General features: G+C 44.0%; 1 protein-coding gene across 1 annotated transcript; it reads left to right on the top strand.

Moving 5' to 3' along the window:
* The first annotated feature begins 34,970 nt into the window (after positions 1-34,970).
* Positions 34,971-61,297, top strand: SENP5 (SUMO specific peptidase 5). Its single transcript, XM_077826042.1, has 10 exons — positions 34,971-35,108; positions 44,541-46,129; positions 51,091-51,196; positions 51,355-51,502; positions 52,120-52,167; positions 53,769-53,846; positions 56,858-56,995; positions 58,589-58,672; positions 60,290-60,340; positions 60,440-61,297. The coding sequence occupies exons 2-10, from the start codon at positions 44,572-44,574 to the stop codon at positions 60,548-60,550; spliced, it is 2,322 nt and encodes a 773-aa protein (XP_077682168.1). The 5' UTR covers positions 34,971-35,108; positions 44,541-44,571; the 3' UTR covers positions 60,551-61,297.
* Positions 61,298-71,844: the final 10,547 nt, after the last annotated feature.

The following is a 71,844-nucleotide window of genomic DNA, read 5'->3' as shown; positions in this document are numbered from 1 at the left end:
TGCGTGCAGAGCTGCGGTCTTGATGTAGACTGCCCGGGGACAAAGAAGCGCTGTTCAAACCGGTGTGGATACACCTGTCAGCCCCAGCAAACGTGTTCAAAGGTAAAGCGGCCAAGTTGTCTGCAGCTCTGGGCTACCCTGTCGTTCTGCATCATGATGAATTAGTGTACTCTGCAGTAATCAGAGATCATTATTGTTACAGAAACAATAGCCGTTATTCTGTGGCAGCTCTCTGACAGCTAAAGAACGCGGCGGCCTGTGAAAAATCTAGACAGCTTAATCTTTTGTGTTGAAGAATATTTTCCTGTCTTTTCTTGGTAAATGTTCACACTGACGCAGGAGAGTGGGCGCTGTGTGATCTGCTAACGGGGGGCTGGGTGTGTTCTTAGATACTGGGAACGGGATACAGAGCCCTTCAACAATCCACCTGTCACAAGGTGACTGGCCCTTAAAGGGGAGATGGCCCACCTGCGACACTCAGCTCACCTCCAGGTGGTCATGTGACAGACAGGCCTCCTGGGGTGGGCGAGGTAAAAACAAAAGCCTCTGAGAAGCAAGAGAGGATCTGCAAAAGAGGGCTGGAGTGCAGCCTGGTTACTGGAGAGATGGGGAAACTGGTCTGAACCATTGCACAGCCCCGGGGCGGAGGATGGTGGAATCCCTTAGCTGGGGGGCAGCAGGGCCCAGTTCCGGGGCGGAGGATGGTGGAATCCCTTAGCTGGGGGGCAGCAGGGCCCAGCCCCAGGGCAGGGGATGGCGGAATCCCTTAGCTGGGAGCAGCAAGGCCCAGCTCCGGGGTGGAGGATGGTGGAATCCCTTAGCTGGGAGCAGCAAGGCCCAGCTCCGGGGTGGAGGATGGTGGAATCCCTTAGCTGGGGGGCAGCAGGGCCCAGCCCCAGGGCAGGGGATGGCGGAATCCCTTAGCTGGGGGCAGCAGGGCCCAGCCCTGGGGCGGAGGATGGTGGAATCCCTTAGCTGGGGGGCAGCAGGGCCCAGTTCCGGGGCGGAGGATGGTGGAATCCCTTAGCTGGGGGGCAGCAGGGCCCAGCCCCAGGGCAGGGGATGGCGGAATCCCTTAGCTGGGGGCAGCAAGGCCCAGCTCCGGGGTGGAGGATGGTGGAATCCCTTAGCTAGGGGGCAGCAGGGGCCAGCCCTGGGGCGGAGGATGGTGGAATCCCTTAGCTGGGGGCAGCAGGGCCCAGCCCCGGGGCGGAGGATGGTGGAATCCCTTAGCTGGGGGGCAGCAGGGCCCAGCCCCGGGGCAGAGGATGGTGGAATCCCTTAGCTGGGGGGCAGCAGGGCCCAGCCCCAGGGCAGGGGATGGCGGAATCCCTTAGCTGGGGGCAGCAAGGCCCAGCTCCGGGGTGGAGGATGGTGGAATCCCTTAGCTAGGGGGCAGCAGGGGCCAGCCCTGGGGCGGAGGATGGTGGAATCCCTTAGCTGGGGGGCAGCAGGGCCCAGCCCCGGGGCAGAGGATGGTGGAATCCCTTAGCTGGGGGGCAGCAGGGCCCAGCCCCGGGGTGGAGGATGGTGGAATCCCTTAGCTAGGGGGCAGCAGGGGCCAGCCCTGGGGCGGAGGATGGTGGAATCCCTTAGCTGGGGGGCAGCAGGGCCCAGCCCCAGGGCAGGGGATGGCGGAATCCCTTAGCTGGGAGCAGCAAGGCCCAGCTCCGGGGTGGAGGATGGTGGAATCCCTTAGCTGGGAGCAGCAAGGCCCAGCTCCGGGGTGGAGGATGGTGGAATCCCGTAGCTAGGGGGCAGCAGGGGCCAGCCCTGGGGCGGAGGATGGTGGAATCCCTTAGCTGGGAGTGGGGCAACAGGGCCCACCCCCTGGTTAGAGGCTGTGGAATCTCTTAGCCAGGGGGAAGAGTGTGGGCCTGGTGAGCCAAAACAAATGGTATGTTTATAAAGACATAATAAATTGGACCTGTGGAGTGTAATCTGACTCAGTACTCTGGGCCGGGAACAAGTGATTTGGGAGAAGCAAGAGGGAACTGAAGGTGGTGTGCCTGCCAGGCCACGCCGGGGCAGGACTGGGCATGCTGCAGGTGATACCCTGCCACACGTCCTCAGTCCGAGTGCACACCAGCTCAGCAATGCCTGCCTCTCTCCTGGCTCTGAGGTGGCCCGTGTGAAGTGGCTTGGCTTGTTTCATTCTCGTGTCTGTGTCACAAAGCACACTCCCAGAGTTAACGCTAAGCGTCACCTCTGCATAGAGGCCAAGGGAGAAACTGACTGCAGGGACCCAACTATCCTCTTGCCTCCTGGGTGGTCCTTCGGTGAGGGTTTAGACCTGTCAGTGGGAATTTCCGCTGCCACGTGTCATGCCGTTCTGTGCAGGCGGAGTGGGGTCGGGCTCCCGGGCTCTCAATCAGGTGCATTTCAGCTAAAATTCACACAACCACCCAGTAGCGGATTAGCCACTGGGCCAATGGGACCTGTGCCCAGGGACCCTGGCTAATTGGGGAGCCCCAGAGAAATGGACGCCCTGCACCCCGACCCCACTCCAGCAACGGGGGGGGGGGGGGGAGAGCAAGCCCCTGCATCCCGACCCCATTTTCCCGGCAGAAGCGCCAGGGAAGGGGCCGGGGGGTACTGCAGGCGAAAGAGGCAGGGAGGGGCCCCCACTGGTTCTGGCCCAGGGCCCCAAAACACCATAATCTGCCTCTGTGCCCACCTGATTACTACCCCACCTCCACACACGCTGCTGCAGCTGCGCTCTTGCTGCCTGTTTGTCATTTTCAGGTGTCCCATTAAAGCCTAGACCTCGCCTTTCTCGGGGACTCCAGTCGGACCCTTGAGGTGTCATGGAAATCCAAATGCAACCTGTCTGTGGAGTCTGTATTTTAGATCCTGCAGAAAAGGTGGAACTACAGGATTCAGCCTGGAGAAGAGGAAGCTACAGAATGGCAGATGGAGAGATTGGTTAGTTCTATATTTGTGATTATTTATGCAGAGTGCATCTTCATAGGCAGTAGAACATATGGGAATCCAAAGGGCAGGTGCCTGCTGTATCTACTTATCTCCACTCCTCTATCTAGGAAAAGGGATTTATGAAACATCTCGAGAGAGGTGATACCCGCATTATTTAAACAGCTTCAGGGAGGATCATTTGACTAGCAACTGTAGAATTCCGGGTCACTGAGCTGGTTATTCCAGTCACTGATTCTGCAGCAAGATGGTTACTTCTGCCTATTTGAACCTTATCCATACAATCGCTAGTGGAGAAGGAAGGCTGGCTAGAGAGAGGCTGGCTGGCCTTGTGGTTAAAGCACTAAACTAGGACTTGGGAAATCTGGAGTGAGTTCATGGCTCTGCTTTGGACCTCCTGCATGACCTGGGGTAAGTTACAGTCTCTCTGTGACTCGGTTTCCCCTTCTGTAAAGTGGAGCTAATAACGCTTCCCCAGCACAGGCATGTGGTGAGGGTATGTTCAGTGATGTTTGTGAGGCATTCAGATGTTGCAGGGAAAGAGGTTACAAGAATCATGGGGTAGACAGTGTAATTGACTCGTTTTGGGTGACTCTTCCATTGGCCGCTTTAAGTCCTCTGGCTTTGTCTGTGGATGTAAACTGCTGGTGGTGGTGTCATTTTGTCCTGCTACATTTGTGTCAGAGGCAGAAATGACAAAGAATGCTAGAAAATCGGGACTGTGAAAGACCCAGAAATCCAAGATGCTGAGCAGATATTTACTTGTCAGAGCCTATTCATCCTGCTTTTTTACCAACTGAAATATCTGTGTCAATCAAACTCCAGAACTCAGTTTCCTGCTGCTTGTTCTACAAAAGAAGTGTAATCCTGGATATTTTGCTTTGAGGTTTTCCTCTGAGGATTTCCATGTGTTTTTCAAGCATGAATGTCTGGCTTGTATCTGGCAGCAACGTGGGTATATATATGGGGGAGAGTGACAGAAACCTCTCCATGCCATTGTGCTCCCCCTGTATATGGCCAGGCACATTCACAGTGCCTCCTAGTGGCCACCCAAAGGAGGCAGGAGAGAACTGGAGCTGTGAGAGAACTGGAGAATCGGCTGCCGTCTTGGCCAGTGCACCCAGGATCTCCAGAGCTGAAAGCATGAGCCGCTATTGCGTGAGCTAAAGAGACAAGGCTCCCTAGCTGACTCATATTTGGTACAGCGAGGGGCCCTGAAATACACACTCACCAGTGGGTTACAGAGCCATGACCTACCCCTCCCACCCCAGCCAGTAGAGGTGGTTAGGTGCAGGGAGGTGTGCAAATGGCACCATCCAAAGGAGCAGTGTGGGGGACATGTTCTGCTGTGCACCTAGATGGTCCAAGGAGGCGGGTGGGATTGTGCTAATGGAGTTCCCACTGTGTGAGCTGTGCCACACGTGTCCCACTTTACAAGCAGTCCCAGGTCTCCTGGAGTGAATGGAAGAGCCAGGGAGAGACTTTCGTTCCCTTACTCTAACAAGGAGAGAAGCTCACACAGTCACCATCGTAGGGCTTGTAAACCTGGCTGGATTGTGGAGGTATAGAATCATAGAATATCAGGGTTGGAAGGGACCTCAGAAGATCATCTAGTCCAATCCCCTGCTCAAAGCAGGACCAATCTCCAATTTTTGCCCCAGATCCCTAAATGGCCCCCTCAAGGATTGAACTCACAACCCTGGGTTTAGCAGGCCAATGCTCAAACACTGAGCTATCCCTCCCCCCGTTGCTGCACCAACCCAGTATCTTCTGTTCTGAAAATTCTAGACGATGGAGGACAATGTGCAGCTGGAAGGTCTAAGACCAAAGAGATGGGACCATTTCAGAGTAGCTGTAATCAGTGTCCATGGCACACATGGTTTCGCTGCTCCTAGCAAACATTTCCACTCCTCTAGAAGTGAGAAACCAAAGCACAGAGCTCTTCCTCTCTGTAGTGTAGGAACCTTTCCTAAAGAAGTAACATCTGTTTTATGTGGAGGTTTGGACCTTCTTCCTCCAATGGACTCTCTTTCAAACCAGCATTATCTGCTTAAGGTGAATTCAGTGGGATACTCCCTAGTGTGTAAAAGTGACTCGTGCACATAAGCATTTGCAGGATTGGTGTGACGGGTGTGGAGCTGCTTTGTCATAATTCAGGAACACTGTCTGTTGACCTGGGTGTTGTGATGTGCACGGTATGTTGACTGGGTTTCATCAACAATGTTTCTGGGAAGCAAACAGGAAGGGGAAACAATCATAGAGAAGACATCCTCCAACAAACACTTGGGGGCTCGTACAGGATAACGGGAGAGCCACTGGCCCTGAGGAGACTGACTCGGTGTCCCATGGAGCCCAGCAAACTGGTTTTAGACAGCCAGGCCCAGGAACTGAGAGAACAAAGAACTCTGACTAGATAAAAGGAACTCTCTCTGGGGGGAGGCAGTTGTTGGGGAACAGACTGAAACACAGACACCCGCTGGGGTGGTTGAAGAGGTTAGACCTTCCTAGGCTTCCATCAGGGGATTGTTAGACTCTAAGTAAGACAGACATGGATATAGGCTGGGTGTTGTTTTAAAATCCCTTTTCTCGTATGTGATGCTTTGTTCCTGCTGTTGAGATTAAACAATACTTTGGTGTAAGAAGACCATCTGATCACTGTATTCATCACGGGTCACAGCTCCCAAAAGGAAGAACTTCAGGTGTTGAACCCAGCCAGACCTTCTGAGAAAGCACAGTAGACACACAGCGTGCTGCAGCCAAGGGCCTAGTCTAAGAGTGGGAGAATCCCAGGCAAGGTGAAGGCACAAGGCGTGACGGGGACGTTCAGAGAGACCTGAGAAGGATCAGAGGTGCAGCAAGCCCTGTCTCTGTGACAGTCGGGGCCTGAAGTCCCATAGCCCTGAAGGTGGTGAAGCTTTGCATGGCGTGATATTCGCAAATTCTAATGACAAATATTACCATTAGTAACTGAGTAGCTGCAGAAACATACTGTCTGAAGCACCTGGAGACAATTTAACTAAGCAGTATTTCCATTCAGCCGGAATAGACAGGATTGGCTTTGTTCTGTACTTCTTGAGACTGATAACTGTGTAGGTGCCTATTCTGTTCTATATGGGTTCTCATACCACACTAATCACTGAACTATCTCAGCACTTTCAAGTTGCATGTTAGTTAACGTGACTAACATCTGTCATGCATGTGTTCTCTCATCCTCTGCCTGGGCGAGAAATGTCTGCAGCGGAGTGTTTTGGTCGGGATTTTTAAGAGAGATATATATATCTGCTGCTCTGTGTGTGTTAGAGAAGGAAAGTTTAAAGAAGCGTGCCTTGCAAGTGAAGCATAAGGTGGTGTGGTCTGTGATGGTCACAGAATATCAGGGTTGGAAGGGACCTCAGGAGGTCATTTAGTCCAACCCCCTGCTCAAAGCAGGACCAATCCCCAATTTTTGCCCCAGATCCCTAAATGGCCCCCTCAGGGATTGAATTCACAACCCTGGGTTTAGCAGGCCAATGCTCAAACCACTGAGCTATTCCTCCCCCACTTAATTGTAAGTCTCATCTGACCCAACCTTAATTACTCTTTACTGATGCACCCGGTCCCATTGACTTCAATGGGGGCTCAGCACTTATGGAAAACATGCCACTTATTTAGATGCCTGTCACAGGGTGAAAACACCTTTTAGGGAAGGTGGGCTTAGCTCCAGCTGTGACTAATTAACTGTCTCCCACCAGATGGGGCTGAGACCAGGAATCAGGTGAGAGCCTTCAGATTACCTAGTTCTTGGATACATGGCCAACAACCATCTTGGTTGGTAGAGAGACATTCAGGGAAGAGGTAGGCACCTACAAGATCTGCAAAGAGACCAGGTACCAGTATCTGGATTATCTATTTCATTTATGTTGGACTGTTTCTGAGAAACAAACTCCTCCTTGGAAAAAGTGCTTTGAGATCTTCTGTTGCAACGTGCTGCAGAAGAGCAAAATATTAGTATTATTGTCTTTGCATGACCTTATGCATTACTGTTAGCTCTGATCATTCCCCTCAGTAGGCTGGCCTGCCTCCTCCTGTAGCTAGTCTTTGCGTCTTAAAGGTTGGTGAGAAGGGGAATGGCTTGCCCAGAAGATATCCACAGGATCAGGCCTATTTCAGCAGGTAGCTCCCTGCCCTATAACATGCAAAAGAAGCATCTGAGTTAAAACCAACAACAAAACTGTAAGATACTTTTATGCACAGTCGTTATAGCAGGAGACCTTAAAACTCAACTGTAGATGTTAATTTAACCATTATGTGTCCATTAGTCTGATTTGCAGGGAACATCTTTAACTGATTACCTGTGCTTATAAATTAATCCAAATGTCCTTAGATAAGAATTGTAGCTAGTCATAGGTCACTGCTCTGAGCTGCCATTGCATAGCTTAGGCCCTAGATGAAAGGAATTTCAGCGCTGATAGCAGGTTGGAGAATGGAAGGCTACATGACAGCTACTTAATCAGTCAGCATAAAGACAAAGGGGCCATGGTTTCAATGTAAAATTGGGCCATTGTTTTAAAAGTGGCATTTAGATAGGGATGGAGTATGTCGATCATTAGCAGATAAAGGGACAGGCAGACTAAACATAAGACATTTCCCATGAGCATTCCCCCTGATAGTTGGACTCCTGCTATACTCATCTTACTAAGGAAGCCAGAAATAGGGCCTTGGCTAAAAGTGATATATTCTACCAAGTAATACAGCATTTGGAATCGGACTTGGCACGGCCTGCAAATGGCACTTTAAAGAGACATGATTATTTTGGAAAGTTACTTAAAGAGATGATCTAGGAACAGGCCTTGTTGTTATCCCCATTTCACAAGTAGGGAAAATGAGGCAGAGAGATTAAGAACCTGCTCCAAAGCCTGTTGGAGTCTTTGCATTGACTCCAGTGGGTTTGGATCAGGCTTTATGTGACTTGTGTAAAGTCACCCAAGAAGTCTTGCAGACATGGGAATACATCCCAGATCTCCTTGACCCCAGGCTGGTGCCACAAGTAACTCTCCTCCTTCCAGTTAGAAAATCTTAAAAACGTCTTCCTTTTTCACCTGTTCCAGGACCTTTAACCCATCACCTGTGGAGTAGATGAAGAGATAAAAGCTTTGGTTCGTCATAAGATGAAATATACAACTGTCCTCTTCCTGGTGTCTATTTTCTTCTCCACCCTCCTAGGGGACATGGTGGGAACAGATGAGAATTGCCCTCTGCTGGGTTTTTTTAAATTATTCTTACCCTAACCCATAGACATTATAATCTGAGGGAGGATTAATTGGCCAGGTCCCACTAAATACCTACAGGGCCAGGTTCTCAGCTGCAGCCAAGCAGCACACTGTGCAGGTCCAGAGGGAGGTGCAAAGATCCCTGTTTAAATCCCTGAATCCCAGGCTGGCTGTGTGCAGTCCCAGTCATAAGTCCCAGCAGCCTGAAGGCTGCTCTAAATTATGCTGGCTCCCAACAGACCCAAAGAGTCAGAATAACAAGCTGGGGATCAAGATTTGCGGGAAGCTCCAGTCACGCCCCCTTTGCTCCATCAATGCTTCCGACTCTGGCATCTGGAAATGAAATAGTTTAGGAGTCCCTATGCAACCCCATGCACTGGCATAATCCTCCCTGGGGCCAATTCTGCTGGCTTTACAGTGTATGTGTTTTATCATCTCTCATGAGGAGGAAGTAGTTTTAATTTGCAGAACCTAAAGCAGGGGTGGACAAACTACAGCCTGCGGGCCACATCCGGCCCGCCTGCCGATTTAATCTGGCCCTCGAACTCCTGCTGGGGAGCAGGGTCTGGGGCTTGCCCCGCTCCAGCCAGGGAGCAGGGTCAGGGGCTGCTCCGTGTGCACGTGCCACGGATCTGGCAGCTCCCGGAAGCAACGGCATGTCCCTCATCTGGCTCCTATGCATAGGAGCAGCCAGGGGGCTCCACACGCTGTCTCCACCCATAGCGCCGCCCCTGCAGCTCCCATTGGCTGGAAACTGTGGCCAATGGGAGCTGTAGGGGCTGTGCCTGCAGATGGGGCAGCGTGCAGAGCCACCTGGCCGCAGCTCCGCGTAGGAGCCTGATGGGACACATGACGCTGTTTCAGGGAGCTGCTTGAGGTAAGTGCCACCCGGAGTCTGCACCCCTGAGCCCCCCCCATGCCCCAACCCCCTACCCCAGCCCTGATCTTGCTCCCACCCTCCGAACCCCTCGGTCCCAGCATGGAGCACCCTCCAACACCCCAAACCCCTCATCCCCAGCCCCACCCCAGAGCCTGCACCCCCAGCCGGAGCCCTCCCCCCCCCACAGTGTCCCAATCCCCTGCCCCAGCCTGGAGCCCCCTCCCCCAATTCAAACCCCTTGGTCCCAGCCTGGAGCACCCTCCTACACCCCAAACCCCTCATCCCCAGCCCCACCCCAGAGCCTGCACTTCCAGCTGTAGCCCTCACTCCCCCCCCCCGCACCCCAACCCCATGCCCTAGCTTAGAGCCCCCTCCTGCACCCTGAACTCCTCATTAATGGCCCCACCCGAGAGCCCACACCCCCAGCCAGAGCCCCCACCCCCTCCTGCACCCCAACCCCAAATTCATGGCCCGCCGTACAATTTGCATACCCAGATCTGGCCCTTGGGCCCAAAAGTGTGCCCACCCCTGACCTAAAGTCGTCAGCAAAAGTTTAAACCCTCCTGTGTCAGGCCATAGATTAACCATTAATTGCCTGGAATTAGGCAAAAGCTTCCCCCGCATGCCCCGGTACGTTACTGCATAATTGTTGATTACTGGGGTTTTGTATCTTTCTCTGAAGCACCCATTCCCGGCTGCTTTCAGAAGCCGGATACTGTTGGCCTGATATACCTTGGCAATTCCTTCCTTCCTATGTGGAAGCTCATCTGCTACTTTTCCTTCTGAGATTCCTCCAAATCTTTTAAGCAAAGAAGGCCAGAGACAGTCCATCCACTGTAGATCATCCATCATTTTACAATAAAAAATTTCAAACCGTTCGCCCCCTTGATCTGTTATTGTAAGCAGATGACTGGAGTCTGTACTATGCCTTTCAGCTATGCACTGCTGTTCGTGCAGCCTGGACAGGTTGTGGAGAATTAGAGGTGAGGAGGTGAACAGGAGGGGAAAAAAAAGGATTGTAAAGCAGCTGCTTCATGAGTCAAGCTGGCGTTCCAATGGAAAACCACCTTTCCATACTTTGTCTGCTGCTTTTAATTATACAGGGGTTTCCACTGGGGAACCCATTACTACTGTTTAATATGTTTCACCTCAGGCAAGGTCACTCCTCCATCTTTGTCCCGTTTTGCTCATTCCTAGCGATCATCACAAGCTGTTTGCATCCATCTTTTCTGAAGATGCCTTGCCCCTGCCTTGTGCATCTGTTGCCTTGTTGCTTTTGTTACAGCTAACAGATGTTCTTCTCCTACAAAGTCTAGGCATGAGAGGAATCCTAAGTACAGGTGGTCCCGATCTGCACAGTTCACATGAGGGTCTAAATGGTCCCAAATGTCAGTCGTATTTGGAGCTGCAATTTGGATCCAAGCCCATCTGTAGTTATGACAGTGGATCAAAGTTGCAGATCCAAATACTACTAAAATATAGTTAGGATTTACAATACTGATGTGAAGCTTCAGAGGGGTGGCCGTGTTAGTCTGGATCTGTAAAAGCGGCAAAGAGTCCTGTGGCACCTTATAGGCTAAGAGAGGTATTGGAGCATGAGCTTTCATGGGTGAATACCCACTTCGTTGGATGCAACAAATACTGATGTGTTTTATGCAGGTAGTTAGGCCCTGATTCGGTAAAGACTTAAACACAGGCTTAACCTCTATGCCAGTATTCTTTCTTTGTCATGTGAAATATCTCAGTTGGCCTCCTTTCTTTTCCAGTGGTTATTCTCCTATTAGGATGATGTGTTCAAAATAACCCAGAACGTCCCATGTTCTATATTCCTGCAGATCCTTTGCCTCCAGATGCCCCTAAGAACCTCAGACAGGGCAACTTTACTGTTGATCCCGATGGCTTTCTCAGTGTCGTCATTAACTGGGATGCCCCTCCCAAAGGAACTTGGAAATCCACCATTACAAAATTTACTGGAGCCTACGGGTACCAAGGAAACCCATGATGGCAGCCAGGAAGGATAAGTGGAAAATGACAGGAGTGGAGTGTGATATTGTTGCATGTATTGCCTTCTTTGTTTTGTCTCAGGAATGCTAAACAGGCATAAGTAGGGGTAGCGTTACGGTAGTAGAGTTAAGGTTCAAGAAAGGAAACTATCTCCAGTGGGAGAAGAGAGAGCACATGCATTTAATATTAATGTAGAATTGGTTCCTTACATCTCTTCTGCTCAGTTGAGATCCTTGGATTGTCTTTATGCTGAGATTGTATTTGAATGGGAGAGGGGCAGGGACTTCTCATTTCGGGGAGTAAAAGGACTGGTCCAGGTTCTCTGGATGCTGAAAGCATCCTGATCTGTCAGGTAAACGGATTATATTTTTAGCTGGTCTAAGGAATCAGCTACAGAGCTACCATGGATGGGAAGCCCAGGTTTTCTGTGGCATCCTGCCCTGATGATTCACAGCCTATCAGAACTTAAATTCACATCTGCTTGATTTCCTGCCTTGACTCTGTTGAGTCCCAGCAGCACCATCACCCCTGCCCCACCCCCGGCCCCCAGCAGCAGTAAAGTTTGGGGCATGCCTGCACTGGTGAAGAATCACATCTGCTGTGGCTCGTGTTTGCATCATTTCCTGGCCGGTGACCCAGTCAGTCCTCCTGTAGATTGGGTTACTCGAACCAAGAATTCCTTCCCTGGGGATGTCTCCCAGAGTCCCTTGGTGGCAGTCATTCTAGCTCTGCCTTTGGGTACATCTATGCCTGTTTGTGCCATTTCCTTCTGACTGTTTGTTCTCTTTCCCCAGTTCGGTTGTATCTGGCTAGTTTTAATATACATTTTTTGTTTGTTTGGTCCCTGCACTATCACAGATACGGTACTGGGAAATAGACGCTTAAAAATAAACCTACCTGTGCCATCAAAACAGCACCATCAAGCCCCTTTGCTTTCCCCTTCCTTACCCGATCCCTATTCGTGGTCTGGTGTCACTAAACTGTAGTAAGAGCGCAAATTCCTTGTCTTTCTACAGGTCTACAAAGTGCTGTGTGTCTTATGGCACCATAGAAATAAAAACCACAGTTATTCAGAGGCGGAGAGATCTATACGAAAATTACACACATGAGCATAACCAGGAGGGTAGGTGCTAACCAATCATGCAGCCTAGAAGATGTTTCGCGTTTTTAATGACAACTAGATGTAAGCAGAGTCAGGATGAGCTCTACCCTGACATCTGGTGGCGAGTCACGGTGGGTTGTGGAAAAGAACTTCAGGGCTGATCTCATTTGCAAAGGCACACCCACCCTGCCTAGATGGTCACTTTGGCTGCTGTAGGAGCCCCAGTTTCTCTGTTATTGGGGCAGGAATAAACTGTTATTATCCTGATTATGTGAATCAAGGACTGTGGAACTGTACTCGGCCTTTTGTTATGCTGGAGGGACTCACCATCAACTAAGCAGCACTTGCTAGGCAAGGGTCATGGGTTCCAAAACCAAGTGAATGGAGAGAGGCTGGGGACAGGTATTAATACTTGGTGGCATGGGTTTCCCTGGTGTGGGCCTTATATGCTAATTGTACTTCCTCCTCTCTCTACTGTGGCATATCAGAGCTAATTTTGATTCCATTAGGAATCTAGTTGAGCTGAATTCACTTTGGGCTAATGGTGCACCAGCACTTAGGCTCCCCTACTACAAGCTGAAATCACAAAAGAGCTAAACTTACTAAGAGCTTTGAAATCACTGAGTGTTGTGTTAAGTAGTGAGGGAGCCTGAAGATATATGGCGGAGCAGTTTGCGGGATGGCGAGCAGAGTGGCTGGTGGAGCAGAGCAGTTTGTTGGGTGCCTGGAGCAGCTCATGGGGGCAGCTGGCAGAGTGGAGCCCCATGGAGAGGTGGGGCAATCAGCTTTGGACCACATAAGGTGCCCCTTAACTCCCCCTCCCCCATCTCCACCCAGGTTGGGAGGTAAAACTCTGCAGATAAACATTTGAACTCTGGGGCTGCCCTGACCAGGAACAGAGACTTTTGGGTCGTTGGACTTTGGGTGACTTTTGGGTTGCTGGACTCAAGAACCAAAGGGAAAGGATATGCCCCAATTTGCTTGGGGTGGGTTTTTTGCTCATGGGTTGTGTTATGAATCCTGTTGGTGGTGTTTCCCCAACATAATGGCACATTTTTTCTCTCTGTTATTAAAAGGCTTTTTGCTACACTCAGACTATGTGCTTGCGAGAGGGGAAGTTTTGCCTCTTGGAGGCACCCAGCGGGCGTGGTATATATTTGTCCCGGGTCACTGGGTGGGGGCTCGAGCCGGTTTTGCATTGTGTTATTGGAATGGAACCCCTATATACTGAACCCGGCCCTTGTTGCTGCCAACTCTGACGGGCAGAAGGGTTACATATATATAGACAGATATTTTAAGATCCTAAATACTTGGTATCCTTTGTTCCAGGTGAAGTCTGAAATAGAACCGAGGGGACTCCAGGCCAACACAGAGTATCTGGTGGAGGTACAGGCTGTAGCTTTCTGGGCACAGAAATGTCTGGAGAGTGCAAAGTCTCAGCTATTGTTAAATTCACCCCCACTGGGTACATCATCAGCCCTTGGTGAATTTTGGTTCCAGCTTTGTTGGTCATTTTACTGTCTGTGAATTTTCTCCCTCTCGGTGTGAAGATTCCCTTGAAGACTCTGTTGCAGACTACCCTGCATTAGTAGGGAAATTCAGTGTTTTGCTCTCTCTGCTTCTTTTACTGCTGCCCTCTTATCTGCCCCAACTCCTCTGCTTCCCCATTCTAATGTTCCATGCCTATGTGGAATGAATTTGGTGCTTCTCTGTCCAGTTCCAATTAGATGAAGGTGCATGTCACACAGCCACCACCATAATTATCCCTGGCTGAAACCAGTAACAGTGGATTGCCATGCTCCAGTGCCCGTCAGATTTGAGGGCTCTTTCAGTGCCAACACAGACCGCTGTCCATCCTCAGTAGCCCCTTTGTGGATTGATTACAGCCCTTTTCAGGCCACAACCTAGTGATCTGAAGTGCCTGCAGACCAGTTAAGTCTCCTTGTTTTCTCTTCCTCTCCAAAGGAACAGAGTCTTTGGATGAAAATCTTGGTTGGGAGTTTTGCCATTGATTTCATCCTTTCTCGTTTCCCAGGATGGTCAGTCACCACTTGTTCCCCCCTAAATATCAACAGTCCAGAACAAATTATAGTTACACTAAAAATATTGTTATGATTAAAGTAATATAACATAAAAATCTAAGCAAAACATTTACACTTCATCTCATCTAGGCACAAACTAGAGTGGTAAGTGGTAGGGCTGGGTTACTAAGTGTAAAGGATGACAGCCCTGACCTTTATATGTTAGAAGAAGTCCATAGACTTTTTTATGTGGCATTCAGAGCTTGAAGCTGCAGGAAGTACAGTGTTGGTACATTCACCCTGGGGGTAGGTGATACCCAGAGCAGAGTATGTGAAAGGAGCAGCTGTTAGGAGATCGCACAAGGCAGTATGAGGAGCATCAGTGGACCATGACAAAGAATTTCTACCTCATTATGCCCTGCAAAATGACTGGTTTCTATTCACCACACGCTGATCAAGGTCCCCACCTTTGCTGCTGGATGCTGTACATTCATTACAGAGTTGGCAGGAGGGATTGGCCTATTCCTGTACACGCCGCAAAAGAAGAAATCCTTTGGCTGACCATCTGTCAGAGTGCAGATCTTGTATGCCGTGTGGATGCTGGATGTGTATTGTAGATGTGCCCTTTGCTGCACCATCTTTCTTCATGAGAGATTACTGGGAAAGCAGATTTTATACAGCTATTCCTGCAACTCCGTTAATCATGCCCTTTGAATGTTATCACTGCTGGGTTAGCAACAATATCACTCCTGTACTCTGCATTATAAAAGGAAAAAGTGCAGCTCAGCAATCTCCTTGTTCTCTGTATATTTTCCACCTCCTTTTAAGGGTTTAAATGAATGGAATGCTGATGAACAGCAACCTGGTGATGACGTTCACGCTGATATTTAATACCTCAGACACACACTTGACTTTATGTACCCTGAGCATCTTGCCCATTGTAGGCCTTGCAGAATGGGGTGTTCTGGATAAGCCAAGTGGAAAAGATCTCGGAGGAAAGCCCAACACCAATAAACTGGCATCCTCTGTCATTTCACAGGATAGATAGAGGCATGGGCCGTAGTAGTGCACCTTTCCTCACCCTGTTTTTCCAGGCTGCCACTGGGACAGAGGGTGACGACCTGTAGGGATGACAAGGTAGCTCAGTCTCCATGTGCCTGTCCATCCATAGCCCAGTCCTGTTCCTATTGAAGGCAACAGCAAAAAGCTATTATTGGCTTCAGTGGGAACAGGGTTGAGCCCTTAGTCTTTAGCTTTGCTACTATGCCAGCAAATGCATGGGATGTGTCCACCTGTCCAGTAGAAATTAGGCTGACACCCCCCTCCCCCAACTCATTTCACGTAGCCATCAGACAGCAACAGCCTCAGTCACTGCCAATCTGGTGTGAAGTTGCACTCCATATGTTTTATGGAAATATGCTAATGAGGGTGAAAATAATGTAACTGGAATATGCTTCATGCAAAAAGTCTCTTGTAAGGTATCATTACAAAGTTTATAAGCTACTGAGTGTGTTCCTTCTATTTGTATAAATGTATCAGTCTTGTATCTAAAACTAGAAATATGAAGTATAACTCTGAAGTCCTATTGTAATGATGCAAAGTGTGGGCCATTAATGGTGGTTTAGAATCTGGATGGCTCCCATTGACCAGAACAATTGACGGTAGATGGCTCTGTTTACCTGCAAGACTGCACTGCATATGTGCGGGCCAGTCCTGGAAGAATGGAGGGGGACTCATAGAACATGTGAACGTGTCACATGATACTGGAATCCATCTTTAACCTGGTGCTTTTCCATTTAGAAGGAGGGGTGGGAACCCAGAGAGAGACAAAGGATTCCCGCCTTGTGCCAAAGCTATAAAAGGGGGTGGAAAAGAACAAAGGCGGCCAGTCATGAGAAATCCCCTAGTTACCACCTTAGCTGGAACTAACAAGAACTGTACCAGGGGAAAGGATTGGGCCCAGACTAGGAAGGAGTTTAGTCTGTGAAAGAAGCTTATTGGAACATCTCTAAGGGTGAGATTTACCTGTATTCAGCTTCTTAATGTATTAGGCTTAGACTTGCGTGTTTTGTTTTATTTTTGCTTGGTAACTTACTTTGTTCTGTCTGTTACTACTTAAAACCACTTAAATCCTACTTTTTATACTTAATAAAATCACTTTTGTTTATTAATTAACCCAGAGTAAGTGATTAATACTTGGGGGAGCAAACAGCTGTGTATATCTCTCTATCAGTGTTATAGAGGGCGGACAATTTATGAGTTTACCCCGTATAAGCTTTATACAGAGTAAAATAGATTTATTTGGGGTTTTGATCCCATTGGGTGCTGGAGACAGGAATACTTGCTGAGCTGTTTTCAGTTAAATCTGCAGCTTTGGGGGCATGGTTCACACCCTGGGTCTGTGTTGCAGCCAGTTAGCGTGTCTGGCTCAACAAGAAGGGTTCTGGAGTTCCAAGTTGGCAAAGAAAACAGGCTCAGAGGTAGTTTCGGGACATCAGGTGAGAGTCCCAAGGGGGTCTCTGTGACCGAACCCATCACACCTGGGCCAAACTGAAACCAGTGACCTGGATTAAAAGACTCTATGTCTCATTACCAGCCAGTCCCCAATCATACAATCTACACTAGGATGTTTTTCAGTTTGTTCTAATGTTAAGGTCTTTATCCAGCCATTGTGCTGCGACTGTTCAGACTCTGTGGTATCTTTGAGCGCAAGTTTAATTTTTTTTACCTTATTCTACATCCTGTAGTTTATGATGACCAAATCATAGGTTTCTTTGGACTCTACACATTGATTCGAGTGTGTATATATATATATATATATATCAATACATTTTAGAAGAAACCTTTCCATGATGATGTTCCTGGAGATTATTTTTTATATTTACTAATATTTATGTAAGGTTGGAAGTCTGATATTATTGTGTTTTATTCATACTGCTTTGACTATTAATATAGCTATAGTGCCTGACCCTGTAAACACAAACACATGTGCATAGTTCCACTGAATTCAGTGGGACTACTGGCACGAGTGAAGTCTAGTCATGTGAATAAAAATTTCCACCACCACTTTCCAGGACTATGGGGTCAGTCCTACAAAATGCTGATTTGCCTGCTGGGAGGTGCTGAGCACCTTCATCTCTCACTGAAGTTGGTGGGCACTAACATAAATCAGTATTTCTAGGAGGTGCTCAGCACCTTCCAGGATCAGACCCTTACATCTCCTGTTACAATTTTACAGCAGACTGTTACTATAAATATGTGATATCTCCATATTTTTGCGTTCAGATTTGAGGTCTGACCCACTCAGTCGCACTGCGGAGGTATCTAATGAATTGCCAGCATCCCATAAAGTACGCCGCTTAAGACTAGAAGCAGCAGCCCCTTATTATTATGATTGTCAGTTGCAAGTGGAAGTGCAGTGGAAGAAAGGAAAAGGTAGTGTAACACAGGAATGAAATATAGTACAATCCATGTATTATGAAATTGTAACGCCGTGAGGAGTAAGTGGACTCATCTGAAGGTTGAAAATGAGGATACCTTGATGTTTAAAAGAGAAGGTCATTCGGCTTCTGGCAGCAGGGACAGAGCCTGTAATGTTTGATGTAAGAACTGCATTCTTGGCTAAGGGAGTAATAGGTTGTACCATTGCGATCTTATCCCGTGAAATAAGTCTGATCAGTAAGTGGGCCCTGATTAATCAAAGCACTTAAACACATGCTTAAGTCCATCACTACTCAGCAAAGTACTTCAGCATGGACTTAACTTTAAGCCCATGCTGAAGTCCCTTTAACTTCAGTGCTTGCTTAAGTGCATTGTTAAGTCAAGGCCGTAGACATCAGCTTAAAATGTATTTGTTGCTTTTGAAATCGTTTGGGTCTGTAATGAAAGTTTCCTGTGTTGTGCTATGGAATAATATTTTTGTTTGACCAGCTAATGGTTAAGGGCTCCTTGCCCTGCTAGTGCAGAGGGGGAGCTGGTCGGGCCCAGCAGAAGAGCACTTTCAGCTGAGTCCTCCATTGTGGACCCAAGATCCACAGAATCTGGTTCATGACTCCTTATAGGTCCTCAGGCTCTGCATTATTGGCAGCCCACACCCTCTGCCTTCCCGTTAGGATGACCAGATGTCCCAATTTTATAGGGACACTCCCAATATTTGGGGCTTTGTCTTAGACAGGCACCTATTGCCCCCCACCCCCATCGTGATTTTTCACACTTGCTATCTGATTATTCTACTTCCCGCCCTCCAGCTGGCCTCTCCACCAGAGGGACTGGCGTGGGGGCTGGGGAGTAGGATGTGTTTATCTTGAGTTCTTTGCGAAATCAAATTCAGAGGGCCAAATTCTGCTCCTTGTTACACCAAATAAATCCAGAGTAGCTCCATTAACTTCAGTAGAGCTGTGTAGGGTTTAACCCATTGTAAATAAGAACAGTAAAGTGGGAAGAATATTGGAATTTCCATCCCATAGGAAATTCTGCTATTTCAAAATTGGTTGTCATCCCAAATTGGGACAAAAATTTGGCATATTGGATTTTTTTGAAGGACGGAAAATTCCAAAAGAATTTGATTTGGAAATGTCGAAAGGCTACATTTCAGCTCAGCGTAGCATTGAACTGTGACTGCCTGAGCTGCCACAGTGCCTCGTGGGAGTTGTAATTCTGGTGTTTCAAGCCACAATTCTCCATGAACTGGGCTCTCAGGCTGGACTATATCTTTAATAGTGCTCCTTGGTGATGGAACTCCCATAATGCACTGTGGTAGTTCAGCTAGAGAGGAGACTGGTGCATCATGGGAGAGGAGAAGGAAGGCATGAGACAACTGAATTACAACTCCCATGAGGCCCCACAGTGGCTCGGGCAGATGGAGATTAATGTTGAACTGGCCAGAAATGAAATGTTTCAATTTGACAAACCAAAATCTTTCAGTTTGGCTTTTCCTGACCCAGAATTAAATATTTTGTTGCAGTTTTCCCAATGGAAAAACCAAAAAACGTTGGCAATGCTAAAATTTTTCACTAGAAAATTTCAGTTATCAAAACGACATTTTCCGTCTAAAAAACAGTTTGACAGAAAATTCCCAACCAACTTTAGAGAATGAGGTTTTCCCCTAAAGGTAAAATCCGGCTGCATTGAAGTCAAGGGGACTGTTTTCAGAGTAACAGCCGTGTTAGTCTATATTCGCAAAAAGAAAAGGAGTACTTGTGGCACCTTAGAGACTAACCAATTTATTTGAGCATAAGCTTTCGTGAGTTACAGCTCACTTCATCAGATGCATTCCGTGGAAAATACAGAAGATGTTTTTATACACACAAACCATGAAAAAATGGGTGTTTATCACTATAAAAGGTTTTCTCTCCCCCCACTCTACTCTCCTGCTGGTAATAGCTTATCTAAAGTGATCACTCTCCTTACAATGTGTATGATAATCAAGGTGGGCCACTGATTTTAGTCGGACCAGGATTTCATCCATGGAGTCCTTTCTTTTGCAGCAAGAGGGAATTAGGTGGGCCTATATCTGGAGGTACCAGTGCATCCTTAAAGCCAATGGCACATTTAAAAAAGGGGCAGTTATGTATCCCATCACTTCACCAGAGGTGCGGTTCCACCAAGAGTAACATGTTTTTGGTTTTTATTCCAGAGAGCCACAAAGTGTCGAGCACATACTTGTTAAAGTGGAAACCAATAGTATGTGTTGCCAACCGTACAGCAGCAGAAGAAAAGGCAGCCGTTCAGGTAAGTCCTGGACTCCACTGTGCTGTGTTTAAAAGCATCACTGTGAACTGTTTATGTGAAGGGGAATCAGGGCTGAATGCTGTAGGTGCCAGGTGCAGTCCTTACTTCTATTTTAGGAGCTGTGCTGTATATCATAGCATCTCTGTTCATTTGGTCTCAGTGCACAGCATGATTCACCTGCTGGAGAGGCTTCCTGTCAGTACAGAAGCAGCAGATTTTATTAACCGCCAGAGAGTCCAATTTGGGAGCAGACATTCAATCCCAGGCTGCGGGCAGATTATTAACAATCTCCTATGAGCAGGGAGCAATTCCTTGTGTTGCTAGGTCAGGGACTGACCCTGAGCTAGCAATTTTACCCGGGACAAAGTGATCTGAGAGAGAAGAATAGCCAGAGAGAGAAGAGAAATAACAAGAGTAGGGGTAGAGGGAAATAACATTTCTTTTTGGTGAAAGCTTTTTTCCCCTAAGACATCTTGATATACAGAGCTTCGGAATACGTGTTGCTAAGTTTTTTCAGAATTCTTTTATTAACAAAATTAAATAAAAATACAGATGGGTCTGGACCAGAATCCTGGATCTAAACTAGGGCTGTCAAGAGATTAAAGAAATTAATTGCAATTAATCACACTGTTAAACAATAATAGAATGCGATTTATGTAAATATTTTTGGATGTTTTCTACATTTTCAAATATATTTATTTCAATTACCACATAGAATACAAAGTGTACAGTTTTCACTTTATATTATTATTTTTATTACAAATATTTGCACAGTAAAAAACAAAAGAAATTGTATTTTTCAATTCACCTATTACAAATAATGTAGTGCAATCTCTTTATCATGAAAGTTGAAATTACAAATGTAGAATTCTGTACAAAAAATAACTGCACTCAAAAGTAAAAAAATGTAAAACTTTAGAGCCTACAAGTCCACTCAGTCCTACCTCTTGTTCAGCCAATTACTAAGAGAAACAAGTTTGTTTACATTTGCAGGAGATAATGCTGCCCGCTTCTTCTTTACAATGTCACCTGAAAGTGACAACAAGTGTTTGCATGGCACTGATGTAGCCAGCGTTGCAAGATATTTACATGCCAGATGTGCTAAAGATTCATATGTCCCTTCATGCTTTGGCCACCATTCCAGAGGACATGCTTCCATGCTGATGACAGGTTTTGCTCAATAACAATCCAAAGCAATGCGGACTGATGCATGTTGATTTTCATCATCTGAGTCAGATGCCACCAGCAGAAGGTTGATTTTCTTTTTTGGAGGTTCAGTTCTGTAGTTTACGCACTGGAGTTTTGCTCTTTTAAGACTTCTGAAAGCATGCCCCACACCTCATCCCTCTCAGATTTTGGAAGGCACTTCAGATTCTTAAACCTTGGGTCGAGTGCTGTAGCTATTTTTAGAAATCTCACATTGGTACCTTCTTTGCGTTTTGTAAAAGCTGCTGTGAAAGTGTTCTTAAAATGAACAACATGTGCTGGGTCATCTTCCGAGACTGCTATAACATGAAATATATGGCAGAATGCTGGTAAAACAGAGCAGGAGACATACAATTCTTCCCCAAGGAGTTCAGTCACACATTGAATTAACCCCTTTTTCTTTTTTAACGAGCATCATCAGCATGGAAGCATGTCCTCGGGAATGGTGGCCAAAGCATGAAGGGGCATACGAATGTTTAGCATATCTGGCACGTAAATACCTTGCAACACCAGCTACAACAGTGCCATACAAAAGCCTGTTCTCACTTTCAGGTGACATTGTAAATAAGAAGCGGGCAGCATTATCTCCCGTAAATGTAAACAAACTTGTTTGTCTGAGCGATTGGCTGAACAAGAAGTAGGGCTGAGTGGACTTGTAGGCTCTAAAGTTTTACACTGTTTTGTTTTTGAGTGCAGTTATGTAACCAAAAAAAAAAAAAATAATCTGCATTTGTAAGTTACACTTTCATGATAAAAGAGCTTGCACTTCAGTACTTGTATGAGGTGAATTGAAAAATACTATTTCTTTTGTTTATCATTTTTACAGTGCAAATATTTGCAATAAAAATAATAATATAAAGTGAGCACTGTGCACTTTGTATTCTGTGTTGTAACTGAAATGAATATATTTGATAATATATTTGAAAATCCTCAGATAGTATAAATAGGCATAGCTTAATGAAGCCACTCAGGTTTACACAAAGGATCTGCCCCATAATCTGGACATTGCAAACCTTAATGTGTCGTTGCTACTGGAATCCTCTCCAAAGGGCAAAACTATTCTCCTCTCCACAGAATGCTGCCAATGCAGGTTCCTTGGACTGCATCCTCCTAGGTACTATCTGTGCTGACTTCAGAGTTGTGTTTGAGCATCTTTCTCAATGACTCTGTGTTGTAATATAGAATGGGGAGAGCCAAGCAATACTTTGAAAAACTCTGTGCTGGGCCAGGCTAAAACACTGCTTTAGAGAAAGGGTTTTAACATGCTCTGCTCCATCCATATGCTAGCTGGCCAGACAGTTCTAAACTGGCTGCTCAGGAATCCTGTTTTTAATGTGATTTTTAAACACAGCCGTGAAGCTAGTGTACATGGGGCTTGGCTGCTTTCCAGCCACCCTGACAGTCTGCTGGGAGAGATAATAAAAGCAATTGATAGCAAGCTTGTTAAAAAGGTTCAATAATACATTATAGAAGCTGAAAAGTAATTCTAACAAGCTTTCTTGCCACATTCTTCAACACGGTGCTGGCTGCTCCCCACTGCACTCCAGCCTTCTACAAATTAATGCATGCAACCTTTTCCTCCTAGTTGGCAGCAAGGCAGAGACTGTGATCAGTTATTCCCTTTGGATGGAGCAAAAAGAATTGCTGGAATATTTCTTAGGCCATCAGGACATTAATGTCTGAATTTAATGCACAGGGCTTACGGCTTCCCTGAGCAATGGAGATGTGGCTGGTTTTGAAACAGCTTTTAGTTTGACAAAGTCTGTTGCCCCATTGAAAAAATCTGTGTTGAGTGATGGTTCATGCATATTTTCTTCAATTGTCTATGAATTAGAATGAGGAGACCTATGGATTGTCTCCCATAGGTTTCTATCCTACCTGCTGTAAGCAGTGTCCAGCCATTTCCAGACACACACAAAGGAAAGTAAACTGCATTTGTTACATGTGGGCAGAATGCCTGTGTGTAAATTTCCTCTTGAGCAGCTATTGAAAAAAGAAGCTAGAAGCAGGTGGGACTTGACCCTACAGTTCATGGCAGCAGCTGTGCCGGTTTGCGGTCAGGCTCAGTCACATCAGAGAACACTGGAAAGTATAAGAGCAATTTAAAAATATCTCTATAAAATGTTATAGCGTCAAAATGGGCAGGCAAGGGACCAGCCGGGGTTGGAAGTCCAGAATTCTGTCCCAGTTCTGAGGGCTGGATGCTGTTATCTTTTGTTTTTAATAGGGCTGTCGATTAATCGCAGTTAATTCACCTGATTAACTCAAAAAATTAATCGTCATTAAAAAAATTAATCGCGATTAGTCACCCTGTTAAACAATGGAAAGCCAATTGAAATGTATTATATATATTTTTGGATGTTTTTCTACATTTTCAAATATATCAATTTCAATTACAACACAGAATACAAAGTGTACAGTGCTCACTTCATATTATTTTTTATTACAAATATTTGCACTGTAAAAATGATAAACAAAAGAAATAGTATTTTTCAATTCACCTCATACAAGTACTGTAGTGCAATCTCTTTATCATTAAAGTGCAACTTACAAATGTAGTTTTTTTTGTTACATAACTGCACTCAAAAACAAACAATGTAAAACTTTAGAGCCTACAAGTCCACCCAGTCCTATTTCTTGTTCAGCCAATTGCTCAGACAAACAAGTTTTTTTACATTTGCAAGAGATAATGCTGCCCGCTTCTTCTTTACAATGTCACCTGAAAGTGAGAACAGGTGTTCTCATGGCACTGTTATAGCCAGCATCGCAAGATATTTACGTGCCAGATGCACTAAAGATTCATATGCCTCTTCTTGCTTTGGCCATCGTTCCAGAGGACATGCTTCCATGCTGATGACACTTGTTAAAAAATAATGTGTTAATTAAATTTGTGACTGAACTCCTTGTGGGAGAATTGTGCATCTCCTGCTCTGTTTTACCCACATTCTGCCATATATTTTATGTTATAGCAGTCTCGGATGATGACCCAGCACATGTTGTTTGTTTTAAGAACACTTTCACTGCAAATCTGACAAAATACAAAGAAGATACCTGTGACGGGTTTGGGCCCTTTGGGGTGTCACCTGATGTGCTGGGGTGCCACTGAGTCAGCCTATTCTGCCCGCCTGGGTCCCCTTTACCTTGGCTTGCTGGGTCAGGCTCACAAGCCTCTTCTAGCCAAGCACAGAGGCAGGGCCACACCCAGCTGCACAGAGAGACAGACATCCACTCTGGAAAGATTCAGCCTTAGGGGCTTGCCCCAGCACTCTGGTGCCCACTCCCTTTAAGGGATACAAACCCAAAGGTTTTATGAAATTTTCCCCCTCCCTCAATGTGGAGGGAGATATGCACAACTTTTCCCCCTCTCCCCGTTAGAAATGACATAAACTGGCTTATATTATAAACAAGGAATAAGTTTATTAACTACAAAAGGTGAATTTTAAGTGAATATAAGAGATAGAACAAAGCAGATTCCTGACCAAATAAAGCAAAATGTGCAAGCTAAGCTCAATATACTTAAGAAACAGGTTACAAAATGTAATTTCTTACCCTAAATATTATTGTAGGCAGGTTGCAAAGTTTCCGTAGTTCAGAGTTCCAGTTATATTTCTTTTCAGACTGGACCCCTTTTTCAGTCTGGACTCCCCCCACCCCGCCTTCCCTTCAGGTGGCTTTAGCAGTCTTTCTTCTTGGGCAGACAGGCCATGGAGAGGAGGAGTCCCGTTTGCCTTCCCCCCACCGTTAAATAGGATTTACATAGGGCAGGAATCCTTTGTTTCCCAAACTTGACCCCACTTCCTTTCCTGTGGAAGGTTACAAGAAGTCCCAGGTAATGTTTAGTAATAGGTGACAAGCATAGGTGAGCATACGGGGTGTGTTGGGTGTGCCTAGGCACACCCTAATGCAGGGGTGGGCGAGCTTGTCCTGCCCAGCCCGCCTGAGCTCCCGGCCAGGGAGGCTTTCCCCGGCCCCACCCCTGCCTTCCCCCGGCCCCTCAGCGTGCCGCGTCCAGGAGCGGCCCTGAACAGCGCTGTGGCAGCATGGCTCCGACGGGACCTGAGCTCCTGCCGCTCGGAGCCGCGTGGTAAGGGGGCAGGGCTGCAAGCTCCGGCAGGCCGAGCAGCAGGAGCTCAGGTCCCGCCAGAGCCACGCTGCTGCAGCGCTGTTCACGGCCGCTCCTGGACGCGGCGCGCTGAGGCTCTGGGGGAAGGGGGGGAAGCGGCTTGGTAAGAGGGCCGGGGGGGGTTGGATAAGGGGCAGGGAGTCCCGGGGACAGGGAGTGGGGGGAGGAGGGGTTGGATGGGGCAGAGGTTCTGTGGGGGGCGGTCAGGGGACAGGGGGTTGGATCGTAGGAGTTCCGGGGGTCTGTCAGGAGGTGTGGGGGCGTGGGTGGATAGGGGTTGGGGCAGTCAGGGACAGGGAGCAGGGAGGGTTGGGTAGGGGGCGGGGTCCCGGGGTGGTGGTTGGCGGGGGTCTCGGGGGGGGGGGCGGCGGTCAGGGGACAAAGAGCAGGATAGGTTGGGGATTCTGAGGGGAGCAGTTGGGGGGCAGGAAGTGGGTGGGGGGTGGGGCCAGGCTGTTTGGGGAGGCACAGCCTTCCCTACCCGGCCCTTCATACAATTTTGGAACCCTGGTGTGGCCCTTGGGCCAAAAAGTTTGCCCACGCCTGCCCTAATGTCTCAAAAAAAAAGTGCCTTTGCGTTTTAATTTAATTGCGTGATACGCTCTATATAGAAAGCCCGCGTTCGCTCGCAGCTTGCGACCCCACGACTGCAGCGCCGCGTTGCCATTGGTCCCCCTGCCCTCTCCGAATACTATTCTAGAAAATTCTTTGACCTACATAAGCAGCTGCGTGAGGCGTGCCCAGCGCATTGTCTACAGGTTTGTAATCTTTGTCCCATGTACTCTACTGAAATAGCATAACAAGCCCGTGGCTTTACGTTTTAATTCAATCGTATGATACCCCCTTTTAATTTTAAAATATGGATCAGTTCGTTGTTAAGATAAGAAAAGGAGCAGACAAGCTGTTCATGTGAAAGAGTCTTTTCGAAGCTAGCACACGTAAAAAACAAACTAAGAAGTACAATGTCCCAACAGCGCCTCGACTCACTCATGATTTTGTATATTGAACAAGAATTGGCTTCGTCAGTTAATTACAATGATGTGATTGAGGAATTTAAGTCCATAACACCTGGTGAGCGACGTCTCATTCTCTAGGACAGGAAGATGAAGAAACCTCAATCTGTTTTGGTCAATTTGGGTTAGCTCGTTATCTGGTTAAAGATAAAGATCTTGAAAATTGACTGTATTTTTGTATACGCCTGGTTATCACTCCAGCAAAAATTTAGTATTTTGTGTCTCCTTTTTTAAGTAAAGTTTAGTTGTTAATTTAAAAAAAATTAAGTTTAGTTAAGTTTTAGTTTCATTAGTTTGTTTGATGAATAAAAATAATGCCCTTTTTGATTGAGTATTCGATAAATGTTCGCCTTAAAATAAATAAATAGAATTCCCGGGGTGCACACCCTAATGAAATGTGCTGCGCACGCCTATGGTGACAAGACCACCTGACCTAGTCACAGCATCCATGAGTCAGTGACAGTATGGAGCGTCCAATGGAAGGCCAAGCCTTTCCACAGTCCATTGTCCTCGCTGATGGGCCATCAGCCCTGTCTGGCTTTTCCATTGTTGTACCTGAAGTGTTAGCAGTGGGCGTCCCCCAAAGTAGCATAGTTGAAATACAGATACATAGTCAATATTCCTAACTTCCAATACAGAAATGATGCAGGCATACAAATTGGATAATCACAATCAGTAAATTATAACCTTTCCAATGATACCTTACAAGACGTATCTTGCATAAAGTACATTTCAGTTATGTCATATTCATATCATAAACATATTTTCATAAAGAATATGGAGTGAAACATCACAATACCAAAATGAAATTTCTAAAGATGGCTACAGCACTCGACCCAAGATTTAAGAATCTGAAGTGCCTTCCAAAATCTGAGAGGGACGAGGTGTGGCGCATGCTTTCAGAAGTCTGAAAAGAGCAACACACAGATGTGGAGACTACAGAACCCAAACCACCAAAAAGGAAAAGCAACCTTTGCTGGTCGCATCTGATTCAGATGATGAAAATGAACATGCATCAATCCGCACTGCTTTGGAACTTTATCAAGCAGAACCTGTCATCAGCATGGAAGCATGTCCTCTGGAATGGTGGCTGAAGCTTCAAGGGACATATGAATCTTTAGAGCATCTGGCATGTAAATATCTTGCAAAGCCAGCTACAACAGTGCCATGCAAACGCCTGTTCTCACTTTCAGGTGACATTGTAAACAAGAAGCAGGCAGCATTATCTTCTGCAAATGTGAACGAACTTGTTTGTCTGAGCGATTGGCTGAACAAGAAATAGGACTGATTGGACTTGTAGGCTCTAAAGTTTTACATTGTTTTATTTTTGAATGCAGGGGGGTTTTGTACATAATTCTACATTTGAATGTTCAACTTTCATGACAAAGAGATTGCACTACAGTAGTTGTATGAGGTGAATTAAAATTTCTTTTGTTTTCTACAGTGCAAATATTTGTAATCAAAAATAAATATGAAGTGAGCACTGTACACTTTGTATTCTGTGTTGTAATTGAAATCAATATATTTGAAAATGTAGAAAACATCCAAAAATATTTAAATAAATGGTATTCTATTGATTAACAGCGTGATTAATCGTGATTAATTTTTTTAATTGCATGACTGTGATACATTGTTTTAATTGCTTGACAGCCCTAGTTTTTAATATACATTCTATCCATGATTTGACATTTTAGGAGTTTTTTCACATTGGGATGAGGGTGAATGTGTTGCAAATGGTTCAAGAAATCCCATTGCAAGCTGCAAAGTTAGACGCCTGGTCCTGCAAGGTGCTGAGCGCCCTCAATGCCTGTTGAGCTCAGTGGAAGTTGAGGGCACTCAGCACTTGAAAGGATTTCAGTGAGTCGAGCCAAGTTTTATTTAGGGAACAATCGGGTTCACTTTTCTTATTTATACATTACCTAAAGCTCATCTGTAGATTTATATATCCATGTATTTATCTGGCCCTTATCATTGTACTGTCTGAGCATCCTGGAATCATTAATGCTTTTTATCCTCGCCACACCCCTGTAAAGTAGGGAAGGAATATCTCCATGTCACTGAGCACAGAATAGTTTAAGTGACTTGCACAAGATCACACAGGAAGTCTGTGGCTAAACCAGGAACTGAACTGGGCTGCCTGAGTCCTAGTCCCGTGCCCTGTCCAGAAGAGGCTTCCTTTTCCTAAAAATAGAATATAATCAGTATTTTAGCAAAAAAAATTAAAATAAAAAAGCTTCTATTAATTCATATCACGTGTGTTCTATAGCAATAAGTACTTAAATTCATCCTGAAGTACAGATGTCTGGATTTGTAATTTCTAGCTACAAGAAGTATGTTTATATAACATTGTTTTTCTCTCTGACTGTCCTGTGTAACATGGACAGCTTTACGACAATACCTGCTCCCCCATTTGTCCTGTTCTTTTAAACCAGGGCACCACCAGCTGCCTAGGAAGCTGATGTTGAAAGCCGAGAAGCTAAGTGCTGCTTTCAGGAGTGTGAATGGTTCCACTGAAGGAGAATTTTATGATCAGGCTTTGCAGAGACACCGAGCACGGCAGCCAGTGACTGGCTATCAGTTTAGCTGGACAGAAATCTCTAGCATCAGTCAAAAAGCCGCTGTCCCTGATGGTTGTGCCTCCCAGAGACTAATATTTCCTCCTGTAAGGGTAATCAGTTTCAGTCCACTAAAGGATGTCATACAGCACATTCTATTAGGGTGCATTAGGAATTTTCTGTAATATGGTATTTATTGCTGGGAGCTGTAAGACCAGTCTCATTGGTGCACTGTCTCTGCAGACGGATCGTCGTCAATACAGTCTGCTCAGACATTCAGCTCAGATCTTTAATTTCCTTCCTTTACCTGTGGACATTTGTCTTTGGCTAGGGGAACTTGCAGAACTTCCTACAGAATAGGGAAGGGATATTTTCTAAATGGCTGTTACTGCAATCACCTTTAAAATGTTTATTGGGCAAAAATTTTGCACTTGGCTAGACTGGTGTAAATCTTGTCTTCACAGTAGCTAATCCAGATTTACACCAGTGTAAATGCATTGAAGTGGATCGAAAGTTTCACACTGACTTCAGTGGGCTTTGCATCAGACTCTAAATGGACTTGTGGACTAGGAGAAAAGAAGGGTTTTTTTTAAACATGTTAGCTACCAGATTTTAACTAACACTCGTGTAGACAGGGTTTAATACCTTTAAAACCATGTTAACTGGTCATGAGCGAGACTAGGCTCTGCTTAGAGTTAGCCATGACCAGCTAACATGGTTTTAAAGGTGTTGAATCCTGTTTCCGCTAGGTCATAAGTGATGTTTAAAAAGTGTTTGTAAAACGTGTTTTAAAAGAAGACCTTTTCCCGAAGTCTAGACAAGGCTAATGAGAGCTGAATTTGGTCCACTCTCTACTGATCTGCCCACTTAGCATTCCCTAGGAAGGATCAGACCCTGTAAATAGGGTGGGACGATTCGGACATACGCTGCCAGTTTGTTACAATTCACAAGTGCCAGAATATAAATCTAACTAAACCAAATAATAAAAACATAGAGGGGTTGGTGAGAGACACTAGGCAGGTACTGTTTTAAAGCGCAGTAAAATACTTCTTGAACAGAGGTGAGTCTAGGTGTTCTTATAGAGAGGCAGTGTGGCCTAGCAGACAGGGGACTCAGCTAGGAGATGAGAGTTCAATCCCTTGCCCTGCCACAGAGCTGTCGTGTGACTCTGGGCAAGCCATGTCACTTCTGTTTCTTCTCCCATCCTTCGTCCAGTTAGATTTTAACTTATTCAGGGCAGGATATAGTGTCTGTCACTGCCTGTGTGCACCATCTAACACAATGTGGGCCTGGCTGCAGCCAATGCTTCGAAGTACTACGGCAATGCAAATAATATGGTAGAGGTTTCACTTCAGTGAGATTTTTTTTTTACATATAAGAACAATCATCTGAGTGTATTCTGTAACTCATCTGTTCTTTCCTTTCTAGGAGCAATCATTTGTGATACTCAAAGAGCTTAAACCCTCAACCACTTACCAAACTGACATTCAAGTGCTCTCAGCCACTGGTCATGGGCAGCCACATGGGAAACCTTTCAAACACCAGAGGCTGAAGCTGCAAGCTAATAAGGTTACAGCGTAGCAGCCGTGTTAGTCTGGATCCGCAAAAAAGAAAAGGAGGACTTGTTGCACCTTAGAGAATAAATTTGTTAGTCTCTAAGGTGCCACAAGTCCTCCTTTTCTTTTTGCTAATAAGGTTAGTTATTCATGTGGGGCCTAACTCTGCAAACTCTGATGCACATGAGTAATCCCATGGGATTACTCACATCAGTGGAGTTACCAGCATGAGTTCAGTGTTTGCAAGATGAGGGCTCATAGGCATGCATTCATTCGAAGGGCACTAATCCTACAACTGTTCTTATTTTGGGAGGGTTTTGTGCTCTGACAAAGGGATGCTGTTGCTGCTTCTGCTGCTGTTTGCCATGGGGAACCGCAGGGCTGGAAAGAAAGATCCCGTACACTTCACTTGCTGCTTCCCTCCATCCTGGACAAAGTGCTAATCTGACCTGCATTTAAAAAGCCCCTGGGTGTCAAATGACCTGGCACATCCAAGCTGCAATTGACAATGAAAACTGATCTCCTGCCGTATCTCTTGAAAAATACATGAATATTGTGGCGGATAATCACTTAGTACCCCATCTACAAAAATGACAGGTCCCAGGTTTACACAGCCTCGAGCTCCTTATCAGAGTGTTCCTTTTAAATCTGTAACCTCACCGAAGGGGATTTCATCTACCTGGAGTTCAAAGTCCTGAAGGAACTGAATCCAGATTATGTTCAATGCAGTGAAGCCTATGCTCATGGTCACATTAAGGCTTCAAGTCTGAACACACAAAGGCTGTCAGGAGCATAGTCAGTGTTCCTTTCCATGACTCGGTGTCACCTTGTGATATTTGGTGAGTTTCTTGAAGCCCCATTGCCTGGCGGCATATGATTATGCGAGAATCTGGCTTTTTTTTTTCTTTTTTTAAAGTGTGTTACTAGCCATTGTGGATGCAGAAAAAGCTTGAAAACGTGACCTGAGCGCTCCCTAAAGGCTCAGAAGGCAAATACAACTAACCCCAAATGGATTAATTATTTTTTTTAAAATCTCATAATTTTTGGGTCTGACTTATGACTGTTAAATGCTTGGGATTGATCATACTAATGAGTGCTTAGATCAGGCCAGGATTTAGAGGCCAAGCTCATGTTACAGTGAGGTATAGAGCCAGGGAGAATTGACAATCTGTGTCAAGCAGCTAGATAAAGAGTCCTCTTTCCATTCACTGTAAATTACAGTCCTGTTGTGCTCCCTGAACTCTGCCCAGCCCATCTTCCTTTCTTAGGTTGCTGTTTAATGGATTTATGAAAGCCAGAGGATTGTGTAAACTGGAATGCTGATCACTTAACCATTCTAGGGCTGGACTTACCATACAGAAGAGCAAATGGTTGCCTAGGGCAGCACAGTGTTTAGTGAGAGAGAGCTGGGCTGGATAATTTCCAGTTTACCTAATAGAACAGGAAAAAAGCAACAAGCCCTCAGTCTGGCACTGAACCCACTGTTTCATTTGCAGCGTCACCCCATCAAGATACAACACTCCTTTGTTACAATATTTCACGATCCAGTTTCAATACCCAGAGGAACATGTACACTGGTAGATGCTGCATAATCTCAAAATATTCAGCTCACGCCCCAACCACACAAAGCTGAAGCAAAGTCCATGTGGGCTGGCTGCCTTCCAACATTCCCTGCTTCATTGACTTTCTTCTGCTTGGAGGAGCTATTGTAGCTTCTTCTCACAAAGGTTACCAAGCCAGAGAAAATGCACCCTTTCCCCTGCAGCCAAATCTCACTAAGTATATAGAACTTCCTATTTCCAAAATGCTGTGCAACTATTCTCACAGCACAGCTGTGAAGCCGGTCAGTATTATCTGCATTTCACGGGTAGGGAAACTGAGACACAACGAGGTTAAGTTCAAGATCACATAGGGAGGGATAAACCATGCTCTCTCTGCTGCAGCCAAAGAAATCCCTGTCAGTAGCTGCACCACAGGAGGAGAGGATTTGGAACGCGCCTTGGGGCACAGTAGGTCAAAAGACGAGGCTATAAAGGTTCACAATTGTATCCTTTGGGTGCTCCCCAAAATAAACAATGACAATAATTTCTCAAAGTGAATGAATGGTTGTTAAATGATTTGATATAGGGTCTGTAGAAGGGGAAGTGTTGTAATAAACTAACACGTATGTACCACTGTCTGCTACTTGACGGGATTAGCACTGCTCATCTGTGTGTCATAGGCCCCATACTGTTAACAACTAATTGCAGAGTTGTCAGCTATCATGACTCTCATAATATGTTTCGCTTTTAGTTGCTCTTGATCTCCCAATTCCCAGCATCAAACACGCTCACTTTTTCCCATTTAAAATGTTTGCAATGAGCTATTACTTAGAATGGAACTGAAGCCATAGGGTACCCTCTGTCAAGATGGCTGGCATTTCCCATCCACCTTTTTTCAGGGGGTTGTGCATATGTAACACCGACAGACCCTGGTCGTTGGTGGGCAGGATTGAACCCTGGACCTCTGGAACTAAATGCATGAGCCAAAAGCCAACTGGCTGTTAGCAGACTCATTTTAACTCTCTCTCTAAGTCGTCTCAGTGCCACTAGAGGGGACAGCGCACCACACCCAGATGGTGTGTGGGTTATGCATATGTCTGGGCTTTCCAGGACATTGCCTCTTTTTTGAGCTTCCATGCTCTGTCCCGGTGGATTTTTCAAATAACAGGAAATGTCCTGGATCTTTGCAGAGCAGAGGCTGTAGCTCAGAAAGAGCCACGACTGGTCTGCTTCCCGATTGCTCCCGCCCTTGCATCCGCAGCGGGTTGGTCCATTCCCCTGCAGCCACAGTTGTAGGATCCTGCCCGCCCAGGCCCTGGGGAGGGAGTCCTGCAGGGAGGTGCTGACTGACAGCTGTTGCTGCATCCTGGGCTCTCGCTGCCACTGTGACAGGGAGCGACATTGCCCCCCCCCCACCTCCAGTGAGTACTCCTGCCCCCCTCTCCCCCGCACCTGCAACGGTAACACCCTTCCACCTCCCCGCCCAACTTCTCCCCTGCTGCAGTGTCCTCTTTTTGGGAACATGAAATATGCTCACCCTGTTTGTGCCTCAGTAGAAATGTTTCCAGTGAGACAGAACCCTGGCTGCCTTCAGGAACGATGGGTACCTCCCAGGGTCAGGAAAGTGAAGCCAAGAAACCGGGGGGTGGGGGCTGGGGAAAGGAGAGGGGCAGGAAAGAGGATGAGAAGGGGCAGGGGGATGCAGGGCAGAAGAGAAGATGGAGTAAAGTTGGCAGGAAGGAGCAATGGGGGTTCAGGAGAATGGGGGATGCAGGAGGAGCCTGGGGAATATGCGGAGCAGAAGAGACTGAAGAGGTGCAGGAGGGAGAGTGAGGGAGTAGAGGGGAATGTGAGGAATAGGAGGGAGATGGGTGCAGGGGACTTGGAGGGGGAAGACAGTAAGGGGTAGGATACAGTAAGTGAAACAGAAGGAACTATGGGGGAATTAAATGCAAAGGCCAGGTGTAAGACAGAAAATGGTGGGGGTGGGCATGGAAGGAGAATGGGGGTGGAGCAGGATACTGAGAGGGGCAGGGAGAGAGATGGGGAAGGGAGTTGAGCAGGTTAGTGGGGAGGGAGGTGGAGAAGGATGGAATGATAGTTCCCCCAACCACCAATCTAAAAGTGAGGTGCATCTAAGTTCCCTCTGAACAGCTAAGTGAGAAGCCCTGCAGTTTTGTATGTGCAGGTAAGAGTAAATTGTGCCCATGAAGTGATCACACACACACCCCGAAAGGCTCAACAGTCAGAAGACAGACCAAAAGTTTCTGTTTTAATTGCATGATTTTTAAGCCAGTGATGCTTTGGGGTCTAAGTGCTGGTTCCTGACCGCTTGGCGTTGGCGGGGTTCTCCTTCAGCTGAGGCCCATGATTTAGGGAGAGGTGCTGGCTCTGTCCCTGTGAAGTTTGGAGCGGCCTTGTTTTGCAGCACAGTGACCACCACGAGCATCTGCCTAGGTGGCTGGGGATCGGCTCCGAGCTTATTAGAAACACTCGCAGACTCTCGCCTCTAAAATAGCCACCCCGTAACCAAACCTACTGGAGGGGCAATAAAAGCACCCCGAGCAGGATGGATGGTGGGGGCGGAGAAGGGTGCAGATGGGGGGCTGGCAATGCAGAGGTGCGGGAATCAGGGTGGTCCCTGGGAGATGAGTGGTGTTGCCGGGCAGGTGGAGAAGGAAAGGCGGGGAAATGTGTAGAGATCCTGGCGCTTTAATAATAGCAATGACCTCAGGGGCATGGAGGGTGGGAAGGACACACCCAGGTCCTTCTAAACAGAGATGGATTTAATTGTGCCTGTCCCTTTAAATCTCTAGCCCCGGCCCCTGTGGTGGGAAAAGCGTGGTGCGGTGCCCCGCCTTTCCTGCGCGCGCCCGGGGCAGGAAGGGGAGAGAGAGCGCGTTAGCGTACGTGACGCAGGCGCGCTGAGGACCAGGCCCCTTCGAGCACATGCGCACTAGCTGAGCTGCCGGTCGTGCTCTCTCCGCGCTCCTCTCTCCCGCCCTTCGCGGCCTGTCGCGGGAGAGTGAGGAGCTCAGTGTGCGCCGGCGCAGTGCGCAGGGACTTGCCCACGTGAGGCGCTGCTCAGGGGCTGGCGGGAGGCGCTGCGCCAGCCAGGGGAGCCGGCGGCGGCGGGGGGCGGAGCTGGGGGCGCTTTGCTGCGGCCGGGATGCGCTGGGCGACAACGAGGGACAGAGGTACGAGCCGGGGCTCGGCTCCCGCCCGCCTGGCGGCCGCTTGGGACAGAAGGGGCCGGTTTGGGGCCGGGGGCGGTTAGAGTTTGAGGGGCGGAAGGGGGGGCCCAGAGTGTGGGGGCGGGGAGGGGCCAGCGTGTGTGGGGGGGCAGGTTGGGGCTGGGGTGTGCAAGGGGGGCCGCGTGTTTGGGGGGGCCCCGGTTGGGGCTGGGGTGTGCAAGGGGGGCCGCGTGTTTGGGGGGGCCCCGGTTGGGGCTGGGGTGTGCAAGGGGGGCCGCGTGTTTGGGGGGGCCTCGGTTGGGGCTGGGGTGTGCAAGGGGGGCCGCGTGTTTGGGGGGCGGCCGGTTGGGGCTGGGGTGTGCAAGGTGGGCGGCGTGTTTGGGGGGCGGCCGGTTGGGGCTGGGGTGTGCAAGGGGGGCGGCGTGTTTGGGGGGCGGCCGGTTGGGGCTGGGGTGTGCAAGGGGAGCCGCGTGTTTGGGGGGGCTCCGGTTGGGGCTGGGGTGTGCAAGGGGGGCGGCGTGTTTGGGGCTGGGCAGAGTGACCTCTGCCCCCATTTTGGGTGTAAGGTTGGTAAACGGTTGCTGGGAGGGACGTGGGTACTAGTGGGAAGCTGAGGCCTTGGTTTTGCTGTGGTGGAGGGAAGGACCCCACAGTACAGGAACAGAGCTTCTTGCCATCTCCCCAGAGCGTGGTTTGAGTTGTTGGAGGAGGTACAATTATTCCCTGTGTCTTGGGTTCTATGTTTTCTTGAAACACTTTCTGTGACATCCATTTAGGAGGTTGGGAGTATATGTGCCCAAAATTCCCTCTCCGAGTTCCAAGGAAAATCTGACTAGTCTGAGCACACAGATTAAAAGGATTTTTATTGGTTAAAATTCACATTTAAAATCTACATTGTCTTTATGATGCTTATGTTACTAGTGATTAAAGTTCTTTCAGTTATAATTTAAAAGATTTCTAAATATTTACAGTGTTTGCTTTTTGCTATATTTGTCAGGGTCATGGAAAACATACAGGGGAATTTCGGAGACATTGGTATAGATTTCCCAAAAAAGCAATATGATTTCATTGGGGAATTTTGCCAAAAACACTGAAGCCTTGCCTGGATCGAGATACTTTGTTTAGTTTGCATCTCTATTTTGGCTTACTCCTTTCTTTGCTGTCAGATGTCAGTGTAAAATGCAAGGAGTCACTCAAATGTAAGGTGTCAAAGTGAACAGGTGCTCCTGGACCAATCAGAGCAACCTTGCAAACTTTACTACAGGAGTCTAGTTGTTTGCAGCTGTCAGCTGGGTCCTACTCCCTGTTCTAGTCTCTCACTCACTAAGGAAACGTGCCCATTTCAAGCTGGTGCGCTAAAAATTGATTGTAGCTGCGGCAGCGAGAGGGGCTGGTCACCATGAGTACATACCCATCTGAGACGCTAGGCCAAGTAAAGTCTTGGCCAGTGTAGGGTCAAATGAGCTTTTTCTTGGAGTGTGAGGATTTTTAGATGTGCAGAAGTAAAGAAGAATTTTGGTGACTGGAAATTGTTATAGTGCTTGGGATGATTTGGTAACTTCAGAAGCAGAGGAAGGCTTTGGAATAATTTTCCCTTGTCGGAAGTGCTAAACCATACTATGCTGTCAAACCCCCTTCCTGGCCTTTCAGTCTTCTCTTGAGGAGATTTCCAGCATTGCTTCTCCCTCAATAAACTAAAGATTCAGCTACCTTGGACCACCAGTTCGTAAGGCCTGGGCTCTACTTTCAGATCAACACAGATCTAGTGTTCAGGAGTCAGAAAAATGCAGACCCCTTCGCATCGTAGCTATGCCGATCTAATCCCCAGCGTAGACGTAGCTAGGTCAATGGAAGTATGCTTCCTTTGACCTAGCAACTGTTGCCTGTGGAGGTGGAGTTCCTACAGCAGTGGAAGAGCCCTTCTGCCCTATGGGGTCATGCCAGCACATGATACAGTTCAGAGGCTGGCAGCTGGTGCAAGGCACTGGTGCTCAGCACGGTCACTGGGGACCTGAGTTGCAAGGCAGAGGGAAGCTGAACAGAGAGCCCTGTGTGGCGGAGGGATAAAAACACAAATTGGATACATGGACACCTGTTCCAACCGAATGGATGGATCTTACAATCGCGTTGTTGTTGCTGTGTGAGCTGGACATTTCAATCGGTTTGATGGCATTTAATTTCTCAGCTGTCTTGAGAGTTAACACCATGAACATGAGTAGGGAAGCTTGCACCTTTTGGAGCTACTTTTTCATTCTCTGCATGCTTCAGAAGACAGGAAAACTTTCTAAAAAGATGCTAAGGACCAGCAACTTCACTTGAAATCAGTGGACGCTGTAGGTGCTTAACAGCTCTGAAAGTAGGCTCTTAATTTTTTAATGAAAGCTTAAATTATGAGAAAACATCAGGGAGGCCCCTCAATCCATGATAAATGCAGAGACTGTGCATATAGATTTCTAGTTCCTCTGCTCTTTACTCAGCTAGGACAATGAAAATAGACAAATTTCACTATAGCTTTGTCAGTTGCACATTCCTGCTTTGCTATAGTGACTGGGGTGGTGTTGGCAGAGTTTGTTTCATGTGATTATAAAACCAACCAAAAGTTGCAAGTCTAAACATTTTAAAATGGAATTAAAACATTTCTACTAAAGACCTTATTTGTACAAAACCTGATTTTTGGGCTAAACATGCCTGACACCATCGCTTTATTGGCAATAATTTTCATAACTTATTTTTTATGTTGATATACATACGTGGTACTATTGGACTTTGCAAGTCACTGTTTGTAATATCTTATATGTGTATAGTGTCTTTCATCCCAAAGCATGCTCTCCAAGTGTTACTTCATCACTGGAGGGTTACTTCACTATGCGATGAAACTCAGCAGTTGTTCAGTCGTGCACATAAACACTGCACAAAGGTTTAGAACAGGAAGTGAAGAGCTACTGTATCCAGTACTGTAAATTTTAATCTGTACAAACGGAATTACATCAAATTTGAGCTAAACATCCGTAGCTGCTAATGCTGTGATATGTAATTATCCCCCATTTTCACTGTGTGTATAAATTAAACTTTTCTGTTTCCATATTTCAATCATTTAGATTTTTTTTTAAACTTTTCATTGTGTGGTCTTCTGTTCATATTAAGCTACCTGTGAAAAAGTTTTCTAATAACTCCCAGAAATGCACATAATCTTTACAAAAAGAAAAGGAGGACTTGTGGCACCTTAGAGACTAACAATTTTATTTGAGCATAAGCTTTCGTGAGCTCTGTAGCTCACGAAAGCTTATGCTCCAATAAATTTGTTAGTCTCTAAGGTGCCACAAGTCCTCCTTTTCTTTTTGCGAATACAGGCTAACACGGCTGCTACTCTGAAACTTGTCATAATCTTTACAGTGTCGCAAGCTTGTAACTGAACAGAAAAAGGAAGAATATTCACAGTTAAGGATTCAAATGTGCTGTATGTTTTCCAGCACGGAGGATGGTGACACAACTAGTTAATTTTACTCCAACAATGAATGTCATGTGTTGACTAAAATGTAGGTGGGATGGCATATGTATGCACTACCTATGTTCACTAACAAAGTAAAAGGACCTGTTGGGGTTAAAAATTGTTGCACCTGTGCAGAATTTGGCCCTTGGTGTTAAAATGAGTTTCTGTACTTGAATAGAACTATTAATTTTACTGGTGGAAGTACTAGCTGTGCACGTCTGAGGCAAAATTGGACCTAAGTAATACTGTTTCTGTGCAATGTAAATAAAATATAGTAGAGTTTAACATCCCAGAAGAGTGGGAGTATTCTCAGAGATGAGGCAAACTGTGTGCTGTCGTCATCCTACTGTGCCTGCTTACTGCAGCTAAGAAAACACGACCTGGCAGTGAGTGATCCTAGACGGCGTATGCCGTGTATTGCGTTGGATTTAAGGACGTAGTGTCAGATGTATCTTAGAAGTTTCTTTGATTTTTAAGCCCAAATTCTTAAGGTTGATTCCATGTAACTGTTTTAATGTAACATTATTATTTGTAGTGGCAAAGTGGTGAGCACTTTTATTTTAAGGCACATGTACAACTCTACTGAGAAATACATTGCACAGTGCAGTTTCTCTGCTATCATTAGTGCATTTTTTTAGCTGTTACCCCAAATATTTGCCTTACCCCAAATATTTGTTTAAGTTAAGAGAGAGCACGCAAAACCAGTGATGGTTCTTGCAACACTGAAAAAATTAAATGTGGCAAACCTCTACTCTAGTATTTTTCAATTAAAACTTTTCATATAGAATATTGTTTTGCAGCTTTCAGGTCTACTAGTAACGATGAAAAGAGGAAAGTTTTCAGCCTGTTAAAATAATACTTAACCAATCCCTGGAAAGCTTTTTCTCAAAGGGGCACCATCTTGAAATCCACACTTTGGGGGGGGAAATAGACTTTTTCGTATTTTAAAAAAATGTTTTCCTCTCCCCATTGTGTCAGTGACTCAGGCAAACAGAAGAAACTGACTAGCAAAGCATGGGAAATAGTGAAATCGACTATGCGTTGTGTGTGCCAAATGCCTGAACTGAAATATATGGAAACTATCATTAATCTTTGTAGTAATATGAAGTATTATAACAATAGTAAGTCAACTTTTTTGTACAGAAGTGTATTACTTTGTCCCTTTTGTCCCGTTTTTAACATTGGGACTAGTGTCCAACAGTTAGTGACACAGTTGTGCAACAATATTGCAAATTTCATTTCAGTTTTGTTAGACTTCTGCTCTGAGAACAATTCAAGTTAGCCTTGTGGGTTTTTTTTTTTACGGTTAGGTCTTATTTTCACTAGGTATTTTTTCCTAGAAATTTCCCTCTGTTGCTATCACTAATTCAGTTTAGTGTGGAGAAGACAATGGTAGCTGCAGGCATTTTTAGCCACAGTTCTCTCTGCATACTGGAGGTTAAAAAGCCAGCAGCAGTCCAGAGTCCTGACAATGGTAGTGTTTCCGCTGGTGAAGGTGCATCTGTGTGGAGAAAGGCTAGTGTCCGACACAATATTAGAACATAGCAAGGTTTAGAGGTGAACCAGTAACTCCAAATGGGATTGGGCATGAGAGCTGTTCTTAAAAAAAACATTGGAGGGTATGTTCATGAAGTTGTTTAGACTGACACTTCTGTGGCTCAGGCTGCAAGACACAGACTCTTCTGTGCTCATCGTGGTGTCTGAGTATCTGAGATTGCCAGTAAGTGATGTTACAGGGATCTGAAGGAAGGTTCTGGAAAGTTCCATGGCAGTTAAAGGGAAACTACGAAGACAAAAAAGGGCAGTGAGTTAGGAGCCATTGAACCAGAGTGAAGTGAAGGACGTTGTGGGCTGGCTTTGCATTGAATCACTACCGTGCAGCTGGCTAGTTCTGCTTTTGTTGCCTGGGAAGGTTCCAGAGTGCTGCTGCTGCTACTTGAAAGGCCCAGTCAGCTCCTCTTGCGGTTTTCCAAAAAGGATCTCTGAAGCCTCAGGCTATGTCTACACTATGGCTGGATTGATGTGCTGGCGATCGATGTACTGGGGATCGATTTAGCTGGTCTAGTGAAGAACTGCTAAATCGACCACAGATCGCTCTCCGGTCACCCTGAACGAGAAGAGTAAGATAAGTCGACGGGAGAGTGTCTCCTGTTGATCCAGCACAGTATAAACACCGCGGTAAGTCAACCTAAACTATGTCGACTCCAACTACATTATTCACGTAGCTGGAGTTGCGTAACTTAGGTCGACTTACCGGGGTAGCGTATACAGCCTCAGACTCCAGTTAAGGTATGTCTTCGTTGCAGCTAGCCAATCCCCTATTGTTGCTGCCATCCACACACACAATACTGTGATCTGGGTTTGGTGGTGCTTCAAACTCGGGCAGGTGGACTGATTTTAAATCAGCAATTTTAATCTTGTCTTGCATTTGTACTTTTTAGTTACTTTCCCAAAGCAAGGTTGATTATCATTAGTTGGTAACCATTAAAACACGTTCATTTGCAACTAACTATGGCCTTTTACACTAAACTTTGTATTTTTTTGTTAACCAGGAGGATACGTTCAAGCTCTATAATTGCTTACATTAATGTAAACGTGTATTCTTATTCCTATTTTCTCTTTTTTTGATACAGTGTTAGAAAATGGCAAATTACACATTGATTTACTAGATTAATTTTTTATTTGATTTAAGTCAAGCTACATTTGGAATGAAATTGGAACTCAATGAAATGCACAAATACAGCATTTTAAATTGTTTTTATTCAGATAAAGTTTATCAAAAACATGTTTTGCATTTAAAACTGATTTATTAAACATAGGAATATTAACTGTAATTAGTGAATTAAACTGTTTGTTTCTGATCACTGTGTCCTTCAAGATTTCAAAACTGGTATTTCTCATCCCCCGTACCTCATTTTTATTCATAGTCTGGAAGAGGGAAAACAAGCCCTTCTGCCCTTTCAACTCCCACTTAGTTTCTTAACTTTGAATGAACTAATCACTGAATTGAATGTATTGAATAACTGAAGAAAATATTCTCTCTCTACTGGCAGAAGAGGCTACTGCTGTGTAAAGTAGGTTTAGCACTCCAGCAAACTCTAGTTCCAGGTGCTTAGCCAGTGACTTCTGCCAGAGTATTGGTCTTTCTTTAAAACGTCAGCAGCAAACTTGTAGTGCTTGAATACTTTTTAAATTTAATTTAAATTATTTTAATTATAATAAGTTTAGGCCTTAATATAGGCAGTCATAATTTCAAGTTTAATTGTAAATACATTTATTTTAAAAAAGAAGAAAATATTTAAATAAAATGTATATTTTTAAATTGGGTTTTATCTGCTTGAACATGGGCTGGCTGCTCTGGCCCAGCCTGGAAGTATATAGGCTTGACCTTGGTTTCCACTTTAATTGGGGTTGGTAACCTACCCACATGGGATATAAGCTAATCAACAGAGGTTCTAATAGTCCTCCAGTGCCTTCTTGCAGTTCCCTATGGGCTGTATTTTCTTGTCCTCTGCCTGCTCCTTTCTTCTGTACCGGAAGTCACCTTCCAGTTCGTATACCTGGATTCAGCATTTGAACCCCACATGTCATGTGGTCTGCCACATTTCTACTGCACTTCTGCATACTTGAGCAGAGATGCCATCCAGCACACACACACACACGTTGTCCACAGTGCATTGCAAAATACGTCATAGTGGTGCAGTGCAAAGAGCCATGGGGTATCCCTCCAGAAGTCCTAGCACCTCACACTGGTGACTATAGCACCAGTGTGGACACAGTAACATGGGCTGTGCTAACCTGAGTGCTGAACACCCAGGCTAACTCTGCAGGTAAGATATACTCTTGTGGAGGACCTAGCCTAAAGAGAGATGGGTGAAAGTCAGGAGAGCAAATGTGAGGAAATCACCCTTATTGGAGTTGCTGCTGTTATATCCCATTTAGGAGAACAGTAATGACTGCCTTATTAATAAGGCTGACAAAAAATAGACTACTTCCTCACAGTTGTGCTGCTGATCTGTGCTGGTTTTTACCAGTGTGTATCCCAGTCTATTACTGCATGATTCACAACTCTCTGCAAGTCAACAGCTGACCTTTCATGGTACAGTGGGAGTAGTAGTACTAACCTTTAAATTCTTTACCCTCTGTTTGCATTTCTATCCCAACAAAATAAAACCTGTCTGTTTTTCTGATTGTTCACTCTAATAGATTTTTCAACAGTGAACGCTATAGTCAGGGTTCTGTCAGAACTCCATTGTCAACGTCTGTTTCCACATATTCATAACTGAAATTCTCCTTTAAGGCCGACATTTCCATGCTTGATCTCAGTTTAGACACCACGCTCCCTTGTTTTTAAACTTGTGGAAGATCCCTTGGTGTCACAGTTGCTCCTCGTACTGCTGTGGATAAAATCCAAATTTTGTAGTAATCGTCCTTATTGAGAAGCAAATCTTTCAGTTGGTGAAGAGGGGGAAAACAAGTCATAATAAGTGGGTGACAAATCACTTCTGCGCATGCTTGGTGTCATCTCCTAAAAATTTTAGCAAAGGAAGCCCAGCCCCACTTGTAACATACAGTGTTCCTGGCAGGCCCTGGGACAAGTTGCATAAAGCAAACTGAGAGTTGCAGTGACACCTTAGCAATCATCCATTTTTTTCCATTGGTGCTGCCCTGCTCTGTTGCTTGTTCAAATATTCTGCTATTCTTTTAATCCAGCCTGGCAGAAAAATGACTGTTGCCAAACATAGCAACAGTGATGTGAACCTTCTTCTGCATATTCCATTCACGTCTGTCAGAGGTGGACTGTACTCCCCAGGAGGTTCTTGAAATAACATTTATTTCTCCAGGCTGTACATATGTTTGACGTGACTAGTTAGACCACTCATAGAATATCAGGGTTCGAAGGGACCTCAGGTGGTCATCTAGTCCAACCCCCTGCTCAAAGCAGGACCAATCCCCAGTTTTTGCCCCAGATCCCTAAATGGCCCCCTCAAGGATTGAACTCACAACCCTGGGTTTAGCAGGCCAATGCTCAAACCACTGAGCTATCAGTCCCCCTCCCCTCCCAACTATGCCTAAGCAGAGAGAACGTAATGTGGGTGATTTGATAGTATTATGTGGCCCTTAACTTTTGAATTATTTAACAGTCTTATGTAGTCCTAAACGCGCATCATCCCTGTTTTAACTATTTATATTTGCCCATCTAAGATGCAGGTCACTTCAATGAGGAAAGGGATTTGTTTAGAAGGATCAGTCAGTGTCTTGAGCTGGTACTATTTTGTTAGTATAAGGGTTAATTTTGGTTGTGGCAGCTTATAGCATTGCCCTTTAAATACAGAGGAACCATTTTACAGTGGACTTGGCTATAGTGAAACATCATTTATAGTAAAGAAAGAGAGCTCCTTGCCTGGAATATGAACACTTTAGTTCCTTTTTCATGGAAGAGTTTCTGTTGAATTGACTCACCAGAGGATGGCTCCCCAATACTTAAGGTTTATTATGCAATAATCTGGCTTCATTGTGTCCCTGGTGGAATCTGTTAGTAATGCATCTTGGTGGCTAACTTTCAGACTTAAGCCTGTGGTTTAAAACTCCTAAGATGGAAGTTAAATATTATCTATGCTTTACAGATGGGGCAGTTGAGAGATTCACTAACCCAAATTGGGTCAAAATTAAGATTAGGAGAGAGTGATCAGAGTAAGAGGTTACCTGCTCTTTGCTCTAACTAAGAGGAACAGCTGAATAATAGAACTGGGAGGGGAGACATGTAACACACTGGTGAGAAAGCCGTTGCAACCGTTATGCTTGACCTTCTAATGCAATGTGGGGATTTGGGAAGCTCTTGGAATTTTAGACAGGCACGGCTCCTGGAGGAATGTGAATTCTGTTTTCATGGCTTTGAATTCATAGTTATCTGAAATGTAACATTGTGTTCCTTATTCTTGCAGCTGCCCTTCGAGATCATAATGCAGCAGAAAAATGAAAGAACATAGAAGAAATTTAAATTGGAAAAGAAGTCGATTGCTGTTCCTTTCTAGAAGATGGACCACTGGATTTTGGGGGCTCAGGAAATACTGCTTCCAAAAGAAGCATTTTTTCCTTGCTAAGAGAAAAAGACAAAGTGCTCAATCAGTTGTGAGCCTAAACCGGAACAAAGCGTACCAATCTCTCCAGTGCAGAAGGAAGGCACTCAGACTCCAGAGTGAGTGGGTTCCTGAAGTGCTTCTAAATGCAAAAAACCGTCAAAAACCAACTGCTGAACACAGCACCTTTTCTACAAAAACGTCCAGAAGGGCAAAAAAGCCCTTTCCCGATGGCAAAACTGGAAACCCGTGTGCACAGGCAATAGAGAAGTTGGACAATGAATCCTTTCAGGGTGAAGATCTCTTGAACAGAGTCACTGGATTACAAGAAGACGTTAGTCTTAGCTGCATGCACGGCAATGACAACAGTGCCTTTTGTGGTGGGCTGTGCGATGCTATCTTACCTGTAAAGAAGGAAGGTTTCATACCTAGTGGAGAGGAACGCAATAATGATGAAGGCAATTCCGTCTTAGTAGTCTTAAACAATTGTAAAAGAAGGTGTTGCAGAGGGCTAGAGCAGAATGGAACTTGTGCCCCCTTGACTACTAAAAAGAGGTCCAAATTTAACCAATATACTGTAAAAAAGATACCTGTATTTATGATGCATAAGAAACTTTCTATGATTAGGTTTCGGGATAGAATCATAAAATTCCCAAAACTTAGAGCAAGAGGCAAAACCTGCAAATCAAGTAAAATCAAGCCAAGCTGGGTGGAGAAAGTTTCCAGGGACTGTCAAGAGAATTTTCAAGGAGATTTTGAAGGTGGATTTTGTAACTGGTTTTCCTGCTGGAAATCTAAAAATAACTCCTTTTGGAACCTGTACAGCTCATCAGATATGAACAATAATACACTAGGACCTGTAGCTGAGGAGAATAAAACACCTGCATCTGACATCTGCCTTACACAGGATGCATTACAATGTGATGAGCTACATACCGAGGAACCTGCATCCAGAGATGGCAGTGTTAAAATCTGCCAACCAGAGCTGCACAAAACAGCTCCTTTGGGTACAGAGACCTTGCATGGGACGGAAACAAATGAGACTCCTGCAGTGGACAGTTGCCATGAGGATCTTTTCCTCTCAGTAACAGAGAGAGAAATTGCAATTTCAGGTCAAGAAGATGCAGAATCTAATCAGGTTATGTGTGTTGATGAAATGATATTGTTAGAATCCTGCAAGGAGGATTCACATATGAACAATAACCTTGCAAATGGACCTTTTTTGGCGGAGCTGGCACAAAATGAAGACAGCTCTTCCCAGATGGAAGTTGAAGGCTCCATTAATCTGGACATTTTTAGTGCAAAGTTACTAGATCACCCTTACTGTAAAAGCCCCCTAGAGGAGCCTTTGCCAGAAAGCACAGGACTAAAATCAGGAACTCGAAAGGGAGGCAGAAGGAACAGTCAGAAAGTTTCTCGTGTGGCTGATGAGCAGTTATCAACATGGATTTGTGGTATACTCTTCACACGTTATAAAGCTAGTCATTCTTGAGAATAGCGGGGCATAGCATATGAAGTTGGGAACATTTGAAGTTTCCTTACCACTTTAATTCCTTTATTAAAGTGATTACACACCATGAATTACAAAAAGCGTGTAGCTTAATACTCTGACTGAAATGAGAGGCTGTGAGGAGGAGGATTGTAAGGGAAATGGGGCAATACTTTCCTCACTTGGCAGGCTTGCTTATGCTAGCTTTAGAATGGTACCTTCTGAAGTATGGGTATAATGCTTAATGGACCCAAGGTTTTTATTTTTCAACAATTGTTGAATGGTACATCTTTCTACTTTGTTTTAGAGAATACAATCAAATTGGGCTGCTTGTGAAAAATATGGATCAGCATTTTAAATTTAGAAAATGTTTTTACCTTGAGGTTATAAAGGGACAATATAGGGTTAAAATGCTTTTAAAAAATAAAAATCAGGTAATCTCACGTATTACTGGCCACTTAGATCGTGATCTGATTTGCTTTTCCTTAGGCTTACTGCCTGTGTAATTTCTGCACTTCATTTAACTTTAAACAGGAGACTAAACCAGTCGATTTCACTTTTGGGTTTTCATACCCTAAATGTTTGAATAGGGAGGTAATAAACAATTATAGGGAAAAGTCTAAATCCAAACAAAATTGGTTGTAGTTGAAACTTCCAAAAAAAAAACCCAAAAAAAGAACACTCATATTCATAATACATGGTGAACCAACGCTGCCTGATGCCTCCTTTTAATGTGGAGCATGGTACAAATACTTGTGTTTTGAAGTGTGTTTGTATATACAAGCTTATCTGATGTCAGGAGATATATATAACACTGTGGTAAGAATTAGCACTCCCTTTTGTACTGTACCATTAAGATACTGGTACGGACTCCAGCAACACTGCAATAACTGGGTCAGTTGGTTTTTATTAGAACAGCCTGTTTTCAGTGGATTATACAGCCTGTGATATGTTCCCTTTGACAAGGAGTGTTAAAGGATTGCTACTAAATTTGACAGATTTTGCCCCAATTCTCCACTTTCCCTGTCTGGAGAAGCTATTGGGAAGCCTTTTATGGTTGATCCTCCGAAACATGATGTGAAGGGGAGAGAAGCTGGATGCAAAATATGGTCTAGCATTGAACAAAAATTTCTTTAAACCCTATTGAGACAGAGTGATTTGCTCATACTTATATGCACTGTTCCTCTACTTTCATTTCTCTGTGAAAAGCAAGCCAGAGGGAAATGAGGAACAGGCTGGCGTCCAGCTTCTCTCTCCTTCAGATCATGCAGAGAAATTCAGAACCATGAACTTGGGTGTGTCAGCTGGCTAATAGCATTTCAGTTCACTCTGAAGCAAAATTAGCGCCTGGTCTATGCTTAAAATTTAGGCCAACATAGCTGCAGAACTCAGAGGTGTGTGAAATCCATACCCTTGAGCGTTGTAGCTATCCTGACCTAACCCCCGGTGTAGACACAGGTTGATGGAAGAATGCTTTTGTTGATCCACCTGCTGCTGCTTGGAGAAGTGGTGTTCTACAGCAACAGGAAAAACTCTATCCATTGATGTAGGCTGTGTCTACACTATAGGGCTGAATTGACATAGCTGCATCACCGTAGCTATCCCACTGTAATTCCTGTGGTGATACATGGCCAAAGTATCTAAATAGGGCTCAACTAAATTCCATCCTTGATGTTCTAGATGGGGGAAGAGGCTTTGCGGCTAAAGCGGAGGCAAAATCAGGTGACCTGGCTTTTGTTCACTTGTTTTAGCACTGCTTAAATGGTCCTGGGCATGTCCCTTAAACAGTGGGCCTCAGTTTCTGCTTTAGAAAAAATTGATATAATTATACCTCTCAGGGATATTTTGAAGCTTAATTCATTACAGCAGTTAATACCAGCTGGATGTGAATTAGCACGCTATTGGGGGTGGTATTCAGGTATGTTGTGAGGCAGAAAGATAGAAGGTGAGTGCCTTCTTCCAAGTAAGAAGTACACCATTAACTTACTGATTTACACCTTGGCAATATTGATTGCTAATACTCAGGTTCATTCATATTTAATTTTCTTAAAAGTTTAAAAAAAAATTTGGGGGGTGGGTATGGCATTATATGAAATCTCTTAAAAGAGGAAAATATAAACAGACTTTCACTTTCCACTTTTTTTTTTCTTGAGAGTTTTTGGGCTGTTTGGACTCCTCTTTCCATTTCCAAGAAACCCAGCTGTGCTTTCATAAACAGTTTATGACCCAGTATCCACTTTGAATGTACTTTGTTATTAACTGGAGACCAAGTCCTGCTCTACTGGTAGTCAGTGGCAAAACACAAATTTTGGCATATGGAATTCCCAGTTGAGTTTGGATATTCAATGGGTTACAAGTGCCTGCAGGGACCACTAAGTGCTGCAGAGATGGTATTTTGATTAGGAGAGTCCATCAGGCTGCTTCTTAGGTCTCCAGGTCCCTTATGTTGTCTCCCCCTCCATAGCATTCTCCCCATATCCATTTAAGAGAATGGTGAAGGAGTTTTTGTTTTCCAATAAAGAGGTCCTAGCTGTGTTGGTACATGTGTGACATCAACAAAGGGCCAGTCAGCCAATCAGTGTGGCTCCAGACAGTCATTCCTAGCTAGACTAACAATGTTTGTAGAAATCTTAGGAGCTCAGATGGAAGGTGTAATAAGTGCACATTTTTCAGAGTAACAGCCGTGTTAGTCTGTATTCGCAAAAAGAAAAGGAGTACTTGTGGCACCTTAGAGACTAACCAATTTATTTGAGCATGAGTGCACATTTGTTTTCTTTGAGCCTTGGAATATCACATGAGGGCCTAAGATCAATGTGATGATAGGTCAGACTGAGGGAGGATAGAGATGGGGGCAGTGTCTTAATTCTCAACCCCTTTGATTTTTGTGGTTTTGTTTGTCCTTCTAATCTCTGTCCCAGATTAATCTAAATCTTGCCCTATTGTTCAAAGGTGTTGCAAAAAGTAACGTTTGGCGCATCTGTAGTGCTATCTGAGGATCTCAAAGTTCTTTTCAAGCAGTAAAGAACTTCAGCCTCCTCTCTCTTTCTCTCACACACACACACCCCTCCCCAGTGTGGTAGCATCTTTGTTTACAAATGAGGAAGCTGGCACAGAGAGGTTGCAACCTCGTGCCAGTTTTGAACTTGGGATTGTTTTCCTCTTTGAGTTACCATTGCTTTACACCAGCATAAGTGAGATCAGAAGTCGGCCAGAGCCAGGAACAGAACTAAGGACTCCTCAGTCCTGTCCCTGAAGCACAAGAACATGTCTATAGCTTAATAATGCCTCCAACATCGTCTAACCTAAAGACAGTATTTCCTAGCCAGGGTGAAAAACACTTTTGTTATCGCAGCCCTTTACAACTTAAAGGAATACAAGCTGTGCTGTTAGTGTTTGACAAAGTTACAATTAAGGACAGTCCGCAGTGAACTTCAGTACTTTTTTTTAGTGTGGTTCATGGTTTCTTCTTACTTTCGTTTAATATAATTTCTTTCCTTTCTTGGCTTCACTTCACCTTTCCCCAGTAATACGTTATGGTGTATGTCTTCCTACATTATTTTCAGTCTGTTTTCCTCTCTGCCTTTCTCCCTCCCTCTCTTTTTATGTATCTTCCTTTTCATTGTGTTTTTAATCTCTTCTCCTATTTCTCCCCCAGAATCTCTCAAAATACCATGATTTTATTTTCTAACAACTTATCTGATCAGTCTCTCCTTTTCCTGCCTTGCCATGCCCTGCCCCATCCATCTGCTTGGAAACTTGCTACTTGGAAACTTGATCAGACCCCAAATAATTAGAGGACGAGCCAAAAGGCCAATGCAAAATAGAGAGGAACCCATTGTACTGGGGCTGTGTCCAGGTGAGAAGCGAGCTATCTGCCCCTTCCCCTGTCCCCTGGGAAAGGGAATGATGCTGGAATACCTATTGGGGTGATGTCCCTGGTCCCTTTTCTGGGGCTCCATCTTTCTTATAAGCATTTGATTATCAGGCTTCCAATATGTTTGGAAGTGTTTCCCTCGATTCCAAAAAGCCCTCTGGCAGCTAGAAGGGAGCTTCAGAATTTGGTGTCTCTTCCTCCTGAACCGGCAACATTGGTCGATGGTCTGTTACTCCAATCTTCTCTCTTATGATTCTTCCCTCCTACTTACCCTGCTTCTTGATGCTGGAATGGGGTGATGTCTCCACCATTCTATTCCTGTTTCTATTAGCAGCCAGAAAACATCTGTTTGCTAGACTTTCCCGCTAGACTCAATCTGTTGGTCCTTTCCAGTGGATATCTCCACTTGCTGTTGTCACTGCTGCTTAGAGCTTTCCCAAGCAACAGCAGGGTGAAATTGACTTGATTCTTGAGTTTCACTGCTGAATAGTTAGTAAAAATTGATCAGACTCTGTTATGTTTTTACTGTACTACAGTTCAAGAAAACAGTGAGCAGCAACATAGGCATGGTAGCTGTCAGCAGACTTCGTAACCAAAGGGCTAGAAATTTAGTTTTAATGAAGGCTTTAATTCTTGCAGGAACTGATGGCACCCTGAATTTACAATGTTTGAATAAAATATATGTAAAATGTTAATAGAAATAGGCAAAAGGGCCTGATTCTTCTCTTGCTTGCACAAGTATAAATTGTGAGTAACTCCAGTGGGATACCTGGGTATAAATTCTGCATAAATGAAGAAAATTGGGCTCAGCGTTTAACATTTTTCTGTAGATGATGACTTTTAAGTGATCTTATAGTTCTGGGGTTACTTCCCCCCCTCTTTAACGGTGCCTCTCTGAGCTTTTTAACTCTTGTATTTTATTAACTGCATGCAGCAACTTGCCACCGGGTGGGTGGGACACTGTGCTATTAAATATTTATAATATCTCGTTTTGTTGGACTAGAGAACTCACTTTTTACGTTTGCTTTTTCATTTATCTGATGTATTCAAAGGATTCCTAGATGAAGTGATGAAGAAATATGGCAGTTTAGTTCCACTCTGTGAAAAAGATGTCATGGCAAGATTAAAGGAAGTGTTTAATGAAGATTTCTCCCATAGGTTTGTGGCGCTAATATATTCTAGTACTTGTAAAAGGAAAAGTTACTTGAATCGCTAATTTGCATTCCAGATTGAAACTGACACCTGCTGAAACAGCTCCATTTGGTATGAACTGGAATATCTTTATCCATGTCTCTACCTTTTCAATTCTGTTTCAGAAAGCCTTTTATCAGCAGGGAAATCCTGAAGTATCGGACAAGGCATCCAAAATCTTCCACTTGCAATTTCCGGGTCTTCTATAACAAGCACATGCTAGATATGGATGATCTGGCTACACTGGATGGTCAGAACTGGCTTAATGACCAGGTTAGAGATGCATGATGCTTATGTTTACCTCTTCAAAGTGTTAAAAAATATTAGCTAATCCTCATAACCCCCTGTGTGAGGTAGGTCACTGTTATCCTCGCTTCATAGGTGGGAAACTAAGGCAGAGAGGTCGAGTGGCTTTTCAGTGGCAGACCAAGTAATATAGAACTTGAGTTTCTGGCTCCCAGACCTGTCCTCATGTAAGTGCACTGTACTTCCTCTCCAAGAAGACAGTGGTTGCAGGTGTGAAAGGATAGTATTTCCTCCCACTTAGCTAGAAGAGGGGAAAGTAACAGCAATGCAAGGCCCATAGCCAAAAAAATGGAGAGAGTAGCAGTCCTCCAGATGTGCCTCAGTAGACTTGAATTGAATTACACCAGCATTTCATACTGAGGCCATCTTTAAGCATCTGCTTATATTATGTCTGCTCTAGCAGCCCATAGTTGATTCCAGAGCTCTCGACCTGCATCAGAGTATAATAGAATGTTACTTTAATTAGTCAACTTCTTTTTAGAAAAAAGGTGTGTGCCCTTTAGATGCCCTCTCAGATCTTGGATTTACTCTCAGGAATACAATGTTATTTTTGTGCAAATTATAATTTTTACTAACTCTTGCAGATTATTAATATGTATGGTGAACTCATAATGGATGCAGTCCCTGACAAGGTGAGCATTTTTGTTTTGTGAAAAGGTGTCCCTTACGGGGTGGAAAGGGAAAGATGGCATAAGACCATAGATACATGTGACAAATGGGAGGGAGGTCTGATGCAGATTAAAATGCCATTATGGTGATTCAAAGTGACAGTCTAAAAATAGCCCCTCTGTACTCACTAGTTCTGCTGCCTTTAATCAGTCTTTTGTTCACTTTACTGGCACACATGTTTACACCTCTTAGGCTCACAGAGCCACAAAAATTATGAAAGTGAGCTGGATTCTCTTCTGGCTCGTGCATCATCAACTGTGTTCTTAACTACTTTCCAGCTGTAGAGTGTCTTATTGTTGGTGTTGACGTTCAGGGCAGAAGAAACCCATCTTGACTTTCAGATTCTGGATTGAGTTTGGTTGTAGCACTGACAGTTAGAAGAACCATCTGTTTACTTGTAAGCTGAACAAATTGAATATGGAATCATTGCGACCACAAAGAAACCACACAATGCCATTTTTAGATTGGCTGGCTGCACAGAGGATAGCAACCCTTTAATGTTCTCGCTCAGAATGTAGAGCACTGCTTCTTTGATTGGTGGTGGTGGTAGTGATTCCTCATCAGTATTCTCTCTGCTTTTCAGTGCATGAACCAGAACTGTGGTATTGGAGATTGTATCTGTCTGCCTGTGCCCACTTTTTATAGTGCATAATTTAAATCCTCATGGGAGATCTTGTTCTAGTACTTTGTAGTATGCAGTTAGAAGTTTCTGTTGGCATAACTAATAGGTTTTATCCAGCATTTTCAAATGCTGAACTACCCAGCTTTTTTCAAGCAATAACTTCTACCACCTCAATACTAGCAAGATTATTAAATGCAGATGTTGTAAAGCTGCATAAGATGTGACTTACAGCTTTTCATTTTGTATTAATCTCTTCCTTTAATTGTAGAGGCTAACACAAGTGTTAACCTAATGCTAAAGAATTGTTTTAATTGTAAAAATCGACAACCTTTTGCCACAACATTAGGTTGCAGTTACTTGCAAAAGATGTGACACCGCAGACAAAGACAAATTCAGAAGCATTTTTGTGAAGTCTGTAACTGGCCAGAGGGTTGAACACTGATGTCCATGTTTTTGTGTCTTAAACTTTATAACTTGTGACAATCGAATTATTTGGTTCTGAGTCACAGAGCAGAAAATGGAAGGAGTTTCCAGCAAGTTATGTCGGGAGGATGGGAAAATATAATTTCCCCTATCCTCCAGTGGTTTTAATCCCCGCAATGCGGGAGAATAATATCTGTAACTCTTCTTTAGCCTCTTCTCCCTAAACAAAATATTGCGGCTGCATGTCGTAGGCTTAGGAATGCTAAGTTCAAAAAATAAACTGCTTTGTAGCACATGGTCTAGGGAAATAGAGAGTTTATCTTCATTCTGAAAAATGGCAGTATTTAAGTTTTGCTAAAACATCTGTAGACTTACTTGTCCCTTTTACTGTTTTGCTTTTTCAGTTCTTGTTTATTAGCCAATTAGATGTTTAATTTTGTAGAAGGTTTGTTTGGCATTACTGGAAGAATTTACACACGCTTTTAACCCTCATTTCTTTTTTTTAATTTGTCTTTCTAGGTTCATTTTTTTAACAGCTTTTTTCATAGACAGCTGGTAACCAAAGGATATAATGGTGTAAAACGATGGACTAAAAAGGTACTATTTAATTCTGTCTGTCGCTTATCATTTATGTAGAATAGATCACTGGATGCTGAGACTTAAAAATTTTCTTGTGAGCAGGGGAGAAATGCTAACTTGAAATTATGTTAGTACCAAGTGACAAAAGAGTTTTTACTGCTTGTTACTCCTCTCAGTATTGCTCAGCCAACAAGGCTGTGGGAAAGCCGCATTCTATTCCTCCTTCTGTATCCTCAACAGAATTGGGTTTTTTAAAGATTCATTATCATTTGGAGCTTAGCAAAAAGGGGTTGTAGCTAACAACTCAGTTTGGATGGCAAAACCCCTTCTTGCTGGTGGTGATGTTTGAGAAGGAAAGAATTCAGCCTGGATTCTCGACATCAAGTTGGTTTGTACGGGGCTGTCGGCTGAAAGAAAAATAAATCTCTATTTGTAAACGCTTGCACGTTGGGTACAGAAATTTAAGGATGACAAACAAGAAACCCACAAAGCATTTTTAGAGACTGTGTACAGTAGAGCCACATTTTAACACAGATTTTAACCAAAAAAAGAAAGCAGGCAAGCCTATTTCAAATAGGAATTGTAGTGTACTTTTGATAAATGAATTGAAAAGTTATCAAGTTTCTGTTTACCTCCCCTCTGGTGAAATGTGACTTTTTTTTTTAAACATACCAGTGGTCTTTAAAGGGATATTGTTTAGGTCCAAATCTTTTACTAGAGCTTATTAAAACTGGACATACTAAATTTTAATTTGCTTTTTCACTACTGTCAGTGGTGTACTTTATACGTTTTGCAAAAGCTTGGTAAGTGAAACTAGACTGGTCACTTTCTGGTTCCCATGCTCTACAGCACTATTGATTATGCTCACATCATTGTAGGGGAGTGTTCAGATGGGGACAGGACTGTATTACATGAAAGTAACATTGTGAAAATATTTGTTAAAAAAATCCCTAAAGTCAAGCCCTAAACAGTTCTGTGTCCCTTCCAAAGTAGATCCCTGTTTCCTACCGCACCATTGCACTGAGGGGAAACTTCATTTCCTCTGGAATAAAAGCAATAGCCTGTCATACAAGATGGTTCTATAAATGCTGATACTAATTGCTCTTACAGTTAAAGTACAGATATAAAGGCAGAGGGCCAGACTTTCAAGCACTGTTAGGCATATAGCATTGAAAATTGGGTTTCTGACTAAACATTTTTCAGGAAAAGTGTCTGCTTTCTGCAAAAACTTTCAAATGGTCGTCTGAAAACTCAAATATTTCAGTTTGCATACATTGGTGCAAGGCCTCATGGGAGTTGTAGTTTGGTTGCTTAATGTCCCAGTTCTTCTTTGTAGGCTGGGCTCCCTGTCTGGATTACAAGAGGGGAGACTGTGGTGCAACATGGAATATGCAGCCTGGCCTACAGAGGAACGTGAGGCACTGCTATAGCGTTTCCCCCAAATCGAAATACATTATCACTATTAGCTGCTGGGCGCTGAGCACTGCCAAAGATCTGTCTGACCTCTTGTTTGCATCATGTGTTACCCACTAATGTTCATACGAACACTTTATTTCCTTATGACAAGTGTAATCTGCCCCTCTCCCACTCATCGTTTTATAGCATGGACACTATGCTTTGTACAAATAGCGTAGTGCTTTTAAAAATACACAGGGATTGCCTTACAGGATCAGACCAGTCCATTTAGTCCAGTGTCCTGTTTCTTCTGCGTTTCTGGTGTACACAACGAGATTCTAGCAATATCACGGGCTTTTGTGGGGCTAAAGAGAAGACTGAGGGGCACAGTGCAGTTGAAGACCAAAGCGGTTCCAGTGCCTAGCTTCCAAAAGAATAAAACCTGATCTACTCTTAAAATAATGGGAGCGTTCTAAAGTTTGCCATGTTGTTTAGGTCCTGCCATTCCATGTGATTTTTAAGGTGGTATTAGTCCTTCTCCCTTGTCTACCCAGCAGCGAGGTACTGCAGTCAGACAGGCAAAGTATCATCATTCAGTGATTGCCTGTGCTACATTAATGATGCAGGATGAGTTGTTCACTGTGCCTTCCGAATGTTCCTTTGTGTGTAACAGCTCTTCATATAAACCAAAATCTAGTGCCTGGGGATCTGGAAATCCACTTTTGCTTTCCATTGTAGTTCACAGCACTAGGAATTAAACAACCTAAGCATGTAAAACCTTCCTTAAGGAACTGTTTGTCCTCAACGTTAAGATGCCGTCATCCCTTACCCAAAACTTTGTTGTTGTCACTCCATATGCCCTCTGATTCCTCGCCTGTGGACTAGTTTTGGTATTACTGTAGCACGGCAGAGCCCTAGTTATGGCACAGGACCCCGGTGTACTAAGCACTGCATAGTATATTGGCCTCATCTTTCTTTGCCTTTGCCATGAAGAGTCACGCCCTGTTTTATATTGCTTATTGGACTCGATAGAAGAACACTGAATGTTCTAGGTGCTGTACAGACACAGGAAGACCATCTTTGCCCTGGAAGGTATCTCTGCCTCTTTATTGTCCAGGCTGCAGTTCACTGGGCAAGAACAAAGTGCCATGTTACAGTGAATAAGGGTCAGAAAAGTGCCTCGACCTGCTGTTTTTGTGGTTTCTTTGAGTCCTGATTGCTTAATCTGCTGACCCATTTTTACCGCCATCGGCATTGCAGAGTCAGTACGAATCAGCTGAGTTCTCACTGCAGAAATGTCATTAAAGATGTATGAATGGCCTAGCTTGATTGTAGGTTGTGTTAGCAATGTTAGTTAGTGTGTGTCCACACTACCCTCCATTCTAACACATACATTGAGCATGCTTTGTTGCAATTGCAGATGAAGACTAAATGTGGAATCCCCACAGTGTTCATAGTCGCTTTTTGTACTGCATCAATGTCTTGCATCTAGTACAAGACACACACATGTGAAGAGCTCTTGGAGGGAGTTAAAAGAAGTTCTGTTTAAAATAAATACAAAGTTGTGGGAAGCATATTTAACTTGTACATGGTCTGTTACTCTGTTTGGTAATACTTATCATTTTGTTTGTCAGGTGGACTTGTTCAAAAAGACTCTCTTGTTAATTCCAATTCACCTGGAAGTCCACTGGTCCCTCATTACTGTGAACATCCCTAACCGAATTATTTCATTTTACGATTCCCAAGGCATTCATTTTAAATTTTGTGTAGAGGTAAGAGGAATTATTATAGTTACGCTTAAAGTGCTTGGATCCTTGCTTTAAGAATTAAATTTTCATCCTCACCAAAATAAGTCTAGGTTTTGGGTGCATCATGCTTTATGGAATCTCTGTGCATGTACTAAAAATAAATACTTGGCATTTCTGTTGCCTTCATCCGGTTCTTAAAGTGATTACAAGGGGGCAAGAGAGTTACTAACTTCTTTGACAGATGGCGAACCTGAGACACAGACCTTGTTAAAGGTCACAGCGACCTTGTACCAGACCTAGCAGCAAAGCCCAGGTCTTCCATTGCCATATTCATACAACCAGTCTGTGTCTAGCAAACTTTTCTATTGTGTGTTCTCTTCTGTGGCACTCTCTCACAAAAACAAATGCTTAAAGCCTAGTCCAGTGTAAGAAACCCATTGTTCAAAGAGGGCTAAGATAGCCCTTTGCACGTCTTGTGAGCCAAAGATTTTGTTTTATTTTTTTGAGGAGTGCAGGTACCAGCAAACTTTTTTTTTTCTTAAATGTCTGGTTGATTGATAATATTTCGGTCATGATGGTAAAGCGTAGGCAAGTAGTTTGGCCTGGAGTGACCCATTTTAGTGGCTGTTTTGCAAAGCTGACCTAATTGCTCGCTCATACAACAGGCTGCAGCTTTTAAGTGTGTGTAGTTGTCCTCTTTTGTCTTAAGGCAGAGTAGCAATTATTGTACTGAGAGCTCATAGAAAGGACATCGGAATTAAAATAAATGTCCCATCAGCAACTGCCAAAGATAAAGCTGAGGCCTCACCTACTCCTAAAAATTAGATCGACCTCGCTGCCTCAGTCAAGGCTATGAAAACTGCAGCTCCTTGTGCGATGTAGTTAGGTTGACCTAACCCCCACTCTAGACACAGGGAAGCCCCATTGACCAAGCTACCACCTCTTGGAGAGGTAGATTAACTCTGTCAATGGGGAAACCCCTTCTGTCAGTCTAGGAAGCTGCAGCAGGGACTGTAGTGTCAACACACCCTGGTGTTTACAGAGCTAGGGAGTTCAACCAGAGGTGGTTGAAGCTGTGGCTCTGCTAACCAAGATGCTGTCCCCCGTCCCTTCCCCCCCCCTTTTTGGATTTTCCGATTTCCCCCAAATCAATAGGCTTCTATGCATTGATGCCGAGAACCTGCCCTGAAACTTTGGAATTGATCAGATGCAGCAGACAAAAGTTATCCATGACTTTCAAAGAGAGAAGTGCCATCGAATTGTGCGTAAGGGCCCTGCAAGCTCGGCCAATCAAGTAAATTAGAACTGGACAACGCTAGGCCATCTAGTGCATCTCTCCGCCAGTACAAAATTCTTCTCTACAGTTCGTTTTCTTGCGCTTTGCACAATCTACTTTTAATTGCCCCAAGTGTGGTGGGGTTTCCAGTGTGTATCCCTGCTTTAACTGGGGGGCCAATTTCAGCCCTGATGCTCAATGAAGCCAGTTAGTTCTCTCCTTAACCACTAGAACTGGGTTAAGCACAAGGGCCAAACTCACCCTGGTTAAATGTACCCGCACGCCTTTCTCCTTGGCTTTAATTTGTGTGTAACTGTAAGGCTGTGATTTTTCTTTTTAAGAACATACGAAAGTATTTACTGACTGAAGCAAGAGAGAAGAATCATCCTGAGTTTCTTCAGGGATGGCAAACTGCTGTTACAAAGGTAAGCGCCAGCCCCTCTAAACCCCGCTGTGAATCTTCTGCAAGCTGAATCTCTTGGGTGTGCCACCTTCACTTTTAAATCCATGTTATTTAAAGAAGCAGTAAATATTTATTTTTAAATGAACGAAAAGGAAGAAGCTGGATGACTTGGGCTTGCCAATGGACTCTTTGTTGCTGGTTCAGATCCCACCAGGCCCCTCTCTCCTGCTAAGTGAGCTGGTGGCTTCCGCCCAGACCCTGGTGGAGAAGTTATTCACATTGCAAAGCCACTACAGTCAGTGCCCATGTTGGTAGAGGGGTAAAGAACTGAGTGCTCAGTAGAGGCCAGCTCTTCTTCCCTTTAGAGGTGACCGCTCCCAAAGGTTGAGGCACATCAGCAGGGGACAGTATGAGGTGAAAAACAAGTACAGCTGGGGATAGACAGACGGCTTTGTCTATATGCTGCGCATAGACAGAGCGCTTTGGTCTCCAGGGCTGTCAGTCTGGCACATTTCACCAGCACTGTATTCGCTAACAAATAAACTGTGTCTGGCAGTGACAAAAGGGAACAACTTGTGTGAAGTGCGAACGAGGGAATTTGTGACTTGTATAACTGTCCTGTAATGGCTGAGGATATAAAACAGGTCATTGAACATTAGACAGTTTCCCAATGACTTCCCACTCACAGGAGATACTTCTAGGTTCCAGTGCAATGCTGAGAGGATCCCAGATACATGTCTTCCCTTTATTTCTGTTTCAGAGTAGCAGTCGTGTTAGTCTGTATTCGCAAAAAGAAAAGGAGTACATAAGTGAAAGCTTATGCTCAAATAAATTTGTTAGTCTCTAAGGTGCCACAAGTCCTCCTTTTCTTTATTTCTGTGTAGCCCTATGTGAGATGGATGATTTTTGGCTCTAGGAATGTATCATTTTTCCTCTGGCAATGCTGTGGGTTTACAGGAAATATGACTGTTAGAGAGCTAGTGAGTTGCAAGTATTTAAAATAAAAAAATTGAGAGAGAGAGAGCTTGAGCGGGATGATCTGGCAAAGCCAGGGAATTAATTGGGGTGTCATTTGGGGTGAATTCACTGTCTCTTTACAAACATCGTTTCTGGCCAGCAAACGTGCAGTGTGCAGGCCCACTTGGCCTGCCCACAAATTGCCTGTTGCTTCCTTCAAGATCAGTGGGGAAGATGGGGATCCACCTTCTATAGCACAAATACCTAGGGAAACATTTCTTTAGGCTTGCGTGAGTTTGCTGATGTCTTTAAGTCTGACCTGAGTAAAGTAGACAGTAATGTTAAAATATTTATTTAAAGTAATTGAGAGGAAGCTATCCTGAATTGGTCATTAAAAACTGGATATAGGAGGGAGAACTGTAATTTCAGTCATAAAATATCTACTCTCAAATACTAGGCATGATCCTAACAAGGTGCAGAGTTTGCCTCCCCTGGCATGACTGGACCCAAAATAAGTAATTGCAGCTCAAGCTGTAAGTGTTGCAGAGTCACCAGTTTTCAATAAAAAGAGCTCACTAATCTTGCAAAATCTTATTTTGGGTTTTAAATAGAACTTTGAGTGAAAACGGAAGGAGGGCTAAGGATCTGTCCTTTCATGTGTTGTCTTTTTCTCCTCCCTCAGTGCATTCCACAACAGAAAAATGACAGTGACTGTGGGGTTTTTGTGCTCCAGGTAAGAGTGTAATTTTAAAGCGCTATGTGGCTTTTTTTCCCTTTGTATTTCTCATCAGTTTTCCTGTTTCAATTCAGCTTTTTTTTTTATTTTCCTCAGTACTGTAAGTGCCTCGCCTTAGACCACCCTTTTCAGTTCTCCCAGGAAGATATGCCACGCGTAAGAAAAAGGATTTACAAGGAGCTGTGTGAGCGCCAGCTAATAGATTAACAATAAAAAAACGAAAAGAAGAAAAGTTGAACTGTTTCTCTGGCATTTGTGAAGAGTTCCAGCTGGTGTTTGTTACTTGAATTTCTGAAAACTTCCGTGAATTTCAACTGACTCGCAGCTGAGTGGTGTGGCCACTGTTACCTCAACTTTTTCTGCTCTTTCCCTGGCAGGACTTAACAGAGCTGCCCCAAAATATTCCTAATGTCAGTTTGGTTTCCTCTTTTATTTTCTTTCCTGTATTTAATATTTATTATCGACGCATGCACATAGGCAAAGCATGCGACTAAAAAAAAAAAAAAGTATCGAATTGTAGATTTGGTGCACCTTTGAAATGTAGCTAGAAATGACAGAATACAGGTAAAAAATTTGTCTGAAAACATAAAGATGCATGATCCGTTTTCTGACGCAATAATGCTTTGAATGTATCAAAACCTTTTCAATGCCATAAAAAGAGCAGCTAAACCCTTTATTTGAAAACTCAAATTATTCCATTTTTCTCATTGGCTGTGTAGTACTGAATCCCCACTTTTTGGGGGGGTGGGGACAGGGGTGGATAAATCTGCCTATAGATTTTATTTGTGGAGACCCCCTTTGAATAGAGTTGAAGTCACTAATAAAAAAAAAAATTGTTCTCTGTTAACGTTTAGCTAGCTGTCGTTATCCCCCCTGTTCCCTGTGGTTGGAAAGCAGCCTTTGCACAAATGAGACTTCGGCACTTGACTGTATAATAAAACATGGAGATATTCAGCTTTTCAGATTGACAGTATGTTCATATGTGCTTTGGGAGCCCTGATGATTGTGCATGTGTCTTGGAACGTTAGAGGGAGAATGATGAAGCCGACCCTGAAGATGCAAAGCTTCATTTTAACCTCAGGTTTGGTAACTAGCAACCATTCAAGTCTTAGCCTATTTATAGAATTTACCTAAGGTGAAGTGGTACGTTTCAGGCATCTTCCTTCTGGGTCTCTCTTCTGAAACTGGATTCCCTCCCAGCTGTTCTGTCCCTCCCATTTCTCTTCTCCTTCCCTCCCCCCACCATTCTATAACTTTAATTCAGTCAAAAAATATCTTTCCGCTCCTCTCCATGGTACTTGACTATCTTAAACTCTCGTCATCCCCTTTTTGTTTATGAATTGTAGTGTGGTAACACCTAGGAGCTCTCATCATGGCTCAGGGTTCCGTTGTGCTAGGCGCTGTACTTACAGAACAAAAAGACACAGTCCCTGACCCAAAAAGCATACAATCTAAGACAGTGGTGGGCAACCTGCGGCAGGCCGCCAGACCGTTTTACATTTGCACGGCCGCCCGCAGCTCCCAGTGGCTGCGGTTTGCTGTTCCCGGCCACTGGAAGCGGCGGGCCTCAGGTTGCCCCCCACTGATCTAAGTAAGATGTACTACAGATTTGATCCTGCCTCATGTGGTGTAGGAATGTTGCCTGGCTAAGTGGAAGACAGAATGCAGGGGAATCTGATGCTGGATTGGTGACATCACCACACCAACTCCTAGTAGAGGTTTGAGACTGAATAGGAGAGAACATGTAACTAAACGCCTATGCATGGCATCTCCTCGCCCACTTTCTGGCCATGCTCTGCTGTTCCCCTTTCTTTACACAGTCATTTTTTCAAGTAAGGGAGTAGGCCCAGAGGGGCTGCTCTGTGCAGAGGATTATGCTGAGCACTTAGTCGTATTTTGTGCTCATGCATAGTGTAACAGCCTTGTGCTCCCAACCGTACACCACACAAGGGCTTGCAGCATCAAGCCTTGCCTCCCAATTCAGCAAGGTTCTTAAGCATATGCTTAAAGTTAGACGCTTGCTCAAATACTTCGTTGAATTGGGCACTTGGTTCAAGGCCTAAGTAGTTGTAAGCTCAAGATTTAAACTTTGTGCATCTTTGTTTAGAAAAGTCCATGGATTTATTTAAGCATTCCCCTATACTATTGTGAATACAACCCCAGCACACCTGTCATAGTGTCTGGGACCAAAAATTGCATACGTTGGCCTTTAAATAAAAATGAAACTTAGTCTAGTTTCGCTATCCAAGGTGAGTGAAATGCAAAGAATAAATCACATGAATGATGGTAAGTCGTTTTGATTTTAGATGTCCGCTTTTGTAATTTAGGATATTGGTGAGAGGCGAGGCAACTTTTAAAAAAATGAATTATGTTGGTGGTATGCCAAATGGGACACTTCTCAGAATGTGAGATTCCTAAGCAAGTCTGTTCTCCGATCAGAAATGACCGAGCACTTTCCATAGAGGAGTCCTTGTCTTTGAGTATTGGATTTCCTAATTCACTGGAATCTTTGGTCACTTGATGGACTGAGAGACCAATGTTTTGGAACCTTTTCTTATGATTAACCTATCCCAACGTCTCTTCTCAACCTTTTCCAAACCAGGGCCATCTCGGAATGCCCTCCCATTTAGCAGTAGGGGAAAGGCAGGGTGGTTATGACCCCCAGGTTGAGAACCCCTGATCTAGACTATGCCTAGATCAGTAGTTCTAAATCTGTTTACCATTGTGGGCCACATACGCAGCTCTTTGTTATATGGGCTGCATCCACATAATATATATACTAACTGTATGGCTCTGATGACGGATGGACCCCAGCTCTGTGCTGATTGGGCCGCAAGTGGCTTGAGAACCACTGGCCTAGATCTCTGAATTTAGGGTTTCTCATTCATGATTTAGACATCGGCCTACAGTTGATCCTTTTCCTGCCATCTTGTGGCTTGATACCTACTTGCTAAGAACCCAAATTCAATTACACAAAATGGGAGAGGGGGAAGAGTCTCTAGGCCAGCTAGCTGGTGGCATCAGCCATGGCACAGCACATTTATAACCCTCATATTTAACTGGAAAACAGATGCATTGAAATGATTTCATATATGCACGTTTCTTGATTTAATAAAAGAAATGGATCTTGCATCTTTAATCTGCAGCCTTGTGACGTTAGGAGTGAAGTGGAGAATTGGATGCGTTTCTCTAAACTCATCTATTTGCCAGCTTGTCAGCCAGTGGTTTGTTGAGAAGTATTCTAATTTCAGTTGATTATGGGGCACTGCAGAGAAGAGACACTCAAATATGCAGCTTAACATTCCAATGAGGGGAATCTGAAAAAGGAATGCAAGGGAAAGTTGAACTAAGATATTAAATGTACACTTTACTTACATAATTGTTAGTGTAGGGCTGCAATTCATCATGGGCATTCAGAACATGACACACTGGAGTGTTTACATTGTGAAACTTGGGCAGTTTAAGTCTTGTTCAAGAATGCTTCTCATCCCTTAAAGGAGATGGAGTTCATAACCTGCAGTCAGTTTGCTATTTCGTATAGTGCTTCAGATCTGTGGAGAGTGCCTTTATTATAACAGGCATATTTATGTGGCTGTAGTTAAGGCTGTCGGCAATTCCATTAATGTGGTATTGTAGACTTTCATAAATCACTCTAAACTGCTTTGTCGAATACATAGCAAATATAGTATCTTGTTCTGAAGAGATTTGTCCAGTCGACAATCAGATTGTACTACAAGCACGAAACGGGGGCTTTACCGATTTTGGGATTCTTGGTATAACTCAAACTACCCGAATTGTAACACTTGTAAACTGACTGGCAATTGTGGTTTTATTCCGTATTTTCAGTTTGCCTGAATCTCTAGTTTAAAATGACAGACTCTGTTGCCGACGTAAATATGCATAAAGGAAATCGATTCCACAAGGTACTCAAGAATGGGTCTAAGCCTGGGTGTGGTTGTCTTGTCGACAAGTATCTTGCTGAATGAAAGCTGAACCTTAACACTGACTGCAACGTGCTGCCACACCTTTTTGTGGGTTGCAAGTGAGACATCGTGCATATTTTGTGTATTACCCTGGTGATGATTAGGCACACCTGGAAAAATTTCCTTTCTTTTGCTAGTTTGCATTTTATCTCTAGTATAATACCTATGCCACCTTTATTTCCTGGGAGTTTTCAGTATTTGTTGTTGTAGCCACTGTAGTTTTTGTTCAAGTTAAGAAGGAAACTTAAAAAAACCCAAAACCTTAGAAAGTGACTTAGATTCATAAATTTCCCAAATCACAACTATGTTTGGGTGTGTGTTTGCATTGCATGAAAGTACTAAGGTTGAGCACTGACCCTAACCCTGTTGTCATGGAGCAGTGTGTTTTCACCTTTCTAATTTTTAAAACAAAATTAAAATGATTTTTAAGGGGAATGTTGACAGGAGCTCAGTTTGGGATCTCACTCACTGGAGAAGTATCTCAATTTGATTAGCTCTAATAACTCTGAACTGCAGACAATGACTTTGTGTGGGGGGGTGTTCTATAGTGGTGCAATGTTACAACTTTCTGTAGTTTGAGCTGTGACCAGTTTACAAAATGAGGCATCTTATATGCATTAAATAGAAGGAAGCTGCGTATAGTAGACATCTATCTTATACTAAGGAGATACTCTAAAAATGTAGATCTGTCAGTAGAACAGGTAGAACTTGACTTGCTTTTACTCCTTTTATATGAAACAAAAATAGCACTGCTGATTAACTTGGTTATGTAGCTCTAGAGTTAAACTGCATTTCTTGCTGAACGTTATAAAAATGTACAGGGATTGAATGTGTGGCAAATGGGAGAAATGACGGCTTGGTAAGAAATGTCTCTTTAAGCTATTAATCATCTGGCAACATCCTTGTCTTTATTACATTCATAATTTAAAAACCCTCTCATGGAGGAAGTGTGGATGCTTGTTAAATATATTCTTTCAGTAGAGAGTACTAAGAAATCAGATCATTAAAATACAAAATCATAAGAGACACAAGAGCCTTGCCAGAAACAATAATTACTATTTATATGTAATAGGCATCAGGAGCAAAAGAGATGAGTCTGGCTTGCTTGTGCCTGAACTTAATGGATTTTGCAAGCAACAGACTAGAAGGATTTGGGGATAGAATTTAGTCTTCTGGACATGTAACACGCAACCTATATTGTTGGAAACTGAGTAAAATATCTTGAAAAATAAACTAACTTGTTTCCTCTGAACACAAGCAAGGAATTTTCCCCCCTGAAATTCCGGGCAATGCTCATTCCTGTGATTTTCAGATTTGATTCAGCTGACTAGTGCTTATTTTGTCTCCTCAAACATGGCATTAGTTCACTCTTTAAGGTCCCAATTGTTTCCAAAGAGACTCTGCGCTCTCAAGTTTGTTTCCACAGCTCTGTTAAGTTACCAAGCTCTTGAAGTGGGGGAGAGGTTTTGAAGTCATTACAGAGCCTTTAAACAAAAGTTGTAATGAGGTAAATTGGAGGGCTGGAGGATTGACATGTAAGGACGTATGAATTGTTTAGTCACATGAAGGACAGAATTTAGAGTACAAGGTAAGTCCAGTTTTGTTTCTGTTGTAGGTGCATATAAAGCCCATCCTTCCTGACTATGCAAACCTTTTTGGGAAGTAAAGTGTTATAACAAAGAGCTGTGTATTGTGGAGTTCAACAGCGCATTGAACCAGGGCTCCCCTGTCGTGTCACTAAGGTCACTTGAGAATCTTACTGGAGCAGCTGCTCCGGTTCCAGAGCCCTTTAAAGAGGGCAGATGTGCACTCCCCAAAGACACTGCCGTTCAGTCCTGCACATCTGGATTGTAGAGGAGTTCTGTTCACTAGTGAAATATTCGCTGTTTACCTCATGTTTGCAGTTAAAATAAACGGACTCCAGGAGCACTGATTACAGTTGAAGAGGGAACACTCCCTGTACATGGCTCATTAGAAATCTTGTCTCCGTCTATCATGGTGGTGTGAGGGCATCTGACCTCTGCTGCAGAGCCAGCCCAGCGGGGATGGATGGCTTCAGCAGCCCCCTCCTCTACTGAGAGCACCATGTGGGCTGGAGCCTGCCGGAGAACTAAGCAGATTCCCACTTCAGTCTCCAAGTACTCAAATGACTTCTAAAATCTTGTTTTAAAACTGTCCCACTTGCAGAGATTTTGCTCCTTTTAAAGAAATACCAACTTCTTCTCATGTTCTTCTTGGGATGTGTATAGTTGGAGACTTTTTTTTTTTAATGGAAAAGGAATGTAACATTCTTGTGTTGCTTTGTTTCTCAGCCAATTGGTGCACCAGTCTCAAAACCACCATTTTACAGGGCAGAGAGTAGACCATCCTAGAGGCATGTTTTCGTGCAGAGTTTTGGAATGAGATACTGTAGGGGGGGGTTATGCCAGTGGTCCATACTTCAGTTAAGCGTTTTTTTTCTGTTAAACTTTGAGTCTGATTTATGCATTTCAAAAATACTAAAATCTTCAACCTAATAAAAAGATCATGCCTGAATTTGTGGTTGTCTTTAGACCTTTTCAAAGACGACGTTTTCTCATGCCTTCTAAAAATACACGTCCTCAGCAGTTAACTTCCATCTTTTTAATATTCTCTGTTTAAAATTCCAAAAAATAGGAGTGGCTTATCTAAACATCATGGCCAAGATTTTCAGAAATAACTAGTGATTTTTGCTTGCTTTCATTCTTGGTGGTCCAGTCTGAGACCCTCTTAAAGGGGTCTGATTTCCAGAGGGTAGGTGCTCAGCGACTTCTGAAAATCCGGCCCTTAAATATTTTGGGTACCCAAAATCACTAGTCACTTGAAATTCTTGGGCCTACATAAACATGTTATCGATATGGCTCCAACTCTGCAGCGAGTTCATTGTAGGGGGGGTCTCTCAACTGAGTTCTTGGAGGGATCAATTTGTTTTGCAATCTATGGTTTGACCACCAGATGTCACACAAGCACTATCAAGGTAGCATAAGCTGAGGATTTAGGGCCATGTTGTTAGTGTATTGGCATGTAAAAGAAAGATCTTGTGATGTTTGTAGCTTGCCATGTTGGTAATCCTGTTTTCATGTGTTTCTGAAGAAAATATGCAACAATTTTGAAACTCTATTTTAAAAATCCTTTCAGCCCCATCAAACCCACTAAAAAATCCCTATGCATCAAATACACAAGCATTTGATCTTGAGAATTATTCCAGAGATGTGCTATTCATTTATTTTACAAGTGTCCAAAGAGGGAAAAAATAAATGATTGGTAGGAATTGGGCTAGCATGCCAAAGGCTTCAGTTCAATCCCAAACCACTGCTCTGTATAGATCATGAGCGTTCTTTTTACAACGCTATGTTACCGCCTCTATAAATTCTTAAGGCGAAACCACATCAGTGGCAACTTCTGTCTAATTTGTGGTCACATGCTTAGAACTCAACATGGTTTTGCAAATAACTAAACAGCCTGGTTTCCTTTTAAAAAATTTGTATCCAAGAGTTGGTGTGTTTTATAGTCTTAACTCATAGTTGGACCTTAAAATGGAAAACTGATTAGTCCGGGAATTGGAATTAGTTACCCTCTACCATACTCTGGGGGCTGGAATATGGTTGCCTTGTGTTACTGAATCCTGCAATGCCCCATGACACCCAGGTTTGATTTTTAGGAATTTGTATTAAATTGCTGGTCTGCTCCAGCCTAAATTTATAAACAGAAATGTGTTTTTTACCTGTCAAATTGTTATAATCCAATCTCTAATTTTAAAGCCACTTGTCACTTTTTTAAAATCAGGACGTATAGCTCAAAGGGAAATTTAAATTCAAGACCTACAGAAAATACATGTTGTTAAAATGTCTTTGAATTATTTTGTTTGCATAACTGACAAGCCTGAGAGAGAGGATCTCAGCATGGAAAAACTAGCTTAAGACTTACACACGTTTCAGAGTAGCAGCCGTGTTAGTCTGTATCCACAAAAAGAAAAGGAGTACTTGTGGCACCTTAGAGACTAACCAATTTATTGGAGCATAAGCTTTCGTGAGCTACAGCTCACTTCATTGGATGCATTCAGTGGAAAATACAGTGAGGAGATTTTATATACACACATTGTTTCCTTTAGCCTTTTTGCTGAGCTCCTGTAGGCAGCTCTGAGAGGTTCAGGCAGCTCAAGAACCATCCATGGCTTCAACAGGGCTTCAGTCAAAGGACTCTCTCTATAAGCGTTCATGTGCGGAGCCCACTATTGTACACTAGGTGGCACTGTTATCTAGTCTAAAAACTTCATGCTTTGTGTGTACAGTGTTCCATTAATTAATTAGACTAAATCCACTTAGCGGACAGTAAGTGAATTGCATAGGGTAGGTTTGTCCCTTTGTGCTTTTTATCCTGTTACCAGTTAGGTAATTGGATTCCTCAGCTTCACAGAAAACTGCCCCAAACTGATCCCAGGTGTCAGGCAATTCTAGGTTTAGATAACAGTTTGGCTTGGGATATTTTAAAGTGCAATGCGTTGGAAAAAGATCAAACAGGTGCTGAACTTGCTCTTTGGGAATCTGAACTGAAGCGGCTCCAAATGTTCCCAATTTAATTTTTTTTAAACAGTCAACTTTCTCCCTCTGTTTTTTGACCAACTCTAATCTGAACCCCCTTTTCAAGATTTTTCCCCGAAAAGTTTCCCTTTAGTTAAGATAATGGGTAATCTTGAGAGGTCAGCTGAATTTTTGCCCTCCCCCCTTTTTTCTTTTTTTTTTTTTAATTGGGGTAGTGGGTTCATTGTATGTGTAGTCAGAACAATTAGTAAGATGTTACAGGCCTATTGGCATGAAATGCTTTCACGCATCTGAACAAACACGCAGATGGATCAGGATGACAATGGGCCATGGGTTATCAGTTACATGTTTTGATGCAGTTCTGTTTGTTTTCTTAGGTAACCCCCTTGCAATCTCCAGCTCGAGTTCTTGTGTCCTTATGCCCTTCCCTTCTGGCACTGGACTTCTTGCCTTGGTATGAGTGAGCAGGTCACGCAGACGATAAGAGAGAAAAATAAATGAGGTGGAATTTAAAGTGCCTGATCCAGTCGGTGCCAATTGAAATCAATGGAGTCTTCAATAGGCTTTGCATTGAGCTTTAAAGGAGAAGAAACACATGGTCTTTGTGGATCAAGTTCAGTACTAGAAATTCTTACTCTTTATCCCTCTTGCTATGGGGGGTTAATGGGTTATTAAAGAGACAAGATGGGTGAGGTAATGTCTTTTTATTGGGCCAACTTTTGTTGGTGAAAAACACAACAGAAGTTGGGCCAATAAAAGATATGATGTCACCCACCTTGTCTCTCTAATAGGCTGACGCCAACATGGCTATAACAACACTGCATGCAACAGTGTTTATGAGAAGTACACACTTCCGTAAGGTGGATGCAGGCCGCCTTGCCTGTGAAATCTCAAGAGACCTAATACACTGGGACTGGCATGACCTAAGGAAACAATAAATACAAAATATGATGGCGAGCAGGACCCTTTCTCCTTGGGGAGCAAAATGATAAAATATTTTAGCTCTTGCATAGTATGGTTCAACCCTAAATCTCAAAGTTCTTTCTAAGCTGTCATAATGATCCCCTCTTTCCTTTGAAAACTGAAAAATCCATGACTGCTTTGTACTCTAGTTCTTTTCCTAAAGAGATCTTCATTCTCATTGGTCGGTGTGGCCATTAAAACATGTTGATTGGCAACCAAATATAGCCTTTATGCTACATTTGAAACTTTTTTGGCCAACCGGGGAGGATACACTATATCCATACACATTTCTTTAAGCAGTTATATAGCTTAACATATATATTTTTTCAGATTCTTAATTTGTTCATGATAGAAAATGGTGAATGATGCATTTCTTCTTAGATTTTTTTTTTTAAATTAAGATTTGTCAATTTGCATTTGGATGGAAATTGAAATTCAATTAATGTATAAAAAATTTAAAATGCTAGTTTTGTTCATTAAATAAAACTCACTTAAATATGCATGGAAACAAGGAAAAAACTATCAAAACATGTTTTGCATTTAAAACTGATTTCTTAAAGGAAATATTTAACTGTAGTTAATGAATTTGGTCTCTGGTCATCATGGGCCAGAATTTCAAGATATTTAAGTATCTTAAGATGCAGATAGGCACCTAGTGGAAGTTTTAAAAGCACCTAAGTAGGTTAGGCCCTAATTCCCCTTGATTTCAGTGGGAGTTTAAGTTATTAAAATTAGAATTAGTAGATCTCATCCTTTCCCAGCTGGTTTTAATTCATAGCTTGGATAAAAATAAACTTTCTGGCTTTTTCAATTCAGTTGGTTTCTTAATTTGAAATAGTCCAAATGGCTAAACTATTCCGTGCATTTGTTAACTAAACAAAGCAAAAGTGATTAAGGCAAAGGTTGTCCTGCACAACTGAAGCTGCAAGTATTTACATTTGGGGAGAGACAAATAACAGCATTTGCTCCACTAACAAGGCTGACTATTATAGATGCTTAATGCAGTAGTCACACTGTAGCATATGTATTATAAAGCTTGAGTTGACCTCAAAAGTTAGATGTTTTTCCTCTTGAATCTATAGTTAAAAAGGCTTTTTAACGCATTAAAATTTGAGTGCTCACTGATGCAAAATTTTTATTTTATTTTAATAAATTTGGGCCTTAACATAAATTATCATTTCAAATTTAAACAGGTTTATTAAGACTATATTAATTTTTTTATCAAGTTTCTTTTGAAAAAAAAATCTTTTTTTATCCACTGTATGGGGGTGGGGGGAGGGGAGACTGCTTAGTGATGGCATCTCAGCCAGGTGGGAGGCTGATTAGAAGCAACTTCCAGGAATTGGTTGGGCATGGAGGCATCCTGTTTAAAATGGCTCTTTTAGTAGGCTAATCCATCCTTCCAGTGTTTATTAAGAGAATTACAGGGTGGTGTGGTGGGAATGGAACATGCGATAAATGGCTTCTCAAACTCCCTTTTGCACAGAGGCGCCAACTCCGTGGGTGCTCCGGGGCTGGAGCACCCACAGGGGGAAAAAAAAAAAAGTGGGTGCTCAGCATCCACCGGCGGGCCCAGATGATCAGCTCATCCCCCCTGCCCCCCAGCTCCTCGTGCCCACTGCCGATCAACTGTTCATCAGCGGGCAGGAGGCACTGGCGGGAGAGGGAGGAGTGGGGGCAGAAGAGGCGGAGTGAGAGTGGGAGGCTCAGTGAAGGGGGTGGAGCGGGGCAGGGGTGGGGCTGTGGGGGAAGGGGTGGAATGCGGGGCAGGGTGGGGATTGAGCACCCTCAGGGAAATCAGAAAGTTAACACCTATTCTTCTGCAGAAGCAGAGGTATGGAATTAGTATGGCAGCTGAGGCATGACCTCAACAGGTCATTTGGGACCCTGTCACTGAAAGGCCCATGGAAAAGAAGCAAGCACTCCTCCTTATCCTTATGGTGGAGGTCTTAACTCTCTATCCAGGCTGCCTGGCTAGCGTCCCCAGCAGCTGTCT

This window comes from Eretmochelys imbricata, chromosome 9 (assembly GCF_965152235.1).
Source record: "Eretmochelys imbricata isolate rEreImb1 chromosome 9, rEreImb1.hap1, whole genome shotgun sequence".
NCBI lineage: Eukaryota > Metazoa > Chordata > Testudines > Cheloniidae > Eretmochelys > Eretmochelys imbricata.
This window is presented reverse-complemented; position numbering and strand designations above follow the sequence as displayed.

What these genes read in the sequence shown, in the direction of transcription:
- SENP5 (XM_077826042.1), top strand. Translation starts at nt 44,572, where the DNA reads ATGAAAGAACATAGAAGAAATTTAAATTGGAAAAGAAGTCGATTGCTG. An exon ending in AATGAAGATTTCTCCCATAG is followed by an intron (nt 51,197 to 51,354) that starts GTTTGTGGCGCT and finishes ATTCTGTTTCAG; the next exon opens with AAAGCCTTTTATCAGCAGGG. An exon ending in AGAACTGGCTTAATGACCAG is followed by an intron (nt 51,503 to 52,119) that starts GTTAGAGATGCA and finishes TAACTCTTGCAG; the next exon opens with ATTATTAATATGTATGGTGA.